This window comes from Zea mays, chromosome 7, assembly GCF_902167145.1.
Source record: "Zea mays cultivar B73 chromosome 7, Zm-B73-REFERENCE-NAM-5.0, whole genome shotgun sequence".
Classification (NCBI taxonomy): domain Eukaryota; kingdom Viridiplantae; phylum Streptophyta; class Magnoliopsida; order Poales; family Poaceae; genus Zea; species Zea mays.
The window spans coordinates 37499596-37571684 of record NC_050102.1 but is presented as its reverse complement, the minus strand read 5'-3'; the positions used below and the strand labels follow the sequence as shown (position 1 = coordinate 37571684).

Genomic DNA, 72089 nt, shown 5'->3' with positions numbered 1-72089 from the left:
CGCGCTTGGAAATTTTATCGTTTCCCGGCAACGAGCTCAGGGAAGGTGTTTTTCGGACCTTCGGCTTCCCGAAGCCTAAGAGACTTTTTCACGGATCAAGCTCGTTACGAAAAACGATCTAGCACCGCGAAGGGGCTACTGTTGGGGTCATGCTTCGTCGCCGAAGGTCCTGCAGTAAGAAACACCTTCGGCAAATCCGTTTAAACGTAGTGCCGAAGCTACCACTCATGAAGCTTCGGTACTATAATGTATCTGAAGACGAAGGTTCGAACCGACTTAAAGATGAAATGACTTCTTAGTCCATAAGGGTCTGAGTCATAATTGTAATCTTTTGTATGGGGCATGATTGTAATTTCTCACAGGCTGCGTCCTGTGCCTATAAATAGATGAACATTACTCCTTTACTGTTCACGCAATCCTGTAATCATCAACACAACACACTGGAATTATTGTTCTTTACCAAAGGCAAAGGTATAAATGTGTCTAAACACCATGTTTTAATGCTTAAGTTTGTATAATAAAATATATGTATAATAATATTTGTTTTTGGTATAAATTTCTTTAATGTTTCATGTTCTAGCATTGTCTACATTGTCTTATAGAACTGATCACGAAGGTAAGACCTTCGTGATATTTTGCTTATGGTCTTCGTCCGAAGTTCATTATATCCTAAGGGAGATAATGCTTCAGCGGACGGAGGGCATCAACATTTAACATTTTATGTTGCCTTGTTCTTAATTCATAGCATTTGAGAACAAGTCCCCAACAAGTTCAAAGCTCACAAACTTGCCAATTACCTCCTTGGGGGACATCTGTTTGTATTTAGGATCTCCACGAATTAATTGAACTTGAGTAGGATTATGAAAAAAGAGAGATCTTAGAATAACCTTGACCATTTCATGGTCATCCAATTTTGTGCTTTCGAGGTTGCGCACTTGGTTGACCATTGTTTTGAGTCGGTTGTACATCGCTTGTGGCTCCTCTTCTTTGTTTAAGATGAATCGACCGAGCTCTCCCTTGATCGTCTCGCGCTTGGTGATCTTGGTCACCCCGTCCCCTTCATGCGCCGTCTTGAGGACATCCCAAATTTCTTTGGCATTTTTTTTAACCCTTGCACCTTATTATACTCCTCTCAACACAAGGAAGCGAGGAGTATAGAAGTTGCTTGGGAATTAAAATGCTTAATTTGGGCGGCCTCATCCGAGTCAATCCGAGTCGTAGTCCTCGTCGGCCACCTGTGATGCCTGCGCTCCAAACTCAACAATATCGCATATGCTTTCGTGGAGTGAGGTTAGATGGTGCCTCATTTTATCACTCCACATACAATAATCTTCACCATCAAAATATGGTGGTTTGCCTAGGGGTATGGAAAGTAGAAGAGCGCATTTCGGAATGCGAGGATAGCGTAGAGACATCTTCCTATACTTCTTGCGCTCTTGGCGCTTCGAAGTGGTAGACTCGGCACTGGATGGGGAAGGTGATGAAGAGTCGGTCTCGTAGTAGACCACCTTCTTCATTTTCTTTTTCTTCTTGTCACCCTTCCTATGTGACATGATGGAGGAAGCGGATTCCTCCTTGTGTTTGTTGTCGGTCTCCTTTGATGGAGTCCGTTCATCGTTCTTCCTTCCCGAGCTTTCGGGTTTTTCGCCGGTGACCATCTCTCTCTTGGCTTGTTTTCCCGACATCACTTAGAGTTGTTACACTCTAATTAAGCATCAGACTCTAATACCAATTGAAAGTCGCCTAGAGGGGGGGTGCATATGCAAAACCTGAATTTTTATAAACTTTAAACACACACTATGCTTGAGGTTAGTGTTAGAAATAATTTGGAGTGCGGAAGATAGTTCTCCTTGCCAAGAGTTGCTCAATCAATGCGGATAACTTTGGGAGCTAACTCAAAATAATATGAGCAAGGGAACTTTTAGAGAGAGGAGGGGAAACAAATCGAGTGGAGATCAACACAAATGAACACAGCGATTTGTTTACCGAGGTTTGGTCCCAAAGAACCTAGTCCCCGTTGAGGAGGCCACAAAGGCCGGGTCTATTCCAACCCTTTCCCTCTCTCAATTGGTTACACAGACCGATCGAGGCTTCTCCTTAATCACTTGGGTCACTAAGACCCCGCAAGGATCACCACACACTTAGGTGTCTCTTGCTAGCTTTACAAAGCACTTAGAAGAATAAGAAGGAGAAGGAGAAAGAAATCCAAACAACAAGAGCAACAAAAGAACACCAATGATCCTCTCTCAAGTCTCTAAGCAATTGAGTTGATTTTGGAGCTTGGAGTGGATTGAATGCTTTGATTGTGTCTTTGGAGTGTTTGCCTTTGCTCTTGTATTGAATGAGAAGTGTAGGAGGCTTGGATGGCTTGAATGGTGGTGGTTGGGGGTATTTATAGCCCCAACCACTATTCCAGCTATTGCTGTCGATGGGCACACCAGACAGTCTGGTGGTGCACCGGACATGACACTATTCACTATCCGGTGCCTGCCACGTCAGCAGATCGTTGGGGTTTGGAGCGGTTGACCGTTGAAGTCTTTTGTCCTCTTGCTGCATCGGACAGTCCGGTGTGTTCTCACTTTGCAGCTCTGACTTCTGCACTATGCACCTTTTTATTACTGTTCATTGCAGTCGACCGTTGGCGCAGCTTACCGTTGCTCGTTGGCTCATCGGACATGTCCGGTACACACCAGACAGTTCGGTGAATTATAGCGGAGTGACTCCAGAAAAACCCGAGAGTGGCTAGTTCGTGGAGTGCTCGGCCTCGGCACCGGATGGTGTTCGGTGCGCCACTGGCAGCACTTCTATTAGTCATTGCTCTAAACTTTGTAGAGTTCCCAACTTATATTCTTTGTTGGTTTGTGTTGAACTTTATGCACATGAGATAAATGACAACTAGGCAAACTAATTAGTCTACGTGGTTTGTGATGGACGTCAAACACCAAAATTGTTTATAGGAAATGTTTTAAGCCCATTTCGCTTTCAGATTTGAGTTCCTTTCCAAAAGTGTTCGAGCTTCTTCTAGCTCTTTGCACAGTTTTTCATTTTGAGATCAAACTTCGACAAGAGAACCTTCGGCCGAATGCAGCAGGCTGTCTTTTTCCTTCAATGAAGTTTCAAATTTATCAATCCTCTTTTCCAAGCCTTGGATAACAAACTCACTCTTCTTGTCTTCGTCGTCCTGCTGCATTTTCAGGGCCTTGCTCAGCAATAGACTCTGAAAGACGAATTAAAATTAGATTCCCATTACTGAAATACTTAAATCGGCATAATGAAAGAAAAAAATAGTAAAGGAACATTACTTTAAAAATTGAGTAAAATAAGCTGTCAATAATGTGTTGTCTTCTGTAGCAGCCGATGTCCTTCTCTATTTTCGGTAATCCAATGCTCTTTGATAATGTGCTTATAATTTTAGCTCCGACGCGGTCGCGAATGCATCATAAAATCTCTCTGTCGACGTCTCCAAAGAGCATGGATCCGAGCTGATAGCCGCAAGATATGACAAATTCCTTCAGTTCTGATATATCCTCTTCGGAAAGTTGTTGGTCGCCCAGGTGCCGAAGATCGAAACTTTTATCTTCTGAAGAGGTCTCCTCAGTTCTCTTTCCCTTATCAGTAGATACTTCAGCTACGTTTTTCTCAGGAACCACATCATATATAAGTCTGTCAATTTCTGACATTGTGGTGGCGAGATTCTCAATTTCAGGTGTAGCTTCATTAGCTTCGACTTCGGTAGTATCTTTAGCATCAGCAGGCACAACAGTCTTTTCCGCCGTAGCTGGGGGTGGGGTCTGTTGGATGGCTTGCATCACGTTCATCATTCACCGCTTCTTCTGACCACCAGCATTTCCCCCGGTAGCCGAAGCAGTCTCCTTTGACTGCAATAGGCTAGTTAGATCTGACCCTAGAGGACTTAGCATTACGAACAGGAAGGGTTCAATCATTACCTTCAGAATTTTTGAAACATCAATAGAGGAAGGTGAAGAAGGGCATGCAGTCTTTTCTGGCACATCTTGTACCTTCGTCTCTGCAGGAGCCATTCTAACAAGCTTTCGTTTCTTGGGAGCCGAATCCTTCGACTCCACTAGAACTTTTTGCTTCTTGACAGCCCTCTGATCTTCCTTGACGGACTGAATGGCCTGCCTATTCAGAATACTAACAATCCTCTTTCTTTTCGCTCCTCCAGCCCCTTCGTCAAGTCTGTCGTAATTTGCATATTCAAAGTCAAGAGCATCCATCACCCGATTCAACCTTTGTTTTCACGGGTGCCGAAGGCAGCTGTCATCAGCTGATCTTCTTTCTTTGTGTAGTTCCTGAGAATTTCATTGCACATTGTTTCTATCAGCTCCAACCATTCAGTGTAGGGTTTGCTAAATCTTTTTTTGGAACTTAAACCGATAAGGAAGTCAAATAACTTCATACTTTTCCCCTTCTTCCTTTTTCTTTGGCATTCCCCACCCACCAGAAGTTGGAAACGTCCTGTTTGCCAAATATTCTTGCACCAAGTCCCAAGTGCTGATATGCTCTGCCACGACTCTAAATTCCACTTCGTCTAGTTGGCAGGGGGACCCCAACTGCATGTTGCACAGGGGTCGAGTCATGTCGAAGCTCAGTCTTAAGGGACTCGTTACCATGATCATGAGCTTCTCCCTTTTCTTTTCGTCAGCCTTCACATAAAACCACTCATTTGTCCACCCGGTCGACCACTTAGTGCGGTAACCAATCATGGGGGCCTTAACTGTGGATCCTCTGCCTTAACTGTGGATCTAATTTTAATGAAGAAACTAGTCCTTAACTTATCCTAATTTCTTCATTAAAATTAGATCCTCTGCCTTAACTTTGGATCTCCCAAATTCGATATGGCTGGGTTTGCTTGGGCTTAGGATGTTGTCATCATCCTCATCTTCATTTTCGCTATCAGCTTCGGCAATGGTTCGTTCAGCTTCGGCATCTGTTGGAAATATTTCTGTTTCTTCTTGCACAACCAACCCAGAATGCTTCATCATCTCAGAAATCGGGGCTATCTCAGAAGTCCCAACTTCATCTCCTTCGCATGCCTCCCTAGCAGTAGATCTTACTCTGACCATTTCAGCGTTCAGACTTTAGCAGACGAAGTTACACTTAAGTGATGTGAAAGTCGCCTAGAGGGGGGGTGAATAGGGCGAATCTGAAATTTATAAACTTAAGCACAACTACAAGCCGGGTTAGCGTTAGAAATGTAAACGAGTCTGAGAGAGAGGGTGAAAAACAAATCGCGGGCAAATAAAGAGTGAGACATGATGATTTGTTTTACCGAGGTTCGGTTCTTGCAAACCTACTCCCCGTTGAGGTGGTCACAAAGACCGGGTCTCTTTCAACCCTTTCCCTCTCTCAAACGGTCACTTAGACCGAGTGAGCTTCTCTTCTCAATCAAAAGGAACACAAAGTTCCCGCAAGGACCACCACACAATTGGTGTCTCTTGCCTTGGTTACAATTGAGTTTGATCACAAGAAGAATGAGAAAGAAAAGAAGCAATCCAAGCGCAAGAGCTCAAATGAGCACAAACGTCGCTCTCTCTAGTCACTATTTGATTTGGAGTGATTCCGGACTTGGGAGAGGATTTGATCTCTTTGGTTGTGTCTAGAATTGAATACTATAGCTCTTGTAATGTGTTGAAGGTGGAAAACTTGGATGCCATTGAATGTGGGGTGGTTGGGGTATTTATAGCCCCAACCACCAAAATGTGGCCGTTGGAAGGCTGTTGTCGCATGGCGCACCGGACAGTCCGGTGCGCCACCGGACACCGTCCGGTGCGCCAGCCACGTCATCCGGCCGTTAGGGTTCGACCGTTGGAGCTCTGACTGGTGGGGCCTCTAGGCTGTCTGGTGGTGCACCAGACATGTCCTGTAGACTGTCCGGTGCGCCAACTGCGCGTGCTCTGACTCTGGCGCGCACTGTAGTGCATTGAATGCGGTTGTAGTCGACCGTTGGCGCGAAGTAGCCATTGCTCCGCTGGCACACCGGACAGTCCGGTGAATTATAGCGGAGCGGCCTCCCATTTTCCCGAAGGTGGCAAGTTCAGCTTCGAGTTCCCTGGGGCACCGGACACTGTCCGGTGCGCCAGACCAGGGTGCCTTTGGGTTGTCTTTTGCTCTCTTTGTTTGAACCCCTGGGTCTTTTTATTGGCTTAATGTGAACCTTTGGCACCTGTAAAACTTATAGACTTGAGCAAACTAGTTAGTCCAATTATTTGTGTTGGGCAATTCAACCACCAAAATCAATTTAGGAAAAGGTGTAAGCATAATTCCCTTTCAATCTCCCCCTTTTTGGTGATTGATGCCAACACAAACCAAAGCAAATATAGAAGTGCATAATCGAACTAGTTTGCAGAATGTAAGTGCAAAGGTTACTTAGAATTGAACCAATACATTCTCATAAGATATGCATGGATTGTTTCTTTATATTTTTAACATTTTGGACCACGCTTGCACCACATGTTTTGTTTTTGCAAATCCTTTTCTAAATTCATTTCAAAGTCTTTTTGCAAATAGTCAAAGATAAATGAGTAAGATTTTGAGAAGCATTTTCAAGATTTGAAATTTTCTCCCCCTGTTTCAAATGCTTTTCCTTTGACTAAACAAAACTCCCCCTCAATAAAATCCTCCTCTTAGTGTTCAAGAGGGTTTTAGATATTAGTTTTTGAAGAGGGTGATCCAACTTGAAAGTCTATCAAAAATAAGATATCAATTGAAAATTTCATCATTTCACAATCTTTTCTTAACTCAAATTTTGAAAATTGGTGGTGGTGCGGTCCTTTTGCTTTGGGCTAATACTTTCTCCCCTTTGGCATGAATCGCCAAAAACGGATACTTGAGTGAAATATAAGCCCTTTTTGTAACTACTTTCTCCCTCTTTGGCAAACAATATATGAGTGAAGATTATACCAAAGTTGGAGAGTGGCGCGGAGTGACGGCGAAGGATGAGTAATTTCGATGGAGTGGAGTGGAAGCCTTTGTCTTCGCCGAAGACTCCAATTCCCTTTCAATCTATGACTTGGTTTGAAATACACTTGAAAACTCATTAGTCATAGCATATAAAAGAGACATGATCAAAGGTACATTAATGAGCTATGTGTGCAAAACATCAAAAGAAGTTCCGATAATCAAGAATATTTAGCTCATGCCTAAGTTTGTTAAAAGTTTGTTCATCTAGTGGCTTGGTAAAGATATCGGCTAATTGTTCCTTGGTGTTAATATATGCAATCTCGATATCCCCCTTTTGTTGGTGATCCCTAAGAAAATGATACCGAATGGCTATGTGTTTAGTGCGGCTATGCTCAACGGGATTATCCGCCATGCGGATTGCACTCTCATTATCACATAGAAGAGGAACTTTGGTTAATTTGTAACCATAGTCCCTAAGGGTTTGCCTCATCCAAAGCAATTGCGCGCAACAATGGCCTGTGGCAATATACTCGGCTTCGGCGGTAGAAAGAGCGACGGAATTTTGCTTCTTTGAAGCTCAAGACACCAAGGATCTTCCCAAGAACTGGGAAGTCCCCGATGTGCTCTTTCTATTAATTTTACACCCTGCCCAATCGGCATCTGAATGACCAATTAAATCAAATGTGGATCCCCGAGGGTACCAAAGCCCAAACTTAGGAGTATAAACTAAATATCTCAAGATTCGTTTTACGGCCGTAAGGTGAGCTTCCTTAGGGTCGGCTTGGAATCTTGCACACATGCATACGGAAAGCATTATGTCCGGTCGAGATGCACATAAATAGAGTAAAGAGCCAATCATCGACTGGTATACCTTTTGATCTACGGATTTACCTCCCGTGTCGAGGTCGAGATGCCCATTGGTTCCCATGGGTGTCTTGATGGGCTTGTCATCCTTCATCCCAAACTTGTTTAGAATGTCTTGAATATACTTCGTTTGGCTAATGAAGGTGCCCTCTTGGAGTTGCTTCACTTGAAATCCCAAGAAGTACTTCAACTCCCCCATCATTGACATCTCGAATTTCTGTGTCATGATCCTACTAAATTCCTCACATGTAGATTCGTTAGTAGACCCAAATATAATATCGTCAACATAAATTTGGCATACAAACAAATCATTGTCAAGAGTTTTAGTAAATAAAGTAGGATCGGCCTTTCCGACTTTGAAGCCATTAGTGATAAGAAAATCTCTTAGGCATTCATACCATGCTCTTGGGGCTTGCTTGAGCCCATAAAGCGCCTTAGAGAGTTTATATACGTGATTAGGATACTCACTATCTTCAAAGCCGGGAGGTTGCTCAACATAGACCTCCTCCTTGATTGGTCCATTGAGGAAGGCACTTTTCACGTCCATTTGGTAGAGCTTAAAGTCATGGTAAGTAGCATAGGCAAGTAAAATGCGAATTGATTCTAGCCTAGCTACGGGTGCATAGGTTTCACCGAAATCCAAACCTTCGACTTGTGAATATCCCTTGGCCACAAGTCGGGCTTTGTTCCTTGTCACCACACCATGCTAATCTTTCTTGTTGTGGAAGACCCACTTGGTTCCTACAACATTTTGATTAGGACGTGGAACCAAGTGCCATACCTCATTCCTAGTGAAGTTGTTGAGCTCCTCTTGCATCGCCACCACCTAATCTGAATCTTGTAGTGCTTCCTCTACCTTGTGTGGCTCAATAGAGGAAACAAAAGAGTAATGTTCACAAAAATGAGCAATCCGAGATCGAGTAGTTACCCCCCTTTTGAATATCGCCAAGGATGGTGTTCACGGGGTGATCTCGTTGGATTGCTTGGTGGACTCTTGGGTGTGGCGGTCTTGTAGCTTGTTCTTCTTCCTCATCTTGATCATGGGCATCTCCCCCTTGATCATTGCTCTCCTCTTGAGGTGGCTCAATTTCTTGATTTTCTCCTTCATCATTTTGAGCCTTATCCTCATCTTGAGTTGGTGGAGATGCTTGTGTGGAGGAAGATGGTTGATCTTGTGTTTGTGGAGGCTCTTCGGATTCCTTAGGACACACATCCCCAATGGACATGTTCTTTAGCTCGACGCACGGAGCCTCTTCATCACCTAATTCATCAAGATCAACTTGCTCTACTTGAGAGCCGTTAGTCTCATCAAACACAATGTCACAAGAGACTTCAACTAATCTAGAGGACTTGTTAAAGACTCTATATGCCCTTGTGTTTGAATCATAACCTAGTAAAAAGCCTTCTACTGCCTTAGGAGCAAATTTATATTTTCTACCTCTTTTAACAAGAATAAAGCATTTGCTACCAAAGACTCTAAAATATGAAACGTTGGGCTTTTTACCGGTTAGGAGTTCATATGATGTCTTCTTGAGGATTCGGTGTAGATACAACCGGTTGATGGCATAGCAAGCGGTGTTGACCGCCTCGGCCCAAAACCGATCCGAAGTCTTGTACTCATCAAGCATGGTTCTTGCCATGTCTAATAGAGTTCTATTCTTCCTCTCTACTACACCATTTTGTTGTGGGGTGTAGGGAGAAGAGAACTCATGCTTGATGCCCCCCTCCTCAAGGAAGCCTTCAATTTGAGAGTTCTTGAACTCCGTCCCATTGTCGCTTCTTATTTTCTTGATCCTTAAGCCAAACTCGTTTTGAGCTCGTCTCAAGAATCCCTTTACGATCTCTTAGGTATGAGATTTTTCCTGTAAGAAGAACACCCAAGTGAAGCGAGAATAGTCATCCACAATAACTAGACAGTACTTACTCCCGCCGATGCTTATGTAAGCAATCGGGCCGAATAGATCCATGTGTAGGAGCTCGAGTGGCCTGTTAGTCGTCATGATGTTCTTGTGTGGATGATGAACACCAACTTGCTTCCCTGCCTGACATGCGCTACAAATCCTGTCTTTCTCAAAATGAACATCTGTTAGTCCCAAAATGTGTTCTCCCTTTAGAAGCTTGTGAAGATTCTTCATTCCAACATGTGCTAGTCGGCGATGCCAGAGCCAGCCCATGTTAGTCTTAGCAATTAAGCAAGTGTCGAGTTCAGCTCTATCAAAATCTACTAAGTATAGCTGACCCTCTAACACTCCCTTAAATGCTATTGAATCATCACTTCTTTTAAAGACAGTGACACCTGTATTCGTAAAAAGACAGTTGTAGCCCATTTTACATAATTGTGAAACTAAAAGCAAGTTGTAATCTAAAGAGTCTACGAGAAAAACATTTGAAATGGAGTGGTCAGGAGATATAGCAATTTTACCCAATCCTTTGACCAAACCTTGATTTCCATCCCCGAATGTGATAGCTCGTTGGGGATCTTGGTTTTTCTCATAGGAGGAGAACATCTTCTTCTCCCCTGTCATATGGTTTGTGCACCCGCTATCGATGATCCAACTTGAGCCCCCGGATGCATAAACCTACAAAACAAGTTTAGTTCTTGATTTTAGGTACCCAAACGGTTTTGGGTCCTTTGACATTATATACAAGAACTTTGGGTACCCAAACACAAGTCTTTGACCCCTTGTGCTTGCCCCCAACATACTTGGCAACTACCTTGCCGGATTTGTTAGTTAAAACATAAGATGCATCAAAAGTCTTAAATGAAATGTTAGAATCATTTGATGCAATAGGAGTTTTCTTCTTAGGCAATTTTGCACGGGTTGATTGCCTAGAACTAGATGTCTCACCCTTATACATAAAATCATGATTAGGGCCAGAGTGAGACTTCCTAGAATGAATTCTTCTAATTTTGCTCTCGGGATAACCGGCAGGGTACAAAATGTAACCCTCGTTATCCTGAGGCATGGGAGCCTTGCCCTTAACAAAGTTAGACAATCTTTTAGGAGGGGCATTAAGTTTGACATTGTCCCCCTTTTGGAAGCCGATGCCATCCTTGATGCCAGGGCATCTCCCATTATAGAGCATGTTTTAGCAAATTTAAATTTTTCATTTTCTAGGTCATGCTCATTAATTTTAGCATTAAGTTGAGCTATGTGATCATTTTGTTTCTTAATTAAAGCTAGGTGATCTTGAATAGCATCAACGTTAATATCTCTACATCTAGTGCAAATAGTAACATGCTCAATTGTAGATGTAGAGGGTTTGCAAGAATTAAGTTCAACAATCTTAGCACGTAAAATATCATTGTTATCTCTAAGATTGGAAATTGTAACATTGCAAACATCTAAGTCCTTAACCTTAGCAATTAGTTTTTCATTATCATTTCTAAGGCTAGCAAGAGAAACATTTAATTCTTCAATCTTAGCAAGTAATTTAACATTATCATCTCTAAGATTGGGAATTGAAGCATCACAAACATTTGAATCAACCTTAGCAATTAAACTAGCATTCTCATTTCTAAGGTTGGTAATGATATCATGGCAAGTGCTTAGCTCACTAGATAATTTTTCACATTTTTCTACTTCTAGAGCATAAGCATTCTTAACCTTAACATGCTTCTTATTTTCCTTAATTAGGAAGTCCTCTTGGGAGTCCAAGAGTTCATCCTTTTCATGAATAGCACTAATTAATTCATTTAATTTTTCTTTTTGTTGCATGTTTAGGTTGGCAAAAAGGGTGCACAAATTATCTTCCTCATCACTAGCATTATCTTCATCACTAGAGGATGCATATTTAGTGGAGGATTTTGATTTCACCTTCTTCTTTTTGCCGTCCTTTGCCATGAGGCACTTGTGGCCGACCTTGGGGAAGAGGAGCCCTTTGGTGACGGCGATGTTGGCGGCGTCCTCGTCGGATGAGGAGTCGGAGGAGCTCTCGTCGGAGTCCCACTCGCGGCACACATGGGCATCACCGCCCTTCTTCTTGTAGTACCTCCTCTTTTCTCTCCTCTTGCCCTTCTTGTCGTCGCCCCTGTCACTATCACTAGATAATGGACATTTAGCAATGAAATGTCCGGGCTTACCACACTTGTAGCACACCTTCTTGGAACGGGGCTTGTAATCTTTCCCCTTCCTTTGTTTGAGGATTTGACGGAAGCTCTTGATGATGAGCGCCATTTCCTCATTGTCGGGCTTAGAGGTGTCGATGGGTTGTCTACTTGATGTAGACTCCTCCTTCTTCTCCTCCGTTGCCTTGAATGCGACCGGTTGTGCTTCGGGCGTGGAGGGGCCATCTAGCTCGATGATTTTCTTTGAGCCTTTGATCATCAACTCAAAGCTCACAAAGTTTCCTATCACTTCCTCGGGAGACATTAGTGTATATCTAGGATTACCACGAATTAAATGAACTTGCGTAGGGTTAAGAAAAACAAGTGATCTAAGAATAACCTTAACCATTTCATGGTCATCCCATTTTGTGCTCCCGAGGTTGCGCACTTGGTTCACCAAGGTCTTCAAGCAGTTGTACATGGCTTGAGGGTCCTCGCCTTGGTTGAGTCGGAACCGACCGAGCTCCCCCTCGACCGTCTCCCGCTTGGTGATTTTGGTCACCTCATCTCCTTCGTGCGCGGTCTTTAGTACATCCCAAACCTCTTTTGCACTTTTTAATCCTTGCACCTTATTATACTCCTCCGGACTTAGAGAGGCGAGGAGTATAGTAGTTGCTTGGGAGTTAATATGTTGGATTTGGGCGACTTCATCCGCATCATAATCTTTATCCCCTATGGAAGGTACCTGTACTCCAAATTCAACAATGTCCCATATACTTTTGTGGAGAGAGGTTAGGTGAAATCTCATCAAATCACTCCATCTAGAATAATCTTCACCGTTAAACATCGGTGGTTTTCCTAATGGGACCGAAAGTAATGGAGTTTGTCTAGGAATGCAAGGGTAGTGTAGGGGGATCTTACTAAACTTCTTGCGCTCATGGCGCTTAGAAGTTACGGACGGCGTGTCAGAGCCGGAGGTGGATGGCGATGAAGAGTCGGTCTCGTAGTAGACCACCTTCCTCATCTTCTTCTTCTTGTCACCGCTCTGCCCCGACTTGTTGTGTGAAGGGCATCCCTTCACCTTGTTGGCGACTCCTCGGATGGAGCCTTCCCATGGCTTGTGGCGGGCTTCTCGCCGGTCCCAATCTCCCTCTTGGCAGATGCTCCCGACATCACTTCGAGCGGTTAGGCTCTAATGAAGCACCGGGCTCTGATACCAATTGAAAGTCGCCTAGAGGGGGGTGAATAGGGCGAATCTGAAATTTATAAACTTAAGCACAACTACAAGCCGGGTTAGCGTTAGAAATATAAACGAGTCTGAGAGAGAGGGTGAAAACAAATCGCGGGCAAATAAAGAGTGAGACATGATGATTTGTTTTACCAAGGTTTGGTTCTTGCAAACCTACTCCCCGTTGAGGTGGTCACAAAGACCGGGTCTCTTTCAACCCTTTCCCTCTCTCAAACGATCACTTATACCGAGTGAGCTTCTCTTCTCAATCAAACGGAACACAAAGTTCCCACAAGGACCACCACACAATTGGTGTCTCTTGCCTTGGTTACAATTGAGTTTGATCACAAGAAGAATGAGAAAGAAAAGAAGCAATCCAAGCGCAAGAGCTCAAATGAACACAAATGTCGCTCTCTCTAGTCACTATTTGATTTGGAGTGATTCCGGACTTGGGAGAGGATTTGATCTCTTTGGTTGTGTCTAGAATTGAATACTATAGCTCTTGTAATGTGTTGAAGGTGGAAAACTTGGATGCCATTGAATGTGGGGTGGTTGGGGTATTTATAGCCCCAACCACCAAAATGTGGTCGTTGGAAGGCTACTGTCGCATGGCGCACCGGACAGTCCGATGCGCCACCGGACACTGTCCGGTGCGCCAGCCACATCATCTAGCCGTTAGGGTTCGACCGTTGGAGCTCTAACTGGTGGGGCCTCTGGGCTGTCCGGTGGAGCACCGGACAGGTCCTGTAGACTGTCCGGTGTGCCAACTGCGCGTGCTCTGACTCTGGCGCGCATTGAATGCGGTTGCAGTCGACCATTGGCGCGAAGTAGCCGTTGCTCCGCTGGCACACCGGACAGTCCGGTGTGACACCGGACACTGTCCGGTGCTTCACCGGACAGTCCGGTGAATTATAGCGGAGCGGCCTCCCATTTTCCCGAAGGTGGCAAGTTCAGCTTCGAGTTCCCTGGTGCACCGGACACTGTCCGGTGGCACACCGGATAGTCCGGTGTGCCAGACCAGGGTGCCTTTGGGTTGTCTTTTGCTCTCTTTGTTTGAACCCTTCCTGGGTCTTTTTATTGGCTTAATGTGAACCTTTGGCACCTGTAAAACTTATAGACTAGAGCAAACTAGTTAGTCCAATTATTTGTGTTGGGCAATTCAACCACCAAAATCAATTTAGGAAAAGGTGTAAGCCTAATTCCCTTTCATGATGGAACGTTTGTTCGAAGCATGAAGCGGTGAGCTTCGGCTTTAGTAAAAAATTTCAGCAGCACAACGATGCAATAGTAATGAATGTTGTGGTAACTTCCCACCAACTCGTCTGTTTATATAGCTCTACCGGAGAAGAAGGCGAACCGCCAAGACGCGCGTACTAGCTGATCGGTGGACCGATAAGCGCTGTGAATTTTATATTCATTATTTAATAACAAGCTCAAGAAAGGTGTTTTTCGGAACTTCGGCATCCCGAAGCCTTCATATTTTCGTGGATCGAGCTCGTTATAAAAAACGATCTAGCACCGCGAAGGGGCTACTGTTGGGGTCTTCTTCTCCACCGAAGGTCCTCAAGACAAAGGTATCATTGACAAAGAGATGTTGAGGATCCTCTCTGCCGAAGGTCCTCGAGACGAAGATATTATCTGAGAGCTATAACGACAAATGTCAAAGCTACGGCTGAAGAACGATAGCAAAGCCAAATGGTGGTTGATTAAGTAGGAAGGCTGTTTTTCCTGGATGTTCTTTGAAAATTTGGATCTGAGTTTTAAAACTTTGTTGATAGGTCATGGTGTGCTCTCTTTGTTTTGTGGTTGAGGACGTGCAACATCATCTTAAGTTGTTTCCAACTTAAGTCGATTGCTCCGTTAGCAGGGTATAGTGGACACCGTTTGTTTTGTAAGCGTGAGCATGTAGCACCGACTTTTTGACTTAAGTTGATTACTCCGTTAGCAGGGTATAGTAGGCACCCTTTGTATAGCAGTAAATCTTCAATCGATCGATTGACAGTAGCTTGGTAGGGTGGCTTGAGAACTGGTGGGGTGGTCAAGAATATTTTGAGTGCCTCTAGTGCTTCTTGAACCTGTAGAGTCCATTGAAATCTGTCCTCCTTCTTGAGCAGCTCATAGAATGGCATTCCCTTTCGTCAAGTCGTGAGATGAAATGACTTACGCTGCCATGCACCAAGTGTATCAACGTCATAGTCCCTACCTAGCATGCCAGCTGTCGATGTTTGTGACCCGACTATGCACCACGGGGTTACCCACATGATGCTTTTGGGTAGGACGACTCCGTTGATTGCGACTCAATGGTACGTGCAGAGGCACGTTAATATTGCTTGTAGATTTATATAAGTTCGGGCTGCTTTGAATTGCGTAACACCCTACTTCCTGTTGTGGCTAGGTATTGATTTCTAGAGTAAGGGGATTACAAATTAGCTTTGTGATGGCTCAACTGCTGTTTATGAGGATGGGGTGAGATGATGTGTGATGAGATGATTTTATAGGGCCCCCCTCGGCCTTATATACAGGACTAGAGAGTTATCCCTTTACAAATTGTGATCACTATCTACTTCACTTATCTCCTTCTTTGTCGCAGCTTGCAGTTCTATATATTTGGAGTCTTGATCACCTTCTCACTCGAGTTATCACCGAATGCTTAGATCCTCAGGGTGCTTGTAACTACACCAACTAAGACATCAGTGCTTCAGTAGCGCCTAACTCGAACGTCGATCTTTGTCGTCTTAGATCAGGCTTGCCTAACCGGGCTATATATTGTCGGCCCATCGTTTAGGATGACCTAGTGGAAGGCTCGTGATACGTTTTAGTGTTCATGAGGACCCAAGGGATATTTATGCCCCACAGGGAGGGAGAAGAAAATGGGGTCATGGGTAGTCTTTTATGGCGTGGGGGGCGGGGTGCTCGGGAGGCGGTTGGCGAGCGGTGACGAGGAACAGGGACTGGGGCATGGCTCGATGCACGGGCCCAAGGCGGAGGGGGGGTGGGCCTCAAGGCCAAGGCAGGGCGTTTTCCTTTTTCCTATTCTCCTTCCATTTCTTTTATCTATTCCTATGCAAATTTAGATTTAGTTTTTCAATCCAAAATTCAAATGTACTACATGAGTTTGAATGGATGCGCAACCACAACAATTCAACATACAGAAAAAATATCCCGACATGTTATGCAACAATCAATAACTCTTTTAGGGTTTTAATTTACTAGGCTTACACATATATAAAACAGAATAACTCTCCATTATTTAGGAAAAGGAAGAGAAAAGCAAGCGAAAGAGAAGGTAACACCTGAATTTTGAGTATAGAGCAAAGAATTTTTTATACCTCAAAATTTAGGTGTTACATTATGGCATGCTTAGGCTCTTTTTGCTCATATTGATACAATATTGTTGAACTAATTTTGTTTTTCAAAATTGTGAACTTGACTATTACTTGATGAATCCAAAAATAGTTCACCATTGAGATTGGCACCTAGCATGTGTTTGAGATCCTTTGTGATGTCACTAGTATGCTAGGTGGCTTTGTCTCATGCCTTGAGTCATTCAGTGTCTTGATTCATTAATTATGTGCTTAAAATCAAAATAAAGATAAGTGAACAGTTCAGAAAGATCGAGATTGGTTTGCATTTGTCACCACCTCTCTATATCGAGTCTAGTACCATTTGCACTTTTGGGTGAACTTGAGCAATGTAGTGGATGATCGAAACCGGTGTTTTTAGGTTCTGATTACTTTTCTCCATAGTCCACACCCGGTTAAAAAGTTAGAAAATGATAATGCTTATAACCTCTCGCACTCACATGTTTTTCATTGAAATTTGTAATTCGCTATAAAATCCGATAAATCTTGAAGATTTCAATTGGTATCAATTTCAGATATGTTTCTAGCATGATGCCTGACCGTTCTTTGGGGTAGTTCACCTGGTTTACCTTAACTAGCACTTAGTTGATTTCATGCTTACTATGTGCCTAGTATTGTCTTTAGTGGTGAACTTCTCTTTTGGACTGTTTAAAACTGAATCAAAATTCTTTACTTCACATATCTTGTGGATATGATCAGTTTGTGCATTTGCTAGCACGTGCATTTATTGCTGCACACATAGCACATGACCACTTAGAGCATTTTTACACTATACTTCTAAAGCTCCTGTATTTTTCTCCATTTTCCCCTCTTTTACATTTCTGCATTTTCTCAGGGGGAGTTCTCTTGTCAAGGGGGAGTTTCTATTTCTACCCTTGTTTATGCTTGATGAGTACATTTGTCAACAAGGGGGATAAACTTTGAGATTATTGGCCGGAGAGATTTTGTGCCTTTCGGGCTTCTGCTGTTCCCATCAAAGGGGAAAGATTCTCAAGGGGAAGAAATTTGAGTTGTTTGGAGCTTTTTCTAGTTGTGTTGAGCCACTTGCCTCTTTCTAGAGGAACTAGCTTTGATTTTAGCTTTTGTGCTGATTTTGTGCTCCATTTTGGCTTTGTCTGCTGGCTAGTGGTGTTGAGCCCTGCTTTTGCCTCTTCTTGAGGACTAGCCTTTCTTACTTGGTCGTGTTGAGTCGTTGCCCATTTCTTTTGGGACCAAGCTTTGCTTGCTCTGAATGAACTATTTGGCTTTTATTTGGCTTTTTGGTCATTCGAGTGAGTTTCTCTTTCTTCTTCCTCCCTTCTGCTTATATATGCCCATGTGGTGGTGTTGGCAATGCACTCATCAAGGGGAGATTGCAAACACAAGGTTGACTTACCCCTTGTGGTTCAGGTTGAAGATGAGTGATTGTCAATGGGTAGCATCTCGGGTCGAGTCGTGGACTGACCGAGATGTGAGATTACATGTTGTGCAACCATGTCGGTCGGCTTGTGGTGTGCAGGGGTGGAGCACAGGGGTCGGTGTTTCGAACCTCGCTCCCACAAGTAAATTTATTGTGCGTATTCTGGGTTATGGAGGGTGTGCACGATGGGCGCAAGATTTATACTGGTTCGGGCAGAACGTCCCTACATCCAGTCATCAACGGCTTGTGATACCGGTACCATTGATGATCAAAGCTTGTGGTAGGGGTTACAAGCAAGGCGAGAGAGGGAGGAGAGGCTCTCAAGTCTCTTATTCGTGGTGGAGGTGGTTACAAGGTGGAGTCCTAGCTAAGTCTTGGCTTGGTGACGGGGTTCCGGCCTCTAGGTCCTCTTCCGGTTCATCGGTCTTCTGAGTGTTGTCTTCCTTAGGGTCCGTCCTTCTAGGTGTGTGCTCAAAGAAGTCGCATCCTTGCCTTGTTCGCCCGGGCTAGAAGGACCTCCCGAGTACGGGGGCCAACCTCCTCCTTTTATAAGCTAAGGAGGGGGTCGACACGTGATTGCTTCCTCAAGAAGGAGCCACCGGGTTATGGAAAGACTAGGCATCTTACCATGGGTAAAGACACATATGTTTGTGGTTGCTTGGATGTCCCATATTCTTTATTACAGACGGCGCGGGCAACGTGGGCCTGAGTGCCATCATGTTGGCTATGTCGACCCCTAGCCTTTGTAGCCTGGGGCTCGGTGCAGCTCGTCGTGGTGTGCCCTACCGGCGGCCTGCGCACTCAGGCCTAGTCTCGCTAGGACATGAGTGCGTCGCTAGTTGGGGAACACACATGCCATAACTGCGTCGCAGTTCGAGGGGTTTGTAGGTCATGATTGCTCTATGGCTCGAATGGTTCGACTTCTATCACACCCGTAATTAAGGGCAAACTCGGGCGTGTCACAAATGTGTGCTAGGGTCAAGTCTTACACATATGATGATTCATATATGGTACATAAATCAATGTCACATCTTTATTATATAATAGGGGTTATGTACAAAATAGCTAAATAAATACATTATATGACGACAATGATCCTTCACAATCAAAGTTGACAGGAGACGATGGCCTAGACCTCTCTTGAACTCATCGTTGAATCCTTCATGCTCCACATCTTGCAGTACTTGTTCTAGACCTGGTGTGATTATAACAAGGGTGAGCTCTCATACGGTCATCGCTCAGCAAGTGTGGGGAAAAGTATAGTGTAAGGCTTACCAAGGAAAATAGTTAAGGTTGAGCATTGCTTTTAGTAAGTTGGTCAAAATTTTATTAGAAATTTACAAGTATAAGTATATACCAACCCAAGTAAATAATTGATCACAATAATGAACAAATCCCACAATGCAATGCAATGTATGGCATGTTAAATTTAATTCCATAAATTACTCATGTGAGAGTTCGATCCGCTCTTGATCGTGAGCATGACTGATATACCAGTTTTACACTCTGTATAGGCTGCACATCTTTACCCACAAGACATGTTTCTCGTGAAGCCAGGGTTAGCTAGACCCTTAGACACTTCCAAGGTGAATGGCTAGGGATCCACTATGAGGCCTTTACAAAGTTCCACTAGTTCGAGAAAACCCGCTACAATTTCAGGATGAAGGAAGCATAGGCCTTTTCCACGATCTGTAACCCTATCGCATAATTACAACCAACATTATACTCTACAGTGACACCTCCCCATTTACCCCTTTCGGGTAAGGTAATCCCTCACTAGCTTTCCTAATTAATTGGCCAAGGGCGTCCCATTCCACCCTTGTGGCAGCACTGTTTTCTCAAGTTAAGCTCCATGTTCCAATTAACGCAATGTTCTTATCAAGAACAATTAAGAATTCCATTGACAATAATAAATAAGCATGATCATAATTTATATATAGCATTAACCCAAAAACCAAGTAGAGCAATAACAAGACTACCCAATAATTCGTTTGTTTGCAAGGAGTCGGGTAAACAAAACTAGATAACCTATTAGGTCCCATCAGCTCAACCTAATAGTGCCACGATGATTAACATAATCATTATTAGGAAAAGAAAGTGATCAAGGACACAACTTGCCTTTTTTGGTGCAACTCCAGGTACTTTCCCATTGGGCTTCAGATTCCTCGTGACCTCGCCTCTACTCGTAGCAATACATATAAATAAACAAATAATGGATATGGTAACATTAAACCAAAACATGAGAACAAATTGCGTGATAATATTCTACGTGTTGCTACGAGATTGTCGATTCGAGAATCACTAAAATTGGAGTTAAAACATATGAGATATGGATTTTCCAAGTTTTCAGTTTTACTTTTATTTTAGAAATCATTTTCTATAATAATTTTGCTTTTAACTAGAATTGTGGACGACGACTACAATTATTCAAAAGGCCAGGGGGTTTTGTTCAAATTTTAGGACCTAATCATCATATTCTTTGCATAGCTATAGACGGTGGGTTAGTTTCTATATTTCCAGGGCCACTTTAACAATTATGCCACAATGAAGGGGTATCGACTAATTTGCGTCGTTAGATTTAAGTTCTCTGCCTAGGATTAGATCGAACATTATAATGAACCAGTATCCAGTATGTAACCAGAGCCGTTGGGCTACGAATCAATGCCCTAGATTTAAAAATTGCTGGTATCAACTTAGATCCATCCGATCCCAGATCGATGGCTCCAATTCGATCACTGAATGGTTGTCCCATCTTTTAATCCCAGTCATCGGTGGTAGGATTAATGGTGCCCAGCGATCTCCATCCCCAACCTGAGCAAAGCGGCGACGCATATGCACGACAGCGGCAACACGCCAGTGAGTTTCGACTCAGTGCTCCGGCGAACTACTCCATGTGCCCACTAGCGCCACACAACACAGAATTCCCTTGGAATACGCTAGGGACCACTTACTGGTACATAGCGTAGAAGGGGATCCTGACCATGGTGAAGGGTGGCTCCGCGGTGGCGCTAATACTCCGATGAGGAATCCCCACTTATCAGTTGGAGGGCATACAGTAAGGATCGATAGTATACGTTCATGGGACTGGGGCAAACACGAGGGAGGAGCCTTACCAGCGGTTAGGAGTGGTGGCGCGGCCCGACCACGGTGGGGAGCGGATCCGCCGTGACCCGTGTACTTCGGCGACAAATTACCCGCACCCCAGTCGCTAATCCCCAGACACCTTCAGCATGCTCTAGTGAACACCAAAATCGTACAAGACGAGGCTCGGTCGACGGTGTGGTCTCTGGTCGACGACAGGCGCAGCGACAGCGGTGGTTTATCTCTCCTTGGTGCAACGATGTGGCTTATGGGAATTGGATGTGGCGAAGGCCGCAAAGAGGGGTCAGCTTATATACCCCGCGATGAGCTTGCAGTCGACCGAGGAGATGGAAGCGAATGCTAGTTTGTTACAACAACGACACGCTCCCGATGGAGTTTGCTATGAGTCTAGCCTTCGGTGATGCGGTAGATGATGCTGACCAGTGGCCCCGCGCTGGCGACAACCGTGACCAGGTGAGAGCATTGGGCCACGTGGGAGGAAACAAGAGGGTGGGTTGTGGAAGAGAAATAGCAAAGTGACCTGGGGTGAAGGGATTTAGCCTAGACAGGTTATTTCCCTTTTTTTATTTTCTATTTTCTATTTTGATTTCAAATTCGAATTTCAATTCACATCTTTAAGTTAGTTTTGAATCTCAAGTTCAGATGCACATTAAAAAACCAGCATGATGCATAGTTAAATTTTATTTGTTTATTTTCATATTTAAGCAAGTACTTTTAAATGTAAAATTCACACACACCACTATCATTTTGGATTTGTGATGAAAGTTAAAAGTTAAATGAATATTAATTAAATATTTCTTTTATGAAAAGAAATGTTCAATATCTATAAATAATTACTTTATCTCTTATTTTAAGGATTGTTTGTAACCATGCGGTTCATGGAGCGAATAATCAACTCTTTATAGATAAATTGGAAGCCTTTCTATTTATTTTTAAGAGAAAGACATAAATAATTTTGACAAGAAAGGAAATCCTTAATCGAAGTTTTCATAAATCCTTGTTTTAATTGCTAACTATATTTGTCTAAGTGCTAGGGATCACCTCAAGTCAAGCTAAAAGAAGCCAAATAAGTTTTGGCACAAAAGAGAAGATGGACTGGTTTGGGCAGCACCGGACAATTCGATGTGCACCTGACAGTCCGGTGATAATTCACCAGACAAGCCTCACTAGCTATAATTAACCGGATGGTCTGGTCAGAGCACTGGACAGTCCGGTGTAATGGACAGCCAACGACCATCAACCATGTCAACAGGATTCAATGGTCAGATGGCGCACCGGATAGTCCCGTGCCCCCACTGGATAGTCTGGTGTCCACAGAAAAGGAAGGCATCCAATCAATGATTTGGTGACCATTGCACTGTGCACTGTCCGGTGCGCACGCAGACAGGGAAGGCTAGGAGCTTCCAAATGAATCTCCAACATCTCCTAGGCCCCTTGGGGCTATAAAAGGACCCCTAGGCGTCATGGAGCAGTACACCACGCTGTTTGAAGTGTTTGAGAGATTTAAATATGATTCTGAGCTGTAACTTTGTTGTTCTTATTCTTGCGCTCTTTTCTTAGCTTGTGTGTGTGTTGTTCCTGCGATTATGCTCTTGTGTTTGTTTTTTTACACCCCTTTGCTTCAATTTTTATATTGATCACCTGTGTAAAGCGTGAGAGATTCCAACGTGTGGAGATTCCTCACAAACGGGATTGAGTTATAAGGAAGCATACGTGGCACTCAAGTTTGATCATTGGATCACTTGAGAGGGGTTAAGTGGAACCCTTGATCGAAGGAGGTCACCACAACGTGGAGTAGGCTTGGCTGAACCACGGGAAAAATCGTTGTGTCTCTTGTCCATTTACTTTACTGCGATTTTTATCTTCCTTTGAGCACAAAGTTCACTTTCATATTGCTCGTAGTTTAACACACATCTCGAGTGCGCAATCAAGTGAAAAGTCCTTCCTTCTCTTCTCTACTCATCTAAACTTGGTTTTTAGTTACTCTAACCCATAAATTGGACCACATTTGTGTTGTTTGGAGAAAGTTTTATAGGATCACCTATTCACCCCCCTCAAGGTGCTCTCAGATGGACTTGTTTTGTGATGACTCACATGACTATGCCTGAGCTTTCGACATCTAGATGGTGGGTGTTGATGTTGTTGATGTAGATTGTGAAAGGGAAATGTGCCCTTGGGACATTTCCAATTTGTTTTGGTGATTAAATGATCAACACATTATCTTAGACTAACATCTTGTTGTATGAGCATAAGCACAAGTATTTGAAAGGCAATTTGAGAAACATGGGAGAAGTGCATGTGGTGTATATTGCAAATCCTATTACATTAAAGGAACAATGTATGATTCTAGCACTTAGTAAATTGTTTTAGTTGCTAACTATGTTTATCTAAGTGCTAGGAAACTTCTCAAGTCGAACTATTTTGGAGAAATGGTGGCTAAGATTAGCCAAACTTGTGCCAGTCTGGGAACACCGGACTATATGGTGTGCACGAGACTGTCCAGCTGTCTGGTGTGCACCGAACAGTGTCCGGTGCCCAAACTGTTCGACCAGCGAACAGGTCAATCTCGGGAAATCGCTGAGTCACCACGACTATAATTCACCGGACTGTCCAATGTGTCAGTCGCGCGTTTGGCCAACGATCGGCCACGCAATCCGCGCGGGCCACGTCTGCCTGGCCAACGGTTGCCAGGTTATACCGGACTGTTCGATGCACCATCGGAGTGTCCGTTGTGCCAAGTGACCCACGACTGGCAATGATCATCTTGGCTTATTAAGGAAGGGAATCAGTGATTATGCTGTGTCCGGTGTGCACCGGACATTCCAGTGCACCCACTGACAGAAGAAAACCAAGGCTTTCCAAATGAAGATCAAACGACTCCTTGGTCCCTTGGGGCTATAAAAGGACCCCTAGGTGCCATGGAGCTGTACACAAACATACTTTGAGCATACTACAACTTCGAGACTCCACGACTATGTTGTTGTTTCATTAGATAGAGATTTGAGTGCATTCTTGAGCAGTGACTCCACTGTTTTGATTCTTACGCTCTCTTCTTGATTTGTGTGCGTGTTGTTGCTGTGATTGAGTTCTTGTGTGTGGTTCTACTCCCTATTTACTTTGGTTTTGATTAAGATCATTTGTGTAAGGTGTGAGAGACTCCAACTTGTGGAGATTCCTCAAAAGGGGATTTGATATAAGGAAGAAAACATTGGCACTCAAGTGGTCACCACAACATGGAGTAGGCATTGGCTGAAGCACGTGATAAAATCACCTTGTCTTTTGTCTATTTACTTTATTGTGATTATTGTCTTCTAAGAATTCTCATATTTCACTTGTGTATTGCTCCTATGTTTGATACACATCTCAAAGGAGCAATCAATGGAAGAGTTCTCCTCTCCTCCATCTCTACTCATACCAACTTGGTTTTAGCTTTCACTAACATTCATTATAAACCAAGTTTGTGTTGTTTAGAGTTGTTTTTTGTAGGATCACCTATTCGCCCCCTCTATGGGCTCTCAGATTGTCCCACCAGGCGTGCCAGAATGTGTTGTCCCTCGAAACCCATCGGCGAGAGACGACATGCAACACGAGGAGTTGGGATGCCTCTGGAGCGGCTGGTGGGCTTCAGCCCCTTGATCAACGGTCCGGTTCTTGGCACATGACCTGGCTTTGAAATTCACCTGGCATGCCACCTGGTCAGTAAGGTGTCGATGTGCTCCGAGTTGGTTTCCTGCACAAATAGTCACATGCAAACGTCAGTCCAAGCCGTGTTCGGCTCCACGAGTCATATCGGCTATAAGAAGCCAATTGTTCCCTGGGATCGGGTCGGGTGCACATATTAGAGGCACACAGAGTCGATGGCATTTGAAACCCTACCTCGCTCACACCTAGCGAATCCAAACCACTATAGTTAAAGCTTTCACTGCATAATCGGAACATCCTGCGCGTAATTGGGCCTAGCAGGCGTGACAGATGATAGAGCGCCAACCAGATCAGAGGCCTAAAAACTAGCGAGAGACAATCCCTGTAACAATCCTTGCTCGAGCTAACGCAAGGCATCCGGTACGTTATAGGAACATCCAACCCGTGTACAAGGCCTAATTATGCAAATATTAAGTACATCCTTGGTGAAAAAGGACAAACCGTGATGGATCAGATCTACTGGGTGGAACGGAGCAAGGCGTTGCCCTCGCACTAGAGAACGTGCACGAAGACGGCTATGCATTCACAGTCGACAAACAACGTATGTACACGGTGGAACTACCGATAATACTCCATAAATGCCTACGATAACTAGTGCTTCTCACCATAAAAACGCTTTAGTACGAGAAAAGCATAGATGTAAATGAATAAGAACAACAACACCCTGATCGTGTGACACGATCAGGGGCTGATCGTGTGACACGATCAGGGTGGCATGACACTTACCTATAGAAAACCATGAGAACGGGGGCGACGGTGCACCAAAGCTTGTGGTCGCAAACCTATGAAGATTTATGATTACCCTAATGAGTGAACTAGGGTACATATTTATAGTCCAGGGACTCACACTCTCTACTAACCCTAATGCGTCCAGGTCAGACACTATCTTCCAATCTCTAAGCTTATCCTCTAAACTAACCTACTAGATACACATCTGATTTGGCCGGGAAATACCCGCACATGGGCCAATTTCAGACTTTCCTCAATTGCTCCTTGAAGCCCATTTAGGTTGTGGCCCACTTCTGGTCTGGTTAAATTACGGTGATAACATATATTCACTCGACTGGACTGAATATTACTATGTTACACCGTTTCATTCATGTCTTGGGATTCGTGTGAAAATTGAGATCATAGCTACGGTGATGTTCTCGAAAGAGAATTTTTAGTGGCTCTCATTCACCCCCCTCTAACTGTCTCATCGATCCTTCACTGTTGTAGCATCAGCTTTTACCCTTGCAACGCAACAACAATTACAATTTTACCCTTGACTTCCGTGAATGAGAACTCAAAGGTATCTTCGGAGGCGGAGCGGATCAGTGTTCCGAGCTCCAGCTAGCTCCCAAATGCATGTCACTATTACTCTATTTATAGCGGTGCGGTACAACTTCATATGAAATTACAAATGTGCCCATGAATCTTACTAGCATGATTTATAAGTTTCACAGGGGCAATATTGTCTTTTCTACTTCTCTCTCCCTGAATAAGCCTTCCGAACCTTCTTCTTTACTTCATATGTTGAAACCTTTGCTTCGTGTGCTAGTACTTTTTTGAGCCGAAGCTTCTTCCTTCGTAGTACACCTTCATGACTGGTGCTATGAAGCTTCTCCTTTCCAGTTCTTAGACCACTTCTTCGAAGGATAGCTTCGCTTCTGCTTTGCATAATACCTGAAATATATTTCATAACAAGGGGTTTTTAAGGATCTTCGAAGATAGACCCCAACATATGCTTAACTAAAACTTGGTTTTGTTTGATATATATGACACATATGCTATAGAATTGTTTTTATGAATATATTACTACATTATATGTATCATATAGTTATACTTAATATGGTTAACAAAATTACATCTTAGCAATTTCAGATACCCATCCTCCAAATCCTAGATGTGCCACTGGCAAGCAAGATCTCTAGGAGCAACTTTAAGGTGTGTTTGGTTGCAAGATAGACGGGGACAACCACATCTGCTTGTGTTCTCTATCGTCCCATCTTGACGGACCGTTGGAGATGGTACTGGAATGATCCTATCTCTATTCTAATCTTAAATCGAACAATCTTATTTAAAAAATCGGTTCATCTCACTTTATCATTGTAACCAAACAACTTTAGTTAAGATACCCTTTTATCCCACTTTATTATCGTAACCAAACACACCATATGCCTTGTTTGGATAAGGAGGGACTAAAGTGGATTGAAGTGTATTTTAGGTATTGAAAGATAAATTAGTTCATATTACACTTCAATACACCTTATACCACCTCAATCCACTCCAATCTAATATTACCCAAACAAGCCAAATCTAGCTAAACCGATTAGTATCGGAAAAACAATGGTAAAAAACCCGGTATAACAAACTCTCCTCCCTCTCTTCACTATCCCGCTCGTTCCGTTGAGGTCGCTAGGCATCTTTGATGATCCCGCCCGCCACGCCATCTCCTTGCTCCCGCTCGACTGTGCGTGCTCCACTTCACGCGCCTATTTCTTCACCAGCAGTCCAGCACGCCCTCCTGCCCTCACGCTCGCTCCCCTCCCTGGACGCCCGTGCAGCTCCCGCGCCCTGCCATCCTTTGCCCTGTTATCCTCGCGCCGGCGCGCCGCTCCTGTGCCTGTCGTCCTCACCATCCTTGCATGAGTGCTCTGGGGCTCCCTCCCTCTCGTGTCGCCATGTACACCATCGCGTCCCCGTTCAGCACCGGCCGCAACTCATCCCTTTTTCTCAGTTTGCCCCAGGAAGGCTGGATCCGGAGGCACATTGCCCGGAGGGACAGTTGGATCAATCTGGTGTTGAATCGATGCCCCGTAGGGTGGTTCCTCCCACAAGCTCCCATGGCCGGGTGCCCGGGTGCTAGAGGATCTGCTCAATGTTGAGCAAGTCGACATGGAGGCCTGCAATGGTGAGATTCTGGTTGCAATTGATTCATTTACAAATGAATTGTTCTATGTTCAGTGCATGATTTTCCCTATAGATTACTTGTTGAATTGTCGATTCGTTCCTTACACGAATTGCTATGAATAGTTGAATGTGCAGTACACTCCAAAAGATAGCTATCTGTTGCAATGTTTATTGAGAATGTAGAAGGATGAACTGATGTTATATTGCATAGAGAAGTGGTACAATATATAGACTCAACCCTAACCCTAATGGTTGCGGGCCCACACTCACACTCACACACACAGTCTAACATCCCCCGCAGTCTCAACGGGGGCACCACAAACAATGAGACTGGAGTAGAGGCCGAAGGTAGGAGCCGATGGGTTGAAATCCCCCCGCAGTCGCAGCGTTGTGATGGTGCGAATGTTGCGGCTGGAGTAGAGAACGATGTGTGCTCCAAGAAGACGATAGCCCCTAGATGCCGAGGTAGCCGAAGTCGAGGTGGTCGCGGTCGGAAGACACGCAGCAGAAGCCTGATCTTCGGGAGGGGTCGACGTTCGAACGTCAACGATCGGCGGGGCGACACAACAAAAGGGCACCGGCAGGCCGACCTTCCTGCTTCTTCGATCACCCGGACGTCAAGGAGCTCCGCCAGGGAGGCCGCCAGCAGCGCACGCGTCTGCGCCGGTCATGGTGTCCGCGCCCGCGGCAGAATAGAAGGGGAAATGACAGATTCGGCCGGGAAGGCCACGACAGCGATAGATCCAGCCGGGAAGATGCGATCCAACCAAAGGGATGGCGGATTGAGCCGGAAAGGTCGCAGCAACGTGGATCCGGCCGGGAAGGCCGCGGCAGCGACGGATCCAGTGAAGGGGGTGGGCGGCGGGGCGGTCCAGCCGGGCAGGGGTCTGCGCCGGACTTGGCAAGGGGTGTTGACGGCACTGGGGACGGGAGAAGCTCGAAGTGGGAGGCGCTGCTGGGGCGTCAGCGCGAGCAATTAGGAGGTGGCTAGTGCGATGACAAGGGGCTGCAAAGCGCAGGAGCGGCCTGCTGGCCAGTCAGCGGCGGAGGGAGAGGGTGTCGCGGCGAGATCGCCCGTGCCCATTGCAGCGGCAGCAAGGCCGAGGAGCGATCTCGGCGACGGATCTAGGCCCGCGAGCAATGTCGTGGTCAGATCTGGGCAGACACCGGGGTGTAGGGGGAGAGGCGGTCGCGCCTCCGAGGTGCGGGGGAGAGGCGGTCGGGCAGTGGGAGAGGAGGAAGGGAGAGGGGGTCGGTTGCTGCGACGGCGAGGCCCGTCACGGCGGTGGTCATCGCCATGACTGGCTTCAGGGAACCCAGCAACCAGACGGAAAAGAACCTGCCGTAGGAGGAGCTCTTTGGCACGGAGTCTCGCAGAGCACCTCGGTCCGTCTCCATCGGTGGTGATGCGACTGAGCGAGGAGAGACTGAGGCAGCGGCGTACGTCGGGCGCTCGTGACCGGATCTCACGAGGGCAGCAACACGAGGCCGAGGGTGCGACGTGGAGAAGGGGGCGCAGGAGCAGGCGAAGGCGCCGACGAGGAGAGGAGGCGCGGGCTCCGGCAAGGAAGAGGGGGAGGCGGAAGCAGCGATTGAGCTCGTGCGCTCCACTCGTGACCGGATCGCACGAGTGCTGCAACGGCGAGGCCGTGGGTGCGGCGGTCAACAGGGTCGAGAAGGGGCGCGCAAGCGCCGATAGTGAGGAAGAGGTGGCAACGACGAGGTGGGGAGCGGGAGGAAGGCAACGGCGAGGTGATGCGGGTAGGCGGCGGACTGGAGCCGCGTCACGGCGGTGCCGGAGTTCACGATGACGCTGCCGGACGGGAACGAGGGCTGGCTCGCGGCACGAGCGTCCTGCCCCACCTGCCGCGGCGACGACGGCGGTGCTCGGGAGTCCACCCGCCGCTGCCAGGGCCGCCCTGGCCTTGCTGCTGCAGTGGCTGGGAGAGGCGAAGGGAAGGGAGGCGCCCGTGCACAGCCGCGCCAGGGGTAGATGCCGCCCCGGGAGGGAGGAGGAGCCTACCGGGGGTGGCGGCGGCTGCTGTGGTGTGGAAGGCGGCCGACGGCTGCTGTGGTGCAGGGAAACCCTAACCTAGTTTGATACCATGTAGAAGGACGAACTGATGTTATATTGCATAGAGAAGGGGTACAATATATAGACTCAACCCTAACCCTAATGGGCTGGCAGCCCAACAACGGTGCGGGCCCACACACACACACTCACACACAGTCTAACAGAGAAAAACAGCACATTGTTCAGTTCATAAAGCATGTTAATTTCGTAGATGCATGTCCAGTTGATGCCTTGTATGACAATGACATACATTGCATCCATAAGAATAATAAGGGCATCTCATAGCACCTTGGAAATTCCTTTAGAATTCACTTTATTTGGTCCATATCGACCACTTTGTAGTAAATTCCTTCAGAATTCTGCTCCATAGTCACGCCGAGGCCTTATGTGCGCTGCGTCCCAACATCGATGTCGCGGCGACAACGTCTAGCATCCAGGCATCGATGTCGTGGCGACGACGGTATCCAGCCTCTAGGTGGACGCGTCGGACGAAACAGAAGAAAAAGAAACAATCGACCGATTGTGAGGTTATTTGAAAATGAATAGACAAGATATGGAGAATCTATTGGTTTACCCTACCGTTTAGGAAATTGTCTCTTTTTTAGAGTCCTCATAAAACTCTAAATTTAGCTAGGATTATATCTAGGCTCTTGGAGTTGCTCTAAGGGGCGGAAATATCACACTGGCATATGGGCCGTTGGTAGAACAACGAAGCCCATAGTCCATGCTTCTTCCTAGTAGCACAAAAAAGAGGGCATATAATAAAAATAAAAGAAATAGAACAAACGGCATCAGAAGGCTTCTTCCTTTCCTCCACATGTTATCAAGATCCCCTTCTCATATGTGATTAGCTCATGTCCACCGTTCGATCTGGCCATAGTAAACGGGTGGTGACAACGATGAGCATAACATAGGATGCTACTAGTCGGTTGTCCGTGCGTTGCGACGGCTTACAACAATACAATGTAAACTATCCAAAATAAATCAATATTTTTTATTAATTGTTTCCGCTCTCCGTATAATAATTTTTTTTGATTTGGCTAACTGATGTTATTATTTACTCCATCCAATATGTCTTGGTACAACACGACCATTGAAGTGAACGATTAGAAGAGAGTTCACAACCATTGACTGAACGAACATAGATTATAAAATAACATAATTCCACCGTATTGAGACCAAATAAGAGAAAGTTTGTGAGCTCAAATTTCTAAAATAAGTCACATGAACTCAAACTTATAAAAAAGATAGATCAAAATATGGAGTGATTGCTAAAGTCAGACATCAATAAAAACCGAATGCACTTTATATAAATTATGCTACTTCGTAACAATTACTAATATTTAAAACCAACAAATAATATTTTATTTTACTGTTAGTTTGACAAATCATTGTTGCTCCATCCAATCCAGCAACCTCAAACATCATGGAGTCCATTACACCAATGTGGTCTCAGAAACGACCTAATACTTGCAAGAGCCAAGAACGCCGTGCTGTTCTTAGGCTGTAGCTCGGCCCGTAGTGCTGGTCCGGCCCGATACGATTATATTTTTTTTATTTTACAAAAAACGTATATACATATATATATAATTTATATTCAATATTAAAAACATCTGAACATGATGTTCTGCTGGTTAGACAGCTTTACATTGTGTCTCCTGCCCTTCTTCCATTAGGGCACACGTCAGGGCCATAGTTGTGGCCCGTGGGCGTTTGCCCCGTGCCGGACCGCTGTTTGGCCATATATAGTCATGCAGCGGATTAATTTGAAATAACTGTGAGGGGTTATTTGTTAAAAAATGACGCATGACGACCGTTGAAACTAGTGCTTTAAGTATAGTATAGATGTCTAAACCTACACGATTCATAGAGGCTTCGATGTTACAATAAATGTTGCCAGAAACCTTAGATTTCAAATCGAAATGACAATTTTCTAGGTAAAGATTGTAAAGACAAATTTTGACACTTACAATGAGACAAATATATCTTTATTCATTTGAATCATACAACCTGGTCCCTTAATAAAGATTGTAAAGACTAAAGACCTAATTAAAATGTAGCAGAGGCCAACAATCATACGGTAAAATTATGATTTTGACAACCACAGTTATAATAAATTGCAAAGGGACCCATTTTTTATAGCTGCTACCACGCAAATTTTGCATCATAGTAGCGGTGCAAATTGCTACCGAAACTTACGAGTGCATTTATATTTGGTGTAGGACCTCAAACTCTGGTTATCCTATAAACAGCATGCAATTGCTGGTAAAATATGTAGAACCAAATTCTGATAAACCACCTAGGAACCATGATTTTCAAACAGAAACTGGGTAACTGAAAGATATGATGGAGATTGCAGCAATCAGCTTTATTTATTCCAGGAACAGTAGCAGAGATTGCAGAGCAACCATGTTTTTAGCAGACCAAACGTCCTGCCATAGGGTAATAACTAACGACACATGTCCAAAATACAATGAAAGGTGTTTTGGTGGACGACCATCAATACAAAGACCGTAAAACAAGTGCAAGCCTGAACTGAAGCGTCCTCCTCCAAATTGATCTTTTTATTTCTGCTGTCGGGGCAGTGTTTAGCTTGTTTGCCACACCTCGTACTGGTGGCAAATCCTCAACGGCGTGTCGTTAGACACTGGTCTTTCCTCTGACCAGAGCTCCATCTTCACATTAGCAGTTCCCCAGTGCACAAAACATTTGCTAACCTCCCGGGGATTAAACCGATTCACCAAGCTCAGCCCGACACACTTGTCCACTAGCATCCATTCCCCTGAAAATTTGCCAAAAGTACATGAGTTAACAGAGATATGCAAAGGTGGAAGGGTCTTCAGATTGTAGAGCAACTTACCATTGGGCCTAAGGTCTCCCTCGAATGTTATTTCTCCTGCCTCCGGGGAGATCTCTTGCTTTGAACCATTGATGGCCGTGAAGGCAACCACTACCTCAGTTGGGTGCAGCAGGGTGAATGTAGGATGAACTCGTAAACAGACCAACCTTCACAGTGAAAACATAATTCAGTGTTTCAAATATTTGAGAGAATCAATTGAACGGTTAAAACATCACAATTAACCTCATGCAACAAATCCACGCGATACAAAAGTGTCATTTTGATTTGCATACACTCGACACATCAAAACTTTGATAAGCAATTGCTGTTGAATACTTTTGCTTAAGTTTTGAAAATGGATTAGCTAGATCTGTGTTAAAATGCACTTCCAAAATATTCAAGTTTGCTATTATTTGCATTACATTTCGCAATGGAAATATGCAATCAAAGTAGAGCACTAGTGACCGTATAGGTGTACAAAACAGCACTTTTAATGAGCGAAATAACTAAACTGTTTCTTCAAATAACTGAGAAAAGCATATTAGATGCAAGCCCCAAAGCAAAGAAATAAAGATACGATCAAGGATAAGCCATGGGCTAGGAACATGCAGACTGACCATTCCCCTCTTTCCTCTTTTTTTTTGCTTGCTCAATTGCTCTTAAAAAATTCAGTTCATGTAGACTAAGCCATAAATTGTATACAACATTTTTTCTGCTCAAAATGTCACACTGAATTCCAGCAAGATCTACTAGAAAAATTATGAAGTGGTTGACCTTTAATCCTTCATTTTGTCACACGTTCAAGTCATGAACAAAGAGAAAGAGAAGTCAAGAACGTATAATGACGGTGGAAGGGCACATATGTTCCTGGTTTTCTTTATCTTTTCTTTGTTTGGTTGTTCAGGTCAATCGATATGGTTTCCATGGTCATCTTCAAGCAACAGAGACTATCAGAGATGTCATGGAAATATTTGCTAGTGGTGGCGAAGGAATCAAAAGATGGAACCATGTCAAGCAGTGGCCACCAGTGATTCAGGCCCAGTCATGCCAGTAGCCCAGTACCATAGTTCGAGGTAGGGTTAGTGGGAGAACAAAAGGAATATATTTCCCCCTTTTTCCCATTCACTAGCCTATGTGGCTCACAATGTGGTGGATGGCATGCCAGCGAGGTAACAATGTGGTGGGTTATTTGTACAAAACATAATCCAATTTAGGGATCACCTAGAATATGTTTTGCACTAATTTTAACTATTGAAGGACCTGAAGTACACTCTTGGAGTTGAGGACAGAATCTCCACAAAATTGCTTTCCATGCATAAGCATAGGAGCATTCTGGTGGTGTGTTTTGTGGTTGAAATTTATGTTGGTCAGGAACTCATTAAGGATCTATCAGAGTAATTTCATGGGAGAGGGGGCCTCACCTTGAAAACCCACCAGAACCTGCTCCTACACTTCTTGCCTGAATACTGGAGTCGATCTGAACAATCTTTGGGTTGTCCTTCAGAATAGATATCTGGCGCTGGAGAACAAGACCACCACCAATGTCTCCTTCCATACAAATAGATTCCTCCTCTCCAGATTGTTCAACACACCTATAGTTTTTTATCTTAAGTTATTTAGTGGACAGAACTGGAACTAGACAAGAAATATGCAACAGGAAACCAATAGCCACACAGGTAATTAGTCTGAAATGATTACTTCAGTTACCTGATGACTTTGTACTGTTCAGTGCAACCAGCAGATCTATATTCAGTCCCACTGTATTCTTCATAACCATGTATCTCAATCCTGCTGTGAAGCCACTGGGAATCTGCAAACATCAATTATAAATTATAATCAAGCGATGCTAGATAATAACTAACAAGTGATACTCAAAGCTAATGATAAATTAACATGATCTATTCATAATGCATTTGCATGACGAAAGATATACAAGTATAAAACCATCACAAATAATATAGATGAATTTTAAATTATGTCAGGAAAAGTATACATTACAAAAAAAAAACAAGGATAACTCTATTTCTTCTAAGATAATATACTATTAGAATATATTACACATTGCACATGTGATTGTGAAGCATACCAGAAGGAAGATGGGTCATCGAGATAATACGGCCTCCAATCCATGGAACAATCTTAAGGAACCAGTCTCCACTTTTCATATCAACAGGTATTTTTGATAGCTCAGCACGTTCCTGCCTCAGTGACTCCTCTATATCAGGTATAGGATGAATCATCTCTGTACAACCATCGCGATGTGACAATATAAGACAAGCGGAGACAATTAAAACTACTGCATCTTTTTCGATAATGTATTAAAATCTATGCAAATGACAAATATTTCCTTCTAGATCTCAAAAAGTATAACCATAAGTGGTACGTGAAATACCCATTCGTTTCTTGTGCTCAAATTCGCTAGTTGCGACTAAGTTTGACACTTCAGATTCAGAAGGCATTGTAAGGTGTATTTCTTCGCCATCAATGCCATTTGTACTTATCTGAATGGAAAAAATATTGTGTTAAAGATAAGTTTGTTTTCGAGTGAAAAAATAATGAAAAGCAATATGCGTACCATAGCACCTCCACCAAGCAATATATTTATTTTAAGATTTCGTTTTGGTCTCTTCCATGACCCTTCAGATTTGAAGACTTTGACAGTAACCACCGACGAGTGGAGTTCAGCAATATAATATGTCAAAAGATAGTCTCCTTGTGTGAATGCATATCCATCTCCAGCATCTTCAAAGAGGACACCTTCAGCTTTACCTGTAAAACAAGCCAAACCATTTGGCAAATATTATGCACACAGTTTTGAAATAACATTTTAAATCAATATATTGAACACAAATAAAAGTTAAAGAGTAAAAAGTAGTTCACGTGGAAACACAGTTTAATGTGCAACAGATCAAAATTTTGGTTTCTTATCCATTCAACCACATATGACATTGTCATTTAATTAATGTTTGGTTTGGATGATGGCAAGGTGATTTTGATTTGATTATGGAGGGTAATAGATCCATTCGTTGTGTTTATTTAGGCCTCCTATAATCAGATCACACTGTTAATGAATATGGGCCTTCCCTAAACTAATGATGATCCACTGCCAGGAAACTGTCCAATACTTTAGTTATCATCTTCACAATTTGTATACTCATCGATCTTGTTCAGGCACAAACTCAATAAGGGCGTAATTGCTGTCCACACGTAGCACAGTCCTTACAGGCAGGTGGCAGCTTGTTGTGGTGACGGTGGTCACACACAGTGGCGCTTCGGCATCTCTCCTGGTTATGCACAACATAGCAGCAGTTTGTGGTTTGCTCACTTCTTTTGTGTTCACAAGGAGTGTGTTTTTCAGTTCTATCAATAGTTGGACTTAGTGGCGAACGCATGACGCTGTTTATATTGTTGTATTTCTACCTATAATCTAGTGGGTTTGTGTGGAGTTGTATGAGGTTTCTATTTTTACCTCACCTTTTCTTCTTAATATAATGATACATAGCTCTCTTGCGTTTTCGAATTTTTTTTTCATGTGGGGCTCAGAAGACCACATGACAAAATCAAGCAAGACCGTAAAAACCTAGTGTTGCATAGAATTCAAGATTCATATCAATACACGATAAAAAATTTAAAGAAGAAAACTATATGAACACACTTTTGTCGGTCGAAGTTATGGGGATGGTAATGTCTAATGTAGTGTTGAATCAGCTGGATCAGGAAGATAAAGTGGTGAAAGAGTTCTATAAGTTGTCTTTGAATGTTATTTATGAGAAAGAGTTTTTAACCCTGATTCTAACTGTGGACAGGTGGATGCCTTATTTGCAGAGGGTAGAATTTGTGATAAGAATTGATCATAAATCATCATCTTTCATAGGGGATCAACAAATTCAATCTAATTTGCAAAGAAAGGCTATGACTAAGTTGATGGGGCTTCAATTTCAAATTGTGTATAAGGGTACAGAAAATGTGGTTGCAGATGCTTTATCAAGGATGGGGCACTTGATGGTTATTTATGTAGTCTCTAAGGTTAGACATGTTTGGATTCATAAGGTCTTAAATTCTTATTTCACTGATCTAGAGGCTTAGAAGTTGTTGACTCAACTAATCATCAAGAATCTAGATGAAAATGGGTTTTGGCTGCAACATGAAATTTTTAGGAAGGACAGATCTGAATTGGTTCAAATTCTGCCTTGAGCACCAAGTTGCTTGCGGCTCTACAGGATAGTGCTTTAAGGGGTCATTCAGGCTTCCATGCCACTTATCACAGAGTAAAAAGGGTGTTTTGGTAGAAAGGGTTGAATGTTGATGTTGAACACTTTATTAAGCAATGTCCAACATGTCAACAAGCTAAGAGTGAGAGAGTGCATCTTGTAGGTCTCCTCCAACCTCTCCCTATTCCACATGGAGATTGGGAAGATATCACCATGGACTTTATTGAATGGCTTGCAAAGTCTAAAGGCTTTGATACAATTCTGGTGGTGGTGGAAGGTTTTCCAAATATGTCCATTTCTTTCCTCTTAGACATCCTTTTACTACACAAGGGGTGGCTCAAGTGGTATTAGATAATTGGTCAAGTTGCATGGTGCTCCTAATCCATAACTTCTGATAGAGACAAACTCTTTATGAGTATTTTTGGAAGCATTTGTTTATGTTAATGGATGTGAAGTTGTTATTATTCATAGCTTATCACCCACAAACTGAGGATGGAGTGAGCGAGTTAACTTGTCTAGAGATGTACTTGAGGTGTGTTGTTATGCTCATGTCATGTGGGGCCGGTCCTACACAAGGCGGCGGTGGGTGCGCGACATGCGCAGGGCCGCGGAGCGTGCAGAGCGCATGGATCAGGAAGGAGTAGGTATTAGTGGATAGATTACAAAGATAGGATTTGATTGGTTAGTTCCTATATTAAGTCCTTAAGTCTAGGACTGATTGGTTGGCCAGGGGCCATATATACTCCTTGTACCACACACTATTGAGGAAGCAAGATTAAACCTATCTAATCTCCCTCTTCTCTCTTAAGCCGGCGGCCAGGGGCGCCCTGCCGTCGAAGAAGGGCGGCTTGGGGGCATAACCCAGCCGGCCACCACGGACCGCGACTACGAGCTTCGTAGTCGTAGACCGGCTACCCTGAGCGCCAGCGCACTTCACAACCTAGTATCAGGAATCAGGCGATCTTCATCCTCACAATCCCAGTCCACCGAAACCTCCACAGCCGCCGCACCCCACAAACACAGCTCGCCTCCTTCACCGCCCTCTCCCTCGTCGTTCTCAGCCATGGCCAACCAGACCACCCTCGCGGATATCATGAAGCAGTTGCAGTCCCTCACCACGGAGATGACGGCTATGAAGGCCAACATGGAGGGCCTGAAAGATAAGGCCGCCACGACGTCGGAGGGCGGCGGTAGCCGTTCCGAGGTGCACCGCGGCCTCGACCTTCCTCCCAAGTTCCACAAGCTTGACTTCCCCCGCTACGACGGCAAGACAGACTCCATGCTCTTCATCAAGAAGTGCGAGTCGTACTTTAGGCAGCAACGCACCATGCCCGAGGAACGCTTCTGGATGGCGTCGTACAATCTCGAGGACATCGCCCAGCTCTGGTTAATCCAGCTCCAGGAAGACGAGGACACGCCGTCGTGGGGGCATTTCAAGGACCTCCTCAATCTGCGTTTCGAGACACCCTTGTGTTCGGCGCCCCTGTTCGAGCTGACGGAGTGTCGGCGTATGGGCACCGTGGAGGAGTACGCCAATCGCTTCCAGGCCCTCCTACCCCGCGCTGGCCAACTCGAGGAATCCCAACGCGTCCAGCTCTTTACCGGGGGCCTATAGCCGCCGCTAAGCCACGCTGTTCAAATCCACAACCCGGAAACGCTCGCGGCGGCTATGATTCTGGCCCGCCAGGTGGAATTGATGGAGCTCGACGGGCTGCAGCAGGCGCCGGTCGGGCCCGCGACTCGCGCGCTGCTGTCAGCGCCGACACCACGCCCAGCACCACCGGCGCTCCCGGCGCTGCCAGCCCCCCAGATTAGGGGCAGAGCTAACCAGGCAAAACACCTCTCGCCTGAGCAGGTGGAATGTCGACGCCTCAACCTCTGCTACAACTGCTATGAACCCTATGCTCGGGGCCACAACCGAGTTTGTCGCCGAATTTTTACATCGATGGCGTCGAACTCGGTGCCGCCGCGCCAACAGATGACGGGGCTGATCACAACGCACCGGTGTTCTCCCTCAGGGCCGTTGCTGGTATGCCGAATTGTGACACGATGCAGGTGCACGTGACTGTGGGCGCCGCGACCTTCACGACCCTCTTAGACATCGGGTCCACCCACAATTTCATCGTGGAGGCGGCAGCAAGTCGAACTGATCTCCAGGCTCACTTCGACCCGCGCCTCACTGCCACGGTGGCCAATGGTGAGCGGATCTCCTGCCCCGGCGTGTTGCGTCAAGCACCCATTGCCATCACCGGCGAGGAGTTCTGCGTTGACCTCTACATCATGCCACTCATCGGCTACGATCTGGTCCTCGGCGCCCAGTGGATGGTGACTTTGGGCCCGATCGTCTAGGACTTCACCAAGCGCACTATGGCGTTCACTCGCCAAGGCCGGTCGGTTCGCTGGGCGGACGTGACCGCACGCCAGACGCCACTCCTCGCTGCCACCGCCTCACCGACGGCCCTCCTCGACGAGATGTTGTCCAGCTTTGGGGGTCGCTTTGCCGAGCCGATCGGCCTTCCCCCGCAGCGCGCGTGCGACCACAACATCGTCCTCAAGTTGGGCGCGTTGCCAGTGGCGGTCAGGCCGTATAGGTACCCTGCCGCCCACAAAGATGAGCTGGAGCGGCAGTGTGCCGCCATGATCACGCAGGGCATCGTCCTATGCAGTGACTCTGCATTTTCGTCCCCGGTCCTCCTCGTCAAGAAACCAGACGGCTCGTGGCGGTTCTGTGTCGACTACAGGGCGCTAAACGCGCTCACGGTGAAGGACACTTTCCCTATCCCCGTCGTCGACGAGCTCCTGGACGAGCTCCATGGGGTGTGCTTCTTCACCAAGCTCAACCTGCGCTCTGGCTACCACCAGGTCCGCATGCGACCAAGTGACATTCACAAGACGACGTTCAGGACGCACGACGACCTCTACGAGTTCCTGGTCATGGCTTTTGGGCTGTGCAACGCCCCGGCCACATTCCAGGCCTTGATGAACGACGTCCTTCGGTCGTTCCTCCGACGCTTTGTGCTGGTGTTCTTTGACGATATTCTGATTTACAGTCACACATGGGCGGACCACTTGCGACACGTCCGCGTAGTCTTCGGAGAACTCCAGCGGCACAAGCTCTTCCTCAAGCGATCCAAGTGCGCGTTCGTGGCGTCATTAGTCGCGTACCTCGGGCACGTCGTCTCTGCCGCAGGCTTCGCCATGGACCCGGCCAAGCTCCAGGCTGTGCGAGATTGGCCGCCGCCACGGTCCGCGCGGGCGGTACGCGACTTCCTCGACCTCGCCGGCTACTACAGGAAGTTTGTGCACCACTACGGGACCATCGTCGTGCCACTCACCGCACTTCTTCGGAAGGATGAGTTCTCGTGGTCTAAGGAGGCCACTGCTGCGTTTGCTGCCCTCAAGGACGCGATGACCTCGGCCTCGGTGCTCGCCATGCCGGATTTCGCAAGACATTCGTTGTAGAGTGTGACACGTCATCACACGGATTCGTGGCCGTGCTGGTCCAGGACAGCCACCCGATCGCATTCTTCAGCCGGTCGGTGGCACTGGGCGCTTGCCGCCTATGAGCGCGAGCTGATCGGCCTTGTGCACGCCATCCAACACTGGCGGCCATACTTGTGGGGGCACCGCTTTGTCGTCAACACCGATCACTACAGCCTCAAGTACCTGCTTGATCAGAGGATGTCCACTATCTCGCAGCATCACTGGGTTGGCAAGCTCCTGGGCTTCGACTTTGCCGTGGAATTCAAGCCGGAGCGTTCTAATGCCGTGGTTGATGCCCTCTCGCGCCGAGACACTCCAGAGGGCGACACGGTGATGGTGCTTTCCGCCCCGCGCTTCGACTTCATTGATCGGCTTCGCCAAGCACAAGCCACGGATCTGGCCCTCATCACCCTGCAAGATGAGATCCGGGCGGGCTCTAGACCGCTGCCATGGGCGCTGGAGGATGGGTTGGTCCAGTACGGCAGGCGGCTGTACCTTCCACCCGCGTCGCCTCTGTTGCAGGAGGTTCTGGTGGCCGTCCACGAGGAAGGGCACGAGGGTGTTCAGCGCACGTTGCACCGTCTCCGCTGCGACTTCCACTTCCCTAACATGAAGCACACGGTGCAGGATTTGGTCCGGGCGTGTGTCGTCTGTCAACGCAACAAGTCTGAGCATCTCCTCCCGGCCGGCCTGCTGCTCCCACTGCCCGTGCCACAAGGAGTGTGGAGTCCTAGACTTCGTTGAGGCGTTGTCGCGCGTCCGAGGCTAGTCTGTCATCCTGACAGTGGTCGACTGATTCAGCAAGTATTGCCACTTCATCCCCCTAGCACACCCATACTCGGTAGAGAGTGTGGCGCAGACGTTCTTCGCTGACATCGTCCGGCTGCACGACAATCTGCAATCCATCGTCTCTGACCGAGACATAGTGTTCACCGCCACCTTCTGGCGCGAGCTAATGTGCTTAACTAGCACCAAGCTCCAGATGACGACGACCTTCCACCCCAGTTGGATGGGCAATCCGAGTCGGCTAACCGGATCATCATTATGTACTTGCGGTGTTTGACAGGTGACCGGCCCCGTGGCTGGTTGCACTGGCTGCCTTGGGCGGAGTACATCTTCAACACCGCCTTCCAGTCGTCGCTGCGTGAAATACCATTCCGCGTCATGTACGGTCGCGACCCCCCGTCCATTCGATCCTATGAACAGGGCGAGATGTGGGTCGCAGCCGTAGCCAGAACCATGGAGGAACGCGCGGAGTTTCTGGAGGACATCCGTCTATGACTGGAGCAGGCCCAGGCGGTGCAGAAGCGCCACTATGATCGGGCTCATCGTTCGGTAACCTATCAAGTGGGCGACTGGATTCTTCTCCGCCTCCGGCAGCGCGCGACTGTGTCTCTTCTCCAGGCTTCAGGTGGTAAGCTCAAGCCCAGGTTCTACGGCCCCTACCGCGTCGTTGAGATCATCAACGACGTCGTTGTTCGTCTTGCCCTACCACCGCAAGCTCGACTACACGACGTCTTCCACGTTGGACTCCTGAAGAAGTTCCATGGCGAACCTCCGCAAGCGCCTCCACCCCTCCCTCCAGTCCGCCACGAGGCGGTCATACCTGAACCAGAACGAGCTGTCAAGGCGCGCCTGGCACGCGGCGTGCGTCAGGTTCTCATACAGTGGAAGGGCACCTCACCGGCTTCGACGACCTGGGAGGACGTCGACACGCTCCGCGACAAGTTCCCACAATTCCAGCTCGAGGACGAGCTGCCTCTCGAGGAGGGTAGAGATGTCATGTGGGGCCGGTCCCACACAAGGGGGCGATGGGTGCGTGACATGCGCAAGGCCGCGGAGCGCGCAGAGCGCATGGATCAGGAATGAGTGGGTATTAGTGGATAGATTACAAAGATAGGATTTGATTGGTTAGTTCCTATATTAAGTCCTTAAGTCTAGGACTGATTGGTTGGCCAGGGGTCATATATACTCCTTGTACCGCACACTATTGAGGAAGCAAGATTAAACCTATCTAATCTCCCTCTTCTCTCTTAAGCCGACGGCTAGGGGCGCTCAGCCCTGCCGACGAAGAAGGGCGGCTTGGGGGCATAACCCAGCCGACCACCACGGACGGAGACTACGAGCTTCGTAGTCGTGGACCGGCTACCCTGAGCGCCAGCGCACTTCACAGCTCATCCCCACAAACGGAAGTCTTGGTTGTCTTCAGCTGAGTTCTGGTATAACACTACCCATCATTTTGCCATGGGTTGTACTAACTATGATGTGTTTCATGTATAGATGGATTGTCTACTTTCTCATAATAACTTAAGCTTTTGGTTTGAATTGGTTCGTGTGTCCACTCTAACATGGTATCAAAGCCAAATGTCTTGAGTTCGAATCATAGCAGAGGCTTTATTTGTGCCTTTGCCCCTTTATTTCCACGTTTGCCTCTTTCTCTAGCCCCACATGAGTGGGGTATTGAAGTGTATAAGTGGATTGTGTATCTTCTCCTAATAGCTTAAACTTTTGAGTTGAACTAGTTAGTGTGTTTACTCAAACAACATGCTCCATTTCTTTTCATGCCTCATTTGAGTGGCGAGGAAGACAAAACTGTTACTGAATGGTAAGCTAAAAGGTCTGCTTATACTGTCATTCTAAAGGAGCATTTAGCACAATGCTCATAATAGAATGAAGCATTTCACTGATAAGAAGAGAACACCTTGCAAATTTCTGGTTGGGAAGCTAGTTCTGTTGAAGCTACAATCGTATGCTCAGAAGTCAGTAGTCGGTCGACCATGTCCCAAGCTGGCATTTAAGTTCTTTTGCCCTTTCAAGATTTTAGCTTGAACTAGTGCAGTTGCTCGCTTACAAACTGGACCTACCTGCTGATGCACAAGTCCATCCAGTTTTCCATGTCTCCAGCTGAAGCCATTTTATCCTAAATAGACACCTATGTTTGCTGGTTTGCCAAGATTGGTGGATCTGTAACAAACTGGTTTGTTTCCTGAAGAACTTCTGGAGTGGTGTCTGGTCCGTAAGGGCAACCAGGCAATACCTCAGGTACTGATTCGTTGATCCTATCTTTCAGTGGATTCAGCTACTTTTAGGAGGATTACTACGTGGTGAAAGCCTGTTTCCTGATGCCCTTGCTTGGGGACAAACAATTGTTGGTGCCCAGTGAGGTGTCAACACTGATGCTACAGAAGCTACGGATGCCTTGATGGAAGCGGGAACTGAGACATGGGAGGTGGCGTAGAGGTGTTTACGTTTTCTATTGTAAGCGTGAATCTGTGTTGGGTCGGCCAAAGAGACAGCCTATAAAATGTAATAATATTGGGTCCAAAAATGAGAAGGAAAAGAAAAGAATACTGATCACACCAATCAACTTGTGTCTCACGTTTGCCACGCTTGCTTACTCGGTGGCGGCCTGTGGCGTGCTAGCGACGACACGCTGACAGCCAAGGGACGTCACAAGTACTTACCCCTAGGTTTGGAGAACTGCAGTTTCAAAGATTGGTGGTGTCATGTTTTATAGATGGTTCCAATTTATCTCGCTAGAGATTCAACTCCTTGGTTGTTTTGGTGGCATGATGAATTTGTAAACATGGGAATCAGGAATGGCTGTATTTTTTAGGGATTTTTTCCTAATCTTGCTGCCATCTTGTGGGATATTAGAGATGAGGCAATGTTATGGTGTATGGCGGGAGCCAAAGGACTCCAAAGCATTTGGCCATAATTGTTTTTGCTCAGTTGCTGGTTGTGGTTAAGGTTTCTTTTCGAATCCTGTTTGGAACTTCTTTGCCCTTATAAGGTTACGAGTCATCTAGACTCCTTATATAATGATGAACAGTTCTTATACGTGCAATGCAAAGGGAGGAAGGATGGCAATATGCAGCCCAAGATCTACTCTGCTTTGCTGTCACGAGTTACTGTTACTGTTACCAAGGCTAACCAGACAGATCAAATGATCAATTAATTGCTTATGATGCTGATGTTACCACGGTTTATCCAGTCCCTGTACGTTTGCCTTTCCTTATCCCAACCAAACACTACCTTAAATAAAGGACACAAAGATCTGATCTTCAGAAAATGTGAAGGTACGTACCATTTTCATTCAATGCGATAATTAGTGACAGATCATCTTCCAAACTTGCTTCACCGACATGCTTAATAGGAAGACCTACAGGAAGAATTGCTCCACCTTGTAGATACAGCAGTGGCAGATCCTACACAATTATCCATTCAGAAATAATTATTTGAATAGAATTGAAGTCAGCCAGCAAACTAAGAGTTTAGAAACCAACTTACAGGATGTGAATCAGCAAAATCAAAAGGCAACCATATGCCCTTTGGTAACTTATGTGCACATTCATGAGCTCCTTTATTAGGTAAAGTGCTGCCAAAACAATTGGAATGATTAAAGATACCAAAGCATAGAGAAAGATGAAGAAAAATAACACATGGCATTTTGGCATGTTTTCATCTATAAATATTCAGTTGCCAGATAATTGAACAATTACAATTTATTATGCAAAATCGTCTCTAACACACAAACATTCACTGAGGAACTGGCACAGAGCTACATCAAAGCAAATAAACAGGGTCTCGAGAGAAAATTAAAAGGAAAGAGCTAATGTCAAATCACTGTTGTGAAGATATTACCTTGCACAGACTAAGAGTGGTCCGAGGAGAAAGGAAGTCTCAACTTTCCTCAGTTCAGGGTCTTGTGGATCTAAAAGAATTGAGAAATTAACATAATATCTGTTAACAAACTGCAACCGGGGAATATCATCTATTATATAACCCAGAAGGCAGTCTCCTCTAAGGCTGTAAATATCTTATACAAAGTTTTGATCACAAAAGAAAGGAGGTAGCAACTTGCCACACATCTGTGTTGTTCCTACAAATTACCAGCATCTAAGCCAACTTAAAATTGGGTGATACAAAGTGAGAGAACTAATTACCAGCAAAGAAAACTGGAGCAGCAACTGGAATACCCTTTGTATGTGAGTGGTAAAAAAGAGTGTAGATATGTGGTAGTAGCCGGTACCGTCTTAGTAGTGCAAGGCGACAGACTTCCTCACACTGAAAGATAAAAGGTCTCCAATTAGCCAATTCCTTCTCAATCAAGAAATGATCAATACTAAATAACCATTTGAAAGCATGGTTATCATGGCATCACGTTGAGGGGAGTCATCAGTCAGGCACCTAGGCGCCCTTTATCCAGCAGTAAGTATGCAACATATATAATATACCAAATACTAGTAAATAAAATATAGGTGCAGCAAGTAGCAAGCAACTATATATGTGCAGCAAATACATGATAAACTGAATAACTAATAAATATGGCCGACTGCCCTAAGCCTGTAAGGCCTAATCAATATCTAGATTCATCTCATTTATGCTGCCCACATCCTCATCACTTGCAGTTGTAGCAGCTTCATCATCTAGAGCAAGAGCTTGGATATAGTCACCCTCAACATGTAGATCATCAAGAGCAATAACGTCAATTTCAACTTCTTCCTGTTCTCCTAATCCTTTTTGTTCTAGTTCTGAAATTCTGGTTGTGGTGGATGTTCAAGCAGAAGCTGCGGCACCATTTCGACGAGTATAGGTCCTGGTCATCCTAGGAAAATTGTGGTCCTGTAGTATTGTTGCACAAATGACTTTATTAACATAGGACCAGAAAAGATCATGATCTCAAGGATGAACGTTTTCATGGTTAGTGCTAGAGTATATTTGGTAGTCTAGATATTGTGTCTCATAGACTACCATAGGTGGTAGTATATTTGGTAGTCTAGATATCGTGTCTCGTAGATTGTCATATGTATCTGTAGGTTGTCTTATCTCGTACGCCATGTACTCTATAAACCGCTTAAGGGCTCAAGGAAAGACATCAATCCTAAGCGTCAATCCCTCTAAGGCTGTCTCCAGCAACGTCCTCTATACCCATCCTCTATATCCGTCCTTTACGGTCTCCTCTAAAAGATTTCATCCTCTATATCTCCTTACTCTCCAACAACGTCCTCTAAATCACGTCCTCTATACTCAAATATCTATATTAGAGACATTTTTTATTTTTTTGTACATACGTATTTGTCATACTCTCAAATGTATTGTACATATTTTAGTTTTGCTAAACCGGTTATTTAAAGTATTCAAATGGATAGACGACCGTTTAGAGAAACTCTATATTTAGAGAATCCAGCAGCGTCCTCTAAATTTAGAGGACCGTTTAGAGGACGCTGCTGGAGAGCGTAGAGGATCTTTGATCCTCTATATTTAGGGTACAGAACCCTTTAGGGTCCCTTGCTGGAGCTAGCCTAACATGGTAATCAAAGCCTATATCCAATTTTTTTCTCGCTTCCACTAAACCTAGGGGTTGTCGCACCCCTCCTGGCCACTGACCTCCCAAAAGGCGTTGCCTCCCCTTCGGCCTCCATGCCTTTGGACACAAACGCTGACGTCCTCAAAGAGTGGCGTGTCGCCCTGGCTGTCGCTGCCAACGATAGCGAAGGTAAGGCCGCTGCCACATGTCGTCACGTGTTAGCTGCCCACTAGCTCCTTGATGAAGAGCAAACAATTGTTGACGATCTTGAGAAGGTCTCCGTAGTCAAAAAACTGTTGTCGTCTTCCACAACTACGGAGACCACGACCGACTCTTTATCATACGCCGAGACCTCGCTAACTTCCACATCAGCAGTTGTCGTTCAGTCAACATCGTTCTAGACATCTCATCGACCAGTTACGCCCGTTGGCGTGATATCAAGTTGCTAGCCCTTATGAGATACGCCCTCGTCGACCACATTGAGTTTGATGACACCCTCCCCAATGATCGCTATTGGATCCAGATGGACATTGTCGCCCTCTACTAGCCCACCAACACGATCTCCCCTGAACTTCAGGAGGTCATCCTAAAACGTGGCCGCACCATGCGACACATGTGGTTCGGGACGATCTCCTCTTGGAGGAGATCCACCTAGACACCTTCGGTCCAGCTCCTCCTACGACGTTCTACTTCAACAACACACCATCTTCTTCAAAGTCATCGTGCTCCATGTCGCCTCACTCGTCCAGCACCAGGAACGACACTAGCAACGCCAAGTAGTCCAACTCCGATAATAACAACCGAAAGAGGAACAACAACCGTCGCAACGACGGCCATGTCAATGCCAACAGCGGTAGAAATAACAACATCAGTGGCAACCGTGGTGGCAACTTCGGCAGCACCAATGGGACTTCTTGCCTACGTATGTCAACCCGTGGCAGGGGCACAACGCCATGTACCCTGACCCGACGCCTATTGCAAAGCAATGACCACAAACATTCATGGACATATCGGGCAACTACTTGCCCCTAGGGTTCGCGCCGGCCATTAGTCGTTGTACCCGTAGGCAACTCCTGCGTAGGCTGGGACCGACAACTAATGATCTTGCACCAAGTTCATCAGCCTGGACCAACGCATGTTGGGACCAATAGTCGCTCGCGAACAGCTTCAGCACCATGGCGCTGCACTCGCCTCCCAACTCAGTCAATGACTAGGTAGCAGACTCTGGTGTGTCGCACCACACCACTCCATTAATTGGTAACATCACTAAACTTTGTCCTTTGAACTCTTCTAGTGCTACATTTATCATTGTAGATGATGGTTCCAGTCTTCCAATTACCTCAGGAGGTGACTCGGTTATTCCCTAACCATTCTACCTTAACAATATTCTCCTTGCACCTAATATTGTTCAAATCTGCTTTTTGTTCGTCGATTTACCACTGGTAATTGGTGATCTATAAAGTTTGACCCATTTGGTGTGTTCGTCAAGGATCTTACAACCAAGAATGTGATCGCCAGGTCGAATAGCACTAGCCTGTTGTACAAGCTTCGCTTGCTAGGATCCGTCACCTCAAGCCACATCTCGACGTGTGTCATATCCGCTGTTGCTACTGCTCCTTGTGTCCTCACTATTGTTGTTGCATCCACTTGGCATTGTCATCTTGGCCACCCCAGCCCGAATGCTCTGTCTAGTTTATCTAGTTGTTCAGTTATTAATTGTACCAGCAGCACACATGGGGTTTGTCATGTCTGTTAGCTAGGCAAACATACTAGATTTCCTTTTTCTAGTTCGTCGAGTCATGCCAGTAAACCTTTTGAGATAGTGCATTGTGATCTTTGGACATCTCCAGTTGTGAGCATATTAGATTTCATATATTACTTGGTTATACTTAATGATTTTACTCATTATTTATGGGCCTTTCCTTTAGCATAAAAATGTGATACTTTTGCCACCTTGTCCAAATTTTTCATGTATGTCACTACTCAGTTCAACAACACCATTCAAAGCCATTCAATGCAACAATAAAAAAGAGTTTAATAACTCAACGCGGTCTTTCCTGCCTACTAAGGGCACAATCCTTCAGATATCTTGCCCTTACACATCGCCACAAAATGGTAAAACTGAGTGTATCATTCAAACTATTAATAATGTCATCTGCTCTTTGTTGATCCAAGCCAACCTTCTGCCATGGTACTGGATCGAGGGCCTTCAAACTGCCATATATCTGTGTAATCGACTTCCAGCGAATACCATACGTGTGGCAGGCCCTCACACAACGCTTTTCGACTATGACAAGACTTTCAGTCCAGTTATGAAGCCGGCCACCGTCCGCACGGTGCTTGTCCTTGCTGCCTCCTACGACTGACTGATTTAACAACTTCAGGTGAAGAACGCCTTCCAACATGACACTCTTAGTGAGACCATCTCATGTAGTCAACCCACATGGTTGGCCGATCCAGCCCGACCAAATTTGATCAGTCGCTTGAACAAGTCCTTTAGTGGACTTGTTCAAGCGGCTGATACATGGTATATCTTCACATTTTTTGCTCTATAGCGGGAGTTTTCCATGAAGGATCTTGGCTCTCGTCACCACTTCCTCGACATCACCGTTGAACGTTCACTAGTGCACCTAAACGCTAGATGTCATCATGCATGCGATCATGACCAACTGTAACTTGTGCATGACTCCAGTCAACCTCAAGACGAAGCTTGCTATAGACTTTGGGCCTCTTCTAATGGATGATTCCTAGTTCTAGAGCATTGCATGTGCTCTACAGTATCTAACGTTCACTCGGTTGGACATCGCCTACGTCGTGCAATAGATATATCTGCACATGCACGACCTCGTAGTCTACACCGACACCGATTGTGCTAGTTCATCGCTCTACGTTAGGTTATGCGGTGTTCCTAAGGGACAACCTAGTATCCTGATCAGCTAAGCGCTAGATTGTCTTCTCCTAATCCAGTGCTGAGGCAGAGTATCACGTTGTTGCCAACGGTGTGGCTGAGATGACTTGGTTGTGTTAGCTGCTCCATAAGCTCCACAGTCCACCTTCTCGTTGCATTGTTGTCTACTGCGACAACATCAGTGTTGTGTATCTCTTCACCAACCCCATTCAATATCAACACACCAAACATATAGAGATCGATCTCCATTTTGTCTCAGAGAAGGTCGTCATCGGTCATGTCTGTGAACTCCATGTCCCGACGACATCCTAGTTAATCGTCATCTTCACGTAGGGCTTCTCCTTGGTTTTCAATGAGTTTAGGTCTAGTCTCAACATTTGCAGTGGCTAGAGTTTCGACTGCATGGGGAGTTAGAGCATATTTGTTAGTATAGATATTATGTCTCGTAGACTGCCAATATTTGCTCTAGATATTGTATCTTGTAGACTGCCATATGTATTTGTGGTTTGTCTTATCTCCTATGTCATGTACTCTATATAAATCGCCTAAGGGTGACACCAATCTTTAGCGACAATCTCTCTAACAGTTAGTTGCCATTTGAACACATTCAATGCCCATCAGAGGCATGACACAAGTGGTCCGATAGGCTGTCGGCGTAGGCAGGTGGGTAGGTAGCTGGCGCAGGCGAGCGGGTGGGCAGGCGGCGCGGAGCAAGGAGCTAGCATATAGGGCACAACGCATACACATATGGCCCATTGAAGCCCACTTCTGTAGCTAGGCAACGGCGCAGCGCCGCCTAGGAGCCTACCTAGTGACTAGTGTGAACTCAACCAAATTACCAAACAAAGACCTGCTATCACAATATTTCGGACCTCAGTTCTGCTTGTTAGTATATACAAGCAGTTGTATCCAAAACAATCAGCTATAAGCACCAGTTCATTAAGAATTACAAGGTAAAAACAGTGTCATCCTGGGAAAGCATATGTACTTGGGAAAAAAACAAGTGTGGGAAATTAAGTAACAAAAATAACACGGTTCGAGAGCAGTTAACATGCAAAATGAAGCCTATATGTTTTAACATAAGTTTATATTAACAAAATATTTACATGTGCTATACTTCTTGTTGGATAAACTAAATTGCCTCAAAACATTGGTTACTTCTTTGACAGCCTAACATCCATTTCATTGAACTACTAAAATTTGACCATAGAGATAACTAAAATCATGTAGAGTGATTAGATGAAAACTGACTTTTTTTTAATAAAGGAACATGGCTACAACTTGGACGCTCAAATATGGAATGTAAAGAAAATGATTATACAAATAACATTTGCTGTCATGGCAAGGTACACATGAAATTCTGAACTACAAAATTGTATCTCATAAGTCAAATCCGACCTTACTGCATTAGAAGAACACAAGATGACAACAAATAAGGCTAAGACCTCAAGGTCAAGCTACCTATGAACATATCTAGCCTATACAGCAGCAGAAATTTCTAGCACAGCAATAACCCCTTGGAACCTTAACCCTTTTACCAGAACAGAAAGAGTGCAGGCTAAATCATGATGTACAGCATAAAGAGTTAACAACCATCATAAAAATGGAGGAAATGCTCAACAGATGTATAGCAACCTTAAGGACAAGCTAGCCTATAGAAACGTGGCAAGTATACTGCACAAAATGAGCATAATAAAGAAACTGAAATTGAAGCATCAACCATGTATTACATACATAGATTAAATGCAGTGAAGCAGAAACATGCACAGTTATTCCAGCTTTTTGGAGTGTAGCAAAAATTTCATGTGTTCTTGAGCACACATGTTTGGAATGCAGTCTGGGTATGTAGTACCTCTTCACCAAAGGACCATGGCTCATGGTCGATGCTTCCAGTTTCTGTATGGCCGCGTGAAAATGGAAACAATGCACCCAAACCCATCCATCTTCCAAAAAGTTTTGGAGTAGCATTTCCACCAAAACCACCAATATCAGGACCTGACAATGGTTGACCACTGAGACCCTGATCAGATAACCATATTGTTAGATCATTTGGCCACGTGAAAGTGCATGCTTAAACCTCACATCTTGTCAGATGAACTATGTAAAAATAGAATTTTGCCACTAACAATTTCAGTTTATAAACAACATCTCAAGAACAGCCTCCTTAAAACTTTCCGGAAGAACAGTACAAATGTGACGGAGCACAACTAATTGAGGAACCAAATTTAACTAATACAGAAGACCGAGGTTCTTAACCCTAGCACTTTTGTGTACTGACAGACTTAGTTGCCTTAACATCACAAGACTCTACATACAGTGAAATCGACTGTCATAATAAACTAAATGGTAAAATAACTAGTCACAAAAAAATTGTCATGAATAAGCATTTGCATCAGCAACCAAAGAGCTAGAAGAATTTTATTTAGGGGCCACAGGGAACATATTTTTAGAAGTAGGAAAGGCTAGACACTCCAAAAAGTTTCAAGGAACAACATTGGATATTAGAACAAAATTTCAAGAGAGTTGTGACTTATGATTATCTTGAAGCAATAAAATTTCCCTTATCCAAAACAAAGAACAAATGTCTCAATTACCAACTGAAGAATCATTGGTAGACTCATGTGTAGATGTTCCCAAGTTGAAAGATTATCACCAGTCCATGTTGCAGCATAACGCTGGCTTCCTATAAAACCAGCTCGTGTAAGAACAAATGGCCTTTTAGCTGCATTGGCCATTTCCATTCCTTTATAAGTAGATCTTGTCATTAGCATTCCATAGACCTGAAAATTATATATACTTAGATATATGAATATAGAAGTAGAAAAAATATGTGCACGAATGCCACTGTCATTAGCCACTTTCATGACAAGGGAACAAAAATATACATTGTGATAGTATGAATGATTTTGAACACCACCAATATCAGCATCTCCCCTATGGATATTGCTTTCAGGCATTGTCTTTGTGACAGTCTACAAGTTTAGACCAACACATTCAGTTACGTAGAAAAAATTGAACAATGCAATATTAATTATATGTGTCATGATAGATCGCGTACTTTAGAAACAGCAGGTTCATTCATATCATTCCATATTCCATCAACACCATTGGAGATGAAGTCCTTTACCAAACTAGCCCACCAAGCTCGTGCCTTTTCAGATGTAAAATCAGGGAAAACACAATCACCAGGCCACACCTCCCCTGAATGTAAACTGTATGAGACATATCCTCCTAACATTTAAGAAAATTGACGATGAATCTTATTTAAGTCAGTGATACATACCAACGAACGGGCTGCCATCTGCCTTTTGAACCCAAACATCATTTTTTGAGCCACTATCAAAAACGAAGAAACCCTTCTCCTTCTTGATGCCTGGATCAAGCATCCAGACTGCTTTGCAACCAATGGAATGAAGATCGTCCACCAGTGATTTTGGATCTGGGAATCGGATCTGTAGCACATTGATAGCAAAATGCTCAGACAGGATTCAACAAAATCAATTATCATAATAAATTATTTGCATTCAAAAGAGCACCATAACGTTAGCTAAAAAAGTGCATGATGATAGTAAAAAATAACTGGAGGGTCTAGTAAACATTCCAAAGCAATATATATAAAAGTTCTAAAACATGACAAAAGAAACACAAATCAGTGGTTAAAGCGCTCCTGTATAGCAAACACAGCAGATCCAGTACTTACACTATCAAACGTGAAGCACCTAAAACCATCCATATAGTCAATATCCATCCAGACAACATCACAAGGAATTCCTTTCTCCCTAAATGTTCTAACAACCTGTGGAAGCAATAAATAACCAAGCAACACTAATTCAGTATAAAATATTGTCAAAGTATTCTTATGCCTCAAAATGAACCATGTGACAAATATGTAAAGCACATGACAAATGGTTTGATTAACTTCAGATGGCCCATGAAAAGGAACATAGTTCTTTCCAATAACATGGTTTATTTTCCAACTTACACAAGGGGAAAAAACTTCATTTCTAGTAACAAATGTTTTCTACTTTAACTTATGAAGATTATCACTGTGTTTGAAAAGCACACCATCCTTTAATGCATTCCTTTGTCACTACATGTATGTTCAAACATTTATTACTTTTCCAAACCTTGATTGTAAGACTTTGACCATAGTTTATGTATTACTTCTAAAAATAATAAGTATGCATACCATGAAAATTTATTACATAAAAAATAATAAGTACATGTAGTCATATACCATGACAATATATTACATTAAAAATTTGCTTGTGTAATTTGTATATATTCACATATATAGTTCTACTTTTGTAGGAGGATTTAGGTATAAGTGGTACAAACTTTCAAAACTTTGAAACAAGGAGTGATACATGTTTAGTAACAGTGGGGCTAACAGATGAATAAGGGAAACAAACATGAAGCCTTGAACATTTGATGTTGAAGTATATAAAATTTGTTGAAATCATTAAGTGCTAGTTTGGGAGCCATAAAACAGGAGGGGATTGGAGGGGCTAAAATCTCTTTTGAATAAGGAGGGGATTTTAGCCCCTCCAATCCCCTCCGGTATTTAGACTCTCAAACTAGCCCTAAAGGTGTAGGGTATATGCAGGAATTATTTTGTGGATCCTGCAAATTTTCTTGCAGTGTGCACTGCTCAACAATTCTTACTTCATATAGGCACAAGATTTGATGTTTGCAATTGGAACTAGAGTACGTATTGAAAACCCTAACCCTAACAGGGGTTGGGTAATCTATTAATAGACTAGAGTAACTGGGCCAGGCCCATTACAGAGGGGTGAGACAGTAATTACACGGGGAAAACCCCAAACCCTAATCGGGTATTCTAACACCCCCGCAGTCACAACTCTATCCTGTACAGATGTTGAGACTGGAGCGAAAGTCTGAAAATACACTCGACGGTAACCCCTTGGTGAACATGTCGGCGAACTGCAGCGTGGTGGGGACGCTGAGAACCCGAACGTCACCGGCGACGACACGCTCCCGGACGAAGTGCAAGTCGATCTCCACGTGCTTCGTGCGCTGATGCTGCACGGGATTGGTGGAGAGGTAGACTGCACTAACGTTGTCGCAGTAGACGAGGGTAGCGCGCTGGAGGGGACTGTGGAGCTCGTGGAGGAGCTGTCGCGGCCAGGAGGCCTCTGCCACGCCGTTGGCCACGGCGCGGTACTCGGCCTCAGCACTGGAGCGAGAGACGACGGGTTGCCGCTTGGCGGCCCAGGAGACGAGGTTGGCGCCCAGGAACACAGCGTAGCCTGAGGTGGATCGACGCGTGTCTGGACAACCAGCCTAGTCGGCGTCGGTGTAGACCACGAGGTCCGAAGTAGGGGATGGTCGGAGTAGGAGGCCGTAGTCGAGGGAGCCGCGGAGGTAGTGCAGGATCCGCTTGAGAGCGGTGAGATGAGGCTCCCGTGGGGCGTACATATGCAGGCACACCTACTGGACGGCGTAGGCGATGTCAGGCCTGGAGAAGGTGAGGTACTGGAGCGCGCCGGTCAGGCTCCGGTAGGACGTCGCATCGACGACCGGGGGCCCGTCGTCCTCTGAGAGCTTCGTCTGAGTGTCGACAGGCGTGGAGCATGGCTTGCAGTCGGACATACCAGCCCTCTCCAGTATGTCGATGGCGTATTGGCGCTGATGGAGGAAGAGACCCTGGGGCCGGCGCTCGGCGGTGATGCCGAGGAAGTGGTGGAGGGGCCCCAGGTCCTTCATCGCGAACTCCCGCTGCAGGGCGACGATCGTGCGCTGTAGAAGGTCGGCGGTGGATGCCGTGAGCACAATGTCGTCGATGTAGAGCAGAAGGAAGATGGTATCGTCGCCGCGGCGGTAGATGAAGAGGGACGTGTCCGACTTGGCCTCGATGAAGCCGATGGAGGCCAAGTAGGAAGCGAAGCGACTGTACCAGGCCCACGACGCCTACTTGAGGTCGTAGAGGGAGCAGTTCAGCAGGCAGATCAGATCCGGACGAGCTTTGTCGACGAAGCCGGTGGGCTGGCTGCAGTAGACAGTCTCCGTCAGAGTGACGTGGAGGAAGACATTCTTGACGTTGAGCTGATGGATCGCCCAGTCCCGGGAGAGGGCGAGGGAGATGACGGTGCGAACAGTGACAAACTTGACGACGGGGCTTAAGGTCTCGTCGTAGTCCACTCCGGGGTGTTGAGTGAAGCCCCAAAGGACCTAACGGGCCTTGTAGCGGTCGAGGGAGCCGTCCGAGGTGAGCTTGTGGCGAAATAGCCACTTGTCGGTGACCACGTTGGTGCCTGGTGGACACGACACCAGGTCCTAGGTGTGGTTGGCCAGGAGGGCCGCGTACTCCTCCTCCATAGCGCGTCGCCAGTGTGGGTCGGCGAGAGCGGTACGAACGGAGGAGGGGACTGGGGAGGCGTCCGGTGGAGTGGTAGTCGTATCAGCTGCCAAGATCAACTGGTCAACAGGTCGAAGAACGCTGGCGGCGCGCCGGGTCACCATCGGGTGGACGTGCCTAGGGTCGCGGTGGATGGCGACCGGGTGGTACACAGTGATGGAATAAGTCTTGAGCATCTAGAGGACAACCTGCTTTTGACTGTCCTCTGTAGTCCTTTAGCATCTAGAGGACAGCTTGACTGTCCTATGTAGTCTCTTTAGCATCTAGAGGACAGCAGTCGCTTTTTGACTGTCCTCTGTAGTCTCTTTAGCATCTAGAGGACAACCGTCGCTTTTGACTGTCCTCTGTAGTCTCTTTAGCATATAGAGGACAATCCTGTTGTGTAGTGTGTGTGAGAAGGTGTGGTAGTGCAGCCTCTAGGGCTATAAATATGGGTCTCCAATCCTTAGATGGGTATGGCATTGTGTAGTGTTTGAGGAAATAAACAGAAAAATTGCCCCAACTCATAGTGTCATCCTCTTGATGAGAGTTAGAGTCCCTCTACTTACAATTGGTATCGGAGCCAAACTATCCTGCAGCCTAAACATCTCGTGCTCATCTCCTTCCCGCGCCTCTCCCCACACTCAGTCGGAAGCAAGAGCTCCAACTGTTCCTTCCTCCCCTGCTCAGACGAGCAGCCTTTCGTCTGAGACAACCTCTTCCACACGCAGCGACCCCTCACTAGCCCACCATGTCCCTACGCTCGGCCACTTCGAGTGCGCGGCGCCAGCAGGAGGCCGAGGTCGCCGCGGCACAAGAACGCGAGCGAGCAGAAGCAGCGGCTGCAGCGACAGCGGCGAGGGCAGCACGGTTGGCGGCGGCGGAACTGGCAGCGGCGAGAGCGGAAGTAGAAGCAGCGGAGGCGGCGGATGCTGCACGTGCGGCGGCAGCAGAGCTCGAGGTTCTGCGCGGCAGTAGAGCTGGCAGCTCTGCTTCTGTCGACGACAACACCGACGAAGAGCTCAGGCTGGCGAGGGAAGCAGCGCGAGAGCAGGCGGCACAGTGGGCAGCCGCGCATCCCCATGGGGGTGCGCGTGGCGGCAGTCCAGATAGGCGTCGACGCGCTGACGGCGCTCTGGGCGAGGGCGCACGCGGCGGCAGCCCAGACGGACGTAGACGCGCCGGCGGTGCTCCCGGCGGCGGCGACCAGGTCGACGGAGATCGCGGCCTCTACAGGCGGCGCGACTCTCCCTCCCCGGATCGGTACCATGGTCGCCGCATGGCCCAGGCCATTGTCAGGGACATCGGTCCCGGCGGTGGGTGGCCTACCCTCACCAATACCAACTACGTCGAGTGGGCCGCGGTGATGAGGGTACGACTCCAGGTTCACCAAATGTAAGAAGCAGTTCGGTACGGCGACGTCGACTACCACGAGGATCGGCGGGCGCTGGATGCCCTCATTGCTGCAGTCCCATCCGAGATGCAGTTTTCGCTTTCCCAGAAGCGGACTGCCAAGGAGGCCTGGGACGCCATCGCTGCGACTCGCATCGGCAGCAACCGTGCCCGCAAGACCACACTGCAGGCACTTCGCAAGGAGTGGGAGAACCTGGCCTTCAAGCCAGGTGAGGATGTTGATGACTTTGCTCTCCGCCTCAACACTCTGTTGCAGAAGATGGTGCAGTTTGGCGACGACACCTACGATGAGGACCAACTCTTCCATTGCATCCCCGAGAAGTTCAAGTAGATCGCTCGCTCGATCGAGTCTCTGCTAGACCTCTCCACGATGACGATCAAAGAGGCGATAGGTCGTCTCAAGGTGGTTGACAGCGACGAACCACAGGCTCCCTCTGGCCCTATCACTATTGGCGGGAAGCTACATCTCACTCGAGAGCAGTGGGAGGCCTGCCAGGGTGACCAGAAGAAGGGGAGTCCTCCTCGACACGAGGCCGCAAACGCGGCAAGCCACGCAAGGCGCGTGGAGGCGCCCAGGCCGGGGCGCGAGGACATGCTGAGGGCGGTGCCCGTGGAGGTGCCCAAGGCGGCGCCGTCGGCAACAAGAAGCCGGCACGAGACGACGGCTGTCACAACTGCGGCAAGCTTGGCCACTGGGCCAGGGACTGTCGACAGCCACGACGTGGCCAGGCCAACGTCGCACAGGCGGAGGCGGAGGAGGAGGCTCTGCTCCTAGCACATGCAAGCATCGAGCTATCTCCAGCGGCACCAGCCGTAGCGGCACTCCTCCACCTTGATGAGTCGAAAGCACGTGCTTTCCTCGGCGACGGCTCCAGCAAAGACATGATCGAAGGATGGTGCCTCGACACCGGCGCCACTCATCACATGACCGGCCGATGGGAGTTCTTCACCGAGCTTGACTCTAGCGTCCGAGGCTCCGTCAAGTTTGGGGACTCCTCCGACGTTGAGATCAAGGGCGCAGGCTCAGTCGTCTTCACCGCCGCATCTGGTGAGCACAGGCTGCTCACCGGAGTCTACTACATCCCCGCGTTGAGGAACTCTATCATCAGCTTGGGACAGCTGGATGAGAACGGTTCGCGCGTGGAGGTCGAGCACGGAGTCATCAGGATCTGGGACCCCTCTCGTCACCTTCTTGCCAAGGTACGCAGGAGTCCAAATCGGCTATACATCCTCAATGTGAAGGTGGCACAACCTTGCTGCCTTGCTGCTCGTCGAGACGACGGGGCATGGCAGTGGCACGAGCACTTCGGGCACCTTAACTTCGAGGCCCTGAAGCGGCTCAGTGCCAAGGAGATGGTACGAGGCCTGCCGTGCCTTGACCATGTGGAGCAATTCTGCGATGTCTGCGTGTTGACAAAGCAGAGACGGCTCCCCTTTCCCCAGCAGTCGAGCTTCCGAGCCAAGGAGAGGCTCGAGCTCGTGCATGGGGACTTGTGTGGCCCGGTGACACCAGCCACACCAGGAGGACGGCGCTACTTCTTGCTGCTCGTCGATGATCTCTCCCGCTACATGTGGGTGATGATCCTTGGCAGCAAGGGAGAGGCTGCGAACGCCATCAGGCGTGTGCAGGTCGCTGCGGAGGCGGAGTGCGGCCGCAAGCTGCGCGTGCTGCGCACCGACAACGGCGGCGAATTCACGGCGGTTGAGTTCGCGTCGTACTGTGCGGATAAGGGCGTTCAGCGCCACTACTCCGCGCCGTACAGCCCGCAGCAGAACGGCGTCGTCGAGCGGCGCAACCAGACGGTTGTGGGGATGGCTCGGGCTCTCCTCAAGCAGAGAGGAATGCCAGCTGTCTTCTGGGGAGAGGCGGTGGTGACAGCGGTTTACATCCTCAACCGCTCGCCCACCAAGGCTCTCAACGGGATGACACCGTATGAGGCTTGGCATGGGCGCAAGCCGGCGGTCTCTCACCTACGGGTCTTCGGCTGCCTCGCGTTCACCAAGGAGCTTGGCCACATCGGCAAGCTCGACGACAGGAGTACCCCGGGGGTGTTCATTGGCTACACGGAGGGCTCGAAGGCCTACCGCATCCTTGACCCTGGAACACAGCGTGTGCGCACGGCGCGCGACGTAGTGTTCGACGAAGGGCGAGGATGGGCGTGGGACAAGGCGGTGGACGACGACACGACTCTGACGTACGACGACTTCACCATCGAGTACGTCCACTTTGAGGGAGCTAGGGGAGTAGGAAACTCTTCTCCGAGTAGGTCTACCCCAGCCCCCAAGTCTCCACCGACTCCAGCGCCACGCTCTCCAGCTCCGGCTACAGCGAGCTCTTCGCCACCACGTACTCCAGCACCGACGGTACCCACTCCGGGAACGTCCTCTCCGTCACCAGCTCGTGTCGAGCACGACCCAGTGGAGCTCGTGACCCCGCTCTCCCGCGACGAGGAGCGCGTCGACGCGTGCTACGACGGCGAGCCATTGCGGTATCGAAGGGTGGAGGGCCTTCTCATCGACCCGTCGGTGCCGGGTCCTGCGTCTCGCATTCTGGCAGGAGAGTTGCATCTTGCATGCGACGATGGTGAGCCTCGGTCTTTCGCGGAGGCCGAGAAACATGCGGCTTGGCGTGCAGCGATGCAGTCGGAGATGGACGCAGTTGAGACGAACCACACCTGGGAGCTCGCTGATCTCCCTCATGGTCATCGCGCGATCACCCTTAAATGGGTGTTCAAACTGAAGAGGGATGAAGCCGGCGCCATCGTCAAGCACAAGGCTCGCTTGGTGGCACGCGGTTTCCTACAGCAGGAGGGGATCGACTTCGACGATGCTTTCGCCCCCATGGCACGGATGGAATCCGTGTGACTCCTCCTTGCGCTGTCAGCCCAGCAGAGCTGACACGTTCATCACATGGACGTCAAGTCGGCGTTTCTTAACGGCGACTTAAAGGAGGAGGTCTACGTACACCAGCCGCCAGGTTTTGCGATCCCTGGCAAGGAGGGCAAGGTGTTGCGCCTGCGCAAGGCTCTCTATGGCCTGCGACAGGCACCGAGGGCGTGGAATGCCAAGCTGGATTCCACGCTCAAAGGAATCGGTTTCACGCCAAGCCCGCACGAGGCGGCCATCTATCGGCGGGGCAATGGAGGAAGTGCCCTGCTGGTGGGTGTCTACGTCGACGACTTGGTGATCACCGGCGCCAAGGATGCAGAGGTGACAGCGTTCAAGGAAGAGATGAAGGCCACCTTCCAAATGAGTGACCTGGGGCATCTCTCCTTCTACCTGGGGATTGAGGTGCACCAGGGAGACTCCGGGATCACACTTCGCCAGACCGCCTACGCCAAGCGCATTGTTGAGCTGGCTGGACTCACCGACTGCAACCCAGCTCTCACTCCGATGGAGGAGAGGTTGAAGCTGAGTCGCGACAGCACGACGGAGGAGGTCGATGCTACACAGTACCGACGTCTTGTGGGGAGCCTTCGCTACCTCGTCCACACACGGCCTGACTTGGCATACTCCGTCGGCTACGTTAGTCGGTTCTTGCAGCGACCGACGACGGAGCATGAGCAGGCTGTGAAGAGGATCATCCGCTATGTTGCAGGGACTCTTGACCACGGTCTCTACTACCCGAGGTGCCCTGGGGAGGCACACCTTGTCGGGTACAGCGACAGCGACCACGCCGGTGACATCGACACTAGCAAGAGCACAAGCGGGATCCTCTTCTTCCTCGGCAAGTGCCTCATTAGCTGGCAGTCGGTCAAGCAGCAGGTGGTGGCCATGTCCAGCTGCAAGGCCGAGTACATAGCGGCGTCCACTGCTTCGACTCAGGCGCTCTGGCTGGCTCGACTGCTCGGTGATCTCGGGAGAGACACTGGAGCGGTGGAACTCAGGGTGGACAGCCAGTCCGCTCTGGCATTGGCCAAGAATCCCGTGTTCCATGAACGGAGCAAGCACATCCGGTTGAGATACCACTTCATCCAAGACTGCTTGGCAGAAGGGAGCATCAAGGCGCGCTACATCAACACCAAGGATCAGCTTGCAGACCTGCTCACCAAGCCCCTTGGGAAGATCAAGTTTGTTGAGCTTTGCTCCAGGTCCGGGATGACCCAACTTTCTCACAAGACGACGCCCAAGACTTAGGGGGAGAATGATGGAATAAGTCTTGAGCATCTAGAGGACAACCTGCTTTTGACTGTCCTCTATAGTCCTTTAGCATCTAGAGGACAGCTTGATTGTCCTCTGTAGTCTCTTTAGCATCTAGAGGACAGCAGTCGCTTTTTGACTGTCCTCTGTAGTCTCTTTAGCATCTAGAGGACAACAATCGCTTTTGACTGTCCTTTGTAGTCTCTTTAGCATCTAGAGGGCAATCCTGTTGTGTAGTGTGTGTGAGAAGATGTGGTAGTGCAGCCTCTAGGGCTATAAATATGGGTCTCCAACCCTTAGATGGGTATGGCATTGTGTAGTGTTTGAGGAAATAAACAGAAAAATTGCCCCAACTCATAGTGTCACCCTCTTGATGAGAGTTAGAGTCCCTCTACTTACACACAGGTGGCTCGGGGCAGTCTGCCGGGACGTCGGGGGCCGCAGGCGTGGCCGACGCGCGGCGGTGATAGACGACGGCGAGGTCGGCGAAGCGCACCGGGCTCGTCGACGGGCCCGAGTCGGCAGGTGTCGAGGTAGTGACGTGGCGGCGGCGGTAGACGAGCGCGGGGTCGGCGAAGCGAGCCGTGGGCGTCGACGGGGCCGCGCATGGTGCGGGAGGGGTTGGCGGGGCTTCGCGAGGCACAGGCGTGGTCGACAGGGCCGCACGTGGCGCGGGAATAGGCGCGAGCCGTGGCGTCGAGGCCGCACGGGGTGCGGGTAATGGCGCAAGGCGGGGCACCTGGGAGGAGGGGGGACTGAATCAGACTCGAGGAGGGAGTCGAGGTCGGTAGGTGGGGAGGGGCCAGTAAGGGGAAACACATCCTCGTCGAAGACGACGTGACGAGAGATGATGATGTGGTGGGAGGCGAGGTCCAGACACCGATACCCCTTGTGGTCAGATGAGTAGCCAAGGAAGAGGCAGCGGGTGGAGCGAGGAGAGAGCTTATGAGGGGCAGTAGCAGAAGTGTTAGGGTAGCAGGCACAGTCGAACACGCGGAGGTGGTCGTAGGTGGTGGATGTGCCGTATAGGGCGAAGTAGAGAGTAGGGTGGCTCACCGCCTTGGATGGAAGACGATTGAGAAGGTGGGTGGCGATGTGCAGGGCCTCTGCCCAGTAGCTGGCAGGGAGAGACACATGGAAGAGAAGGCAGTAGATCATATTGGTGGTGGTGCGAATCATGCGTTCGGCCCGGCCGTTTTGGGCAGAGGTGTAAGGGCACGAGAGACGCAACTGGATGCCATGAGTGAGAAAGAAAGAGCGGGAAGCGTGATTGTCGAACTCGCGGCCGTTGTCACACTGCAGGGCACGGACCGAGCGGTGAAATTAGGTGGAGACCTAGGCGAAGAAGTGTGTGAGGGTGGTGAATGTGTCGGACTTTAATTTAAGAGGAAAAGTCCAAAGAAAATGGGAAAAGTCATCCAAAATCACCAAATAGTATTTATAACCAGAAAGACCGAGTACAGGAGAGGTCCAGAGATCACAATGAACCAGGTCAAAAGCCTGCTCAGCCCGAGAAGAACTGGTGAATGGGAGACGAGTATGCCGGCCTAACTGACAAGCATGACAGAGGCCCTCAAAATATCCCCTACTACATGAAGGAACTAGACTACTGGTAGTCTTGGTCATGACGTTAGGTCCAGGATGTCCGAGACGACGATGCCAAGTTGAAAGGGAAATAGGGTTTAACCTTTTCCTATAAATAATTTTGGTGGTTGAATGTCCAACACAAATATTGGACTAACTAGTTTGCTCTAGATTATATATTCTACAGGTGCATAAAGGTTCAACACAAACCAATAAAAAGATCAAGTAAGGGTTCAAATGCAAAGGAGCAAAGGAACCAAGAGTGTCGTGGTCTGGCGCACCGGACTGTCCGGTGCACCAGGACCGTACAACTCCGAACTCTCAACTTCGGATTTCTCAGGCCACGCTCCGCTATAATTCACCGGACTGTCCGGTGCACCAGCGGAGCAACGACTACTTCGCGCCAGATGAACAGTGCGCAAACAGTACGCGACAGAGCAGAGCAACCGTCAGAGGTGCACCGAACAGTGAACAATACCTGTCCGGTGTGGCACCGGACTGTCCGGTGTGGCAGTAATTACAGGGGTTGGGTAATCTATTAATAGACTAGAGTAACTGGGCCAGGCCCATTACAGAGGGGTGAGACAGTAATTACACGGGGAAAACCCTAATCGGGTATTCTAACAGTAAGTGAAGATACTAAAATGAGCACTGTATCCATCATAATTGAATACTAGGAGTAGCTGCCACTAAAACATTACATCAATATTTTCTTTAGAAAAGGAAATACCCATAGATAAAGATAACACACTTTGCCAAGAAAATACCTTGAGTACTTTCTCAGAAGAATCATAACTGTAACGACATTGATGATAACCAACCGACCACTTTGGCGGCATGGACACAGTACCTGTAATGATTTTTCTCACCTTAGCAATAAGGCAGCAAATAAAATAACAGAACATCTAAATTTGATGTTTGTGTTCTACTACGACAAACTCGACATAGAGGGTGTTAGATGGATGCACTAACCAGTTTAACCCAAAAGATTAAGTTTATAAGAGAAGGTAGTCAATCCATTTATACACTTTAACACCCTCACTCATGTGCAGCCAGAGAGAAAGGCACAAACGTGGAAATGGGTGGTGGCATAAACAAAGTCTCTGTCAGGATTCGAACTCGAGACCTCTGGCTTTGATACCATGTTAGAGTGGATGCACTGATCAGTTCAACCTAAAAGCTTAAACTTATGAGAGAAGGTAGTCAATCCACTTATCTACTTCAACAGAGGGGACGATGCTATCTTATGTGGCTAATGCTAGTTTGGTAAAAGATAAACAGGAGAGGGAATGACAATATAAGTGGCAAAGATAGAAACCCCACATTCTACTGTGACAGGTATGTCTACATGGATAAACCGATGATGTTAGGTCGGTCAACCAAACAACATCCTACTACTCCACACCTTGATTTTACCAAGATTTACAAAATGTATCAAATTGAAAAAAATACTTCTATTATTGCCTGCTTACATATTAGATCAGAGATATACTGCTTCATTGTTTATGAAAGAAATTAAACTTTGACTCAATAAACCATTAATATGTACGGTATATCTGTCCAAAAAAATAGTTTATAAGTGCTGGAAAATATATTTGTTAAATCATGGTAGAAATACCGATTGCATGCGATAAAGATGTCATAACATCAGCTGGAGCATTAAATGGTCCAAACGTGATGACAGGGTAGGCAGATGGGGCAGAGAACTTTATAGTCGATTTTTGCCTCAAATCAATCTGTCATAGTAAAAACACTCCGTTAAGTACACAGATTAGTTAAAACATCAAAGTCAACAAATAAATAAATTATAATGATTTACTCCAACATACTTCACAACGTCGAGTGGTATCAGCAAGGACACCCAATGCTTTTCCATCAGGGAGGATAGCCAAAACCCAAGGGTGTGACTGATACAATGAAGTGGTTCCTGGCCCGTAACCCCATGCATCTGTGTTCCATGTGAAAACCTGATAAAAAAATATTTGTAATCATGACAATCTTTAAAGTCAATTACATAAGCAGGATGTGCAGGCAGAATTAAATTAGCATAACTATAGATATTTGTAACAAGGACAGAGACAAAGCCATTGGTCTGGGTGCTGTGAACCACTCCTAGCCTGTTTGTCTTAGGTGAATCATATAATAGCTGGTCTAAAGCCTTAGTATTTTTACTCATTTCAATTCAGGTTTAGCACCTGCTCACTAGATAGCACATTCTTGAAGGGTTTTCTTTTTCTGCTTCTGATTTGTAAAGTTGTGACAAGGAACTACAACCTCTGGTGATTATTTCACAATACCAAAGTTGTTGTATTTTTGTAAAATGATCAAGAACTGGACCTTTGTTATAATGTTAATGGTTGCATTTTTTGAGAAATAAACTCAAATATATAATACTACATAGTTTCTTAAAGCAGATGCCATACTCGTTTCCCAGTCCGTTCAAGTGTGCCACTCGCTTCTCCAGTACCATAGAAAGATGTCCCGGGCGGAAGCTGCTTGATTAAAAGAAAACAAGTGAGTGTCCACACATCTATTTTTTGACATGTTATAGTTTCAGGTAAATAATACGAAGTATTACAGGAATGTGCACATCAAGAATAAAACAAAGCACAAATCATAGTTGAGCATTATCAGGGATAATAAATACTCCCCACGTCCCAAAATAAAATTTGTTCTACATTTTTAGTTGATACATATAATAATTAATGTATTTGTATTATATATATGTCTGGATTCATCATCATCTATTTGAACCTAGATAGCGATGTTTATGATGTCTTTCCATTACACGACGGTTGATCTTTAGCGACCCTTATTAGGGATCGACGGTTGGTCGCTAAAAGTTATGGATCGACGGTTGGTCGCTAAATGCGTTTATAGCGACGGTCTGTGGGTCGCTAAAAGTCTAGAAATTTAACGACTTATGGTCGGTCGCTATAGAGGTAAGTGTGTGATTGATGGTGGGTCGCTATAAGGGTACGTGATTTTTGTGTTTCTTATTTACTCACCAAAGCCGATCTAAAGGCCTACTAAACAAACGAAACCCTATTCCACGCACCAAACCACAAGCGCAGCCGCCGTCACTTCTCCCATGGCCACCCCCTCCCTCAGCTGTGGCGGGTGCCGCCGCCACCTCACCCTTGGTGCTCGCCGAGCTCGCCCTCAGCCCTGTCGTGCCCCTGCGCTCGGTCCTCGTTGAAGTCACGCCTGGGAGCAGGTTGCTGTTTCTCCTCCCATGGACGCCTCTCCTCCATCTCTTCATCTCCCTCATGCAAGCTTCCTCCCTCTGTTTATGGCGCCTGTAGCAGGGAGTCCTCCATCCCCTCTCCATCTTCTCCCCATGGTGAGCTTGCCCTAGCCCTGCAGTTTTTTTATTTATTTTCCTGCAGCTCGCCCCCTCCAGCCATGGATGCACCCCTCCCTTTTGTTGCCCGTGAACAGGCTCGACGCCCTCTCCTCACTTGAAGCCAGCAGCAGCACCTTGGTAGTGGTCGAGCAGCACGTCGTCGACTCCGTGGTTTTTTTTGGGCAGCCCGGTTGCGGCGTTGTCAAACCCCGCTGAGACCTCGTTATCCCTGCATGCCTTGTGTTTGATGTAATGCCAAACCTATAAATCGATGTCGTTTCTTGCAGCCCTCTGTCGATGTCGCGCCTCGCGCATCGCGTGTTCGACGAAAATCCCAAGCCTGTGGATAGCACATGCGCATCCGATCGGCCAGGTTGTTTGATGAATACCTTGTTGTATTATGTGGTTTTAGTTCTACTAAAGATCAAGTGTTAGAATATCTGAAGTACATGTTAAAGCCAAAAATTGAAACATAAATCCATTGGTGTGCTAGGGATTCAGGCATCCCCTTTAGCCAAAAAACTATTACCAATATGTTGCAGTGTTTCAAATAGTCATCACAGAAATCATGTTTGTAGGATAGACAAAGTTAAAAACAGCAAAGAGGTCTAGATTCAGTATATGAATTATTAAACTAAAAATGGTACCAACTCCAGTCTAGAAAATGGTAAAAAAAGGATAACAAATGAGCTAAACATAGTTGAATGCTTCAAATTGAAATGGTTGCATTACTATGGTGAGCATGACAAGACAACAACCTACTTTTTACATGATCAATTGCCCAAAGAACCAAACATTCAAATAGTTCAAGTTAGCTTTCAGGGATGGCGGTAATAAAATATTGATCCCTTCTATGAACAATTTGAATGTTTAATTTTTTTGACCGGGAAAAGTTGTAGGGGAAACTCTTACAACAAAATAAATTCATATTAATTTAAAAAAGGGGGTTGTACAGAGAAAAAATACTGCAAAAGGGCTTAATTCCTTAAGCATCCTAGGGTTCTGAACGCTTTGGAACCACAAGAATGGATGTGTATTTGAAAAGCTCACCCCTAATGTGAATTCGGCCTATAGGAAAGTTGAGGAAGATAGGAATCCGTGGGCGATGGCAAGAGCCAAGAGTCTCTCCCTCCTAACGGCTCCAATTCCTGGATTAAAGCCTTAGGTGGTTGATATAGTACTTTGTTTCCTATGGATGTCTTTTCGTATTTTATCTACTGACATCACAATGCGATACCTTTATCTTGTATCGATCTATTTTGGACCCTCATTTCTTCTTAATATAATGATGCGTAGTTCTCATGCACGTTCGATAAAAAAAGAACACAAAAGATTAAATTACATCTTGCTAGTGGTATTGATGAAATACTTATTTTATAATTTGCTTAAAACTATATTATTGCTATATTTTATGTCTTTAATATATAATTCCTTTTTTGAAGTTCTATCTCTAGAACTGGAGCTACAATAGATGAAGAATGAAGATTACTCAGTGATCTGTATGTTCCCTATTTTAGTTTCTATTTTATTTTATTTGTTGCATTATAATTTGTAGTTGTACTTTTATCATATTAAAAATGGTCTAGAGCTTTATTAAATCCTAGATCCAGCACCCCTCTTTTGTATCCATATCGATCACCTACCCATGCTCCTCCTTTCACTAAAGTTCCTACCACCGATACTCCTACTACTACTAATGCTCCTACCACCAACACTCCTCACCCTTCCACTTATCCATACCTTCCTGCATACTCGTGTGGGTATCCATATGGTGCTTCTTATGGATAGTATGGTGGTCCTCCTCCGTATGCTGCTCCATATGGTGCTCCTTCATTCACGCCTCTGTTTTGTGCTCCTCTTCCATATGGCGATCGTCCATTATTTTGTCCTCCTGTAAGGCACCACAATGCCCCAAAGCAGCCACAAAAATGTAGCCTCGGACCAGTTCGCATATGCCAGTGCTACTCAAATCCAACGACAAATGGGCTGAACGAAGACAGAGAACAAAAGACTGTTAAATACATATACATGTATTTTTATGGATTTAACACAATTTTTAGGTCCACAACAATTATTTTAGTTAATAAATTTATAAGTCCATGCATGTCTAATGCACTTCATAAACCCCGTTGCTAGCAATGGAAAGAAGGAATCGACATTCTAGAGCAAAATAACTAGTACGTACAACTCCACCACGTAACTTCCTCGCCACCGTAGCCCTAAGTAGTTGAAGGATTAATGATCGTCAAACAACCACAAGGTCACCCCTCTTCAAAGATATCTACAACTATTTGTATACGGCCCGATCGAGTAGAGCAGTTGCTCCTCGAAACGACAAACAAGAACTTCCATAACAAGCCCATTGAACCCGACATCGAGGTACAACACATGTGGCACGCTCTTCGCCATCAACACAAGTGATGTGCGCAGCATGGTGACGATGATTCCAGTGATAGGAGCAAAAGATCTCGTTTTAACTTGGACGACAATTATAGCTACACATTACCAGACAGTGTTGGACCAACTCGTGCTATTGATTGTGATAGGGCAAGAGTTCAATGTAAAAGGAAGGAGCCAACGACGAGTCCCTATCATGAATAAGAGTATATTGAATAAGCTCTATAGAACTAGGCAGATGATAACTCAATCAAGATTGTTTGAACAGTTCAACAAATTATTAATTTGTTTCACCACAAGTATAGATGATGACATTAGAAGAACCCACAAGTTGGCTTTGAAGAAGATAACCACACAACTAAAATTAGACGAGGAAAACAATTCAAAAGAGATAGAAGAGAAAGATGATAAAAAAGTAGTAGCGTATCAGTTATTTTTATGAACTAAGCATTTTTTATTTTATTCCTTTTATTTATTTTTTATAAATTATTTAATTTTACTTAATTATGTATTTTTACTTCAGTAAAACGTAGTATTTTATTTTAAATAAAAGTCTGTAAAGCTGACTCGGTAGCCAGTCCGATAAATGATGTGGCGGTGATCGGTGAATAAGGGCCGGCTGCAATCTAGTGCTACCTCATCAAATACGCCAAAACCAAACGGATACTATAGGATCAATCATCAACATTTCTTTCCCGCGCTCTCGATCCCATAGCAGGGAACCATCCAAACGAGGCAAAGCGATCACCCCCACCACCCAGAATTTCAAACCAACGGCCAGTGCACGCGTGCATCTCCGTGGCGTGGCGTACCTTTATCACGACCTTCTGGGCTCCCCCCGCCGCGACCTGGCATGCCGGGACAACGGCGGGCGTGTCGGCCCCGTGCCGCGGCGCCTCCCGCCGCCGCGGGTCCGCGAACGAGAGGCTGGGCCCCGCCGCGGCCCGCGCCGCCTCCGACGCGTCAAACCGGAACACGCCATCCTCAAGCACCCGCGCCCACACCATGTCCCCGCGCGCCGTCCCCGCGGCCATCCTCCCCTCAGCCGCCCCCGCTGCAGCACCCTGCAGTTGGAGGCATCAAGCGAGCAACGAGCGAGTGAGGCAGTGAGCCCGATCGGTCGCCCCCTCGTCGCGGGTCTCCAATGGACCGGGGGCGGAGGGATCACCTGAGAGTTGGTCGGCGTGGCCCGCCGCCGCCTCGTGGCTCGTGCGCACGGTGGAAGCGGAACTGCGGAAGTGGAAGCGGAAGCGCGAGTAGCGGTGGAGGAGTCACTAATGGTAATTACCATTTTATACAAGGGCTTCGCGCCGGGCGTGCTTGCGTGGATTCGGGTTTGTTTAATGCGAGGGTGCGGCGTTTGGCGGACTCCAATAGACAGGGCACGGGACTGGAAGAGGTTTGGGTGATGCCATTGTGCCAGGTGTACTACCTCAAATAAATGAAGTGGAGTGGTATAAATAGCCTCAAGCCAAATAATTATGGTGTGTTTGGTTCGTGGAGTGACTCTATGTTTCATTAGGTGACGCATCATAAGGTCATTCTATCAATTTTGGTGGAATCAATCCACTCCTCATATATATACTAATTATTAGCTTATGAGGAATGAGATGATGATATATCAACTCATTCTATTCCACAAACCAAATAAAAAAGTGAGGAGTGAGAAGAAGATTGATCACTTCATTTCTCAAACCAAACACACTTTTAGTCGTTGGCGATCTACTCAACTTTCACGGTTGCACTTACATAGTTGAAAAACTCTACGTGTGGTTTTAACAATTAAGACAATTAGGACATGTACAATCTAGATATTACGTTGTGGTTCTCTAAACACTAGATACACCTAAAAAACTTCATACAACTTAATGTATCTAAGTCTTGTATGTTATTCGCTAGAACTCTCAAGATATAAATCATTTATGTTGGTTGTATGAGTAGAACCGTATCTAGACTTAGAAAACCGTGGTTAAGACGTTCCTTCATCAAGATATCGTCTCTTATGATTTTTTGCACTTACCCTCTTGATACTTCTTAATATACGGGTATTTATGTGGGTTGTACAATGCTCTTAAGGGGGTGTTTGGGAGTCAAGTTTTTTCACGGTTTTGGAAAAATTCAGCAGCATTCTTGAATGCTACAATACTATATACATATATAACATAATGGTGTTTGGCAAGCTAGTTAAAAAATCTGTTTTCAAAACTGAAATATTGCAAATACTATAGTTGTCTTAAGGTATTCTAAACTTAGTTCTGGACCTCATTTTTTAAAAATGTAGTATTTTAAACTATGATATTATCATAACTAAACTATATCGTAGTATTTTAAAGACTGTGGATTTTAAAATCTTTATTTTCAAACGGGGCCTAAGTGGATTAACCTCTAGTACTCTAGTGGATTCCTATGATATTATCATAACTAAACTATATCGTAGTATTTTAAAGACTGTGGATTTTAAAATCTTTATTTTCAAACGGGGCCTAAGTGGATTAACCTCTAGTACTCTAGTGGATTCCTGACTAGTTGTCACTTCCGTTTCACATGCTTAACAATAATTGAAAGGCTTATTCCGTACCTTCTTCCCAATTTCTACAGGTTCCCAACAATATCAAGCCCATATGAGCTCTTCGGAGGTTGCTCCCCTGCACGGAGGAGTGATCCCGTGCGAGCTTCTACGTGTGGTCATCCTACTGGAGTTGGATGAGAGATTGACTCAAAAGATAGATAGATATGGGGCAAGAAGATGAGGGCTTGGTTGGTGATGCGCACATGAGACAAGTACTCAAAATTCATGTTAAACTATACGTGCATCTCTGGTCTCGGTGCAGAAGCTACACAAATTAATAGAAAAGCTAAAAGTAAGGGTAAAAAACGGCGACCACGCGCGACTCAATCCACCTTATACAATTAATTAAGAAGACTAGTACTAGTATAGCTATACAAAGAATTTGACGTTGACGATGAACGAAGCGTTGGTCATATATATTGTTTCATGGCGCTCAATAATTATCGTTGTGTTGCGTGTGTTTCAGTAATAGTAAAATAATTAAGCTTCCTCGTCAGCAGCGAGCAAGCAACGTACGCAGCTTACGTCCTCACGTCCGTCAGAGTCTAGCTAGTCACCACTCACCAGTAGGTGCCCATGCATCTCTCTCGCTGACGTGATCACCTCGATCAAGAGACTGATGACTCTTCACCACAGCACTTGCAGCCAGTGGCGTCTTTCAAAACCCAATGTCCCTCCCATTAAACAAACACGTACGGATCCACATCCACGCAAGCAAAGCAGCGTCCCGACTCCCGCGGCTCCTGTTGCGATGTGGATTGAAAGCGAGAAAACAGAAAATGTAAATGGAGAGAGCGTTTATTCAACAGAACACTGCATATATATATATATATATATATATATATATATATATATATATATATATATATATATATATATATATATATATATATATATATATATATATATAGGGACGAGGTAATGGAAGCCCTGGGC

The 72089-nt window shown here is 46.2% G+C and overlaps 1 protein-coding gene across 1 annotated transcript; it reads right to left on the bottom strand.

Moving 5' to 3' along the window:
* Positions 1-31939: 31939 nt before the first annotated feature.
* LOC103632254 (alpha-glucosidase 2) lies at positions 31940-69890 on the bottom strand. The gene is made up of 23 exons (XM_008654071.2): positions 69753-69890; positions 69397-69648; positions 65265-65333; positions 64671-64808; positions 64460-64577; positions 63609-63691; positions 53047-53142; positions 52630-52798; positions 52405-52547; positions 52232-52318; positions 51941-52126; positions 51199-51366; positions 45075-45195; positions 44773-44842; positions 44419-44506; positions 44216-44336; positions 35010-35203; positions 34827-34935; positions 34521-34676; positions 34142-34244; positions 33856-34026; positions 32456-32601; positions 31940-32377 (listed from the first exon to the last, which is right to left on the bottom strand). Exons 1-23 carry the CDS (start codon positions 69873-69875, stop codon positions 32184-32186), a joined length of 3105 nt encoding a protein of 1034 aa, XP_008652293.1. The 5' UTR covers positions 69876-69890; the 3' UTR covers positions 31940-32183.
* Positions 69891-72089: the final 2199 nt, after the last annotated feature.

Excerpts from the sequence above, each read along its gene's own strand:
- LOC103632254 (XM_008654071.2), bottom strand. The coding sequence starts at position 69,875 with ATGGTAATTACCATTAGTGACTCCTCCACCGCTACTCGCGCTTCCGCT. Across the intron at positions 64,578-64,670 it reads ATACCACTCGACGTTGTGAA|ATTGATTTGAGGCAAAAATC; the intron begins GTATGTTGGAGT and ends TTACTATGACAG. Across the intron at positions 32,378-32,455 it reads GGGAGACCTTAGGCCCAATG|GGGAATGGATGCTAGTGGAC; the intron begins GTAAGTTGCTCT and ends GCAAATTTTCAG.